We start from the raw sequence: 72,089 nt of genomic DNA on the forward strand, positions 1-72,089 counted from the left end.
GCACTAGATCTATAAATGTATGAAATCTCAACAAAAGAAACTAAGTGGGGTGTGCATCCAACTTGCTTGCTCACGAAGACCTAGGGCATTTGAGGAAGCCCATTGTTGGAATATACAAGCCAATTTCTATAATGAAAAATTCCCACTAGTAATGAAAGTGACAAAACAAGAGACTCTCTATCATAAAGATCACGGTTATACTTTGAAGCACAAGTGTGGAAAAAGGATAGTAGCATTGCCCCTTTATATATATATATATATATTTGGGCCTTCGTTTTTTTATTTGGCCTTTCTCTTTTTTATTTGGGGCAATGCTCTATTAATGATGATCATCACACTTCTATTTATTTACAACTCAATGATTACAACCCGATACTAGAACAAAGTATGACTCTATATGAATGCCTCCGGCGGTGTACCGAGAAGGGTAATGAATCAAGAGTGACATGTATGGAAAATTATGAATCGGTGGCTTTGATACAAATACGATGTCAACTACATGATCATGCAAGGCAATATGACAATGATGATGTGTGTCATGATAAATGGAACGGTGGAAAGTTGCATGGCAATATATCTCGGAATGGCTATGGAAATGCCATAATAGGTAGGTATGTTGGATGTTTTGAGGGAGATATAAGGAGGTTTATGTATGACAGAGTGTATCATATCACGGGGTTTGGATGCACCGGCGAAGTTTGCACCAATTCTCAAGGTGAGAAAGGGCAATGCACGGTACCGAAGAGGCTAGCAATGATGGAAGGGTGAGAGTGCGTATAATCCATGGACTTAACATTAGTCATAAAGAACTCACACACTTATTGCAAAAATCTACAAGTAATCAAAAACCAAGCATTACACGCATGCTCCTCGGGGGATAGATTGGTAGGAAAAGACCATCGCTCGTCCCTGACCACCACTCATAAGGAAGACAATCAAATAACACCTCATACTTCAAATTTGTTACACAATGGTCACCATACGTGCATGCTACGGGACTTGCAAACTTCAACTCAACTATCACACACTAATATTACCACCTTTATATCTCAAAACTATTATCAAGTATCAAACTTCTCCTAGTACTCAATGCACTTTTTATGAAAGTTTTTATTATACCGATCTTGGATGCCTATCATATTAGGACTAAATTCATAACCGAAGCAAATTACCATGTTGTTCTAAGGGAATCTCAAAATAATACAAGTGAAGCATAAGAGATCAATAATTTCTATAAAATAAAACCACCACCGTGCTCTAAATTATATAAGCGAAGCACTAGAGCAAAATTATCTATCTCAAAAGGTATAAGTGAAGCACATAGAGTATTCTAATAAATTCTGATTCATGTATGTCTCTCCCAAAAGGCGTGTACAGCAAGGATGTTTGTGGTAAACTAAAAATAAAAGCCTCAAATCATACAAGACACTCCAAGCAAAACACATATCATGTGGTGAATAAAAATATAGCTCCAAGTAGTTTTTTTTAGACAGAAAGACTGTAAGGGAACCCCCTACAGTATAGTTGGTGCAACAAACCCAAATTGCAAGTACCATGCCTTGAACCTGGGTGGGTGGGAAGGCATCAGCCCCTTCCAACCACTAGGCTATGCCTTAGTCTGCAGCTCCAAGTAAAGTTACTGATGGACGAAGACGAAAGAGGGGATGCCTTCTGGGGTGCCTTCCGGGGCATCCCCAAGCTTAGGCTTTTGGTTGTCCTTGGATTTTACCTTGGGGTGCCTTGAGCATCCCCAAGATTAGGCTCTTGCCTCTCCTTGTTCCATAATCCATCAAATCTTTACCCAAAACTTGAAACCTTCACAACACAAAACTTAAAAGAAAATCTCGTGAGCTCCGTTAGTAAAAGAAAACAAACCACCACTTCAAGCTGCTATAATTAACTCATTCTTTATTTATATTGGTGTTAAACCTACTGTATTGCAACTTTTTTATGGTTCATAAATTCTATTACTAACCATAGATTCATCAAAATAAGCAAACACCACACGAAAAACAGAATCTGTCAAAAACATAATAGTCTGTAGTAATCTGTAGGTTTCGAATACTTATGAACACCAAAAATTCTAAAATAAATTTCTGGCCGTGAGTAATTTACCTATTAATCATATGCAAAAAGAATTAACTAAATAGAACTCTCCAGTAAAAAATTGCAGCAAATCTCGTGAGCGCTAAAGTTTCTGTTTTTTACAGCAAGATTGCAAAGACTTTCCCCAAGTCTTCCCAAAGGTTCTCCTTGGCACAAACACTAATTAATAGCATAAAACCACATATAAGAAGAGGCTAGATGAATTATTTATTACTAAACAGAACCAAAAAGCAGAGAACAAAAATAAAATTAGGTTGCCTCCCAACAAGCGCTATCGTTTAACGCCCCTAGCTAGGCATAAAAGCAAGGATAGATCTAGGTATTATTATCTTTGGTATGAAATCCATAAGTGCCCTCATAATAGATTCATAAGTTAATTTAATTTTATTTCTAGGAAAGTGTTCCATGCCCTTCCTTAAGGGAAATTGGAATCTAATATTCCCTTCTTTCATATCTATAATTCAACCAATCGTTCTAAGGAAAGGTCTACCAAGAGCAATCTATATCAAGAACAATGAAATCTATGGGCACATAATTCCTATTTTCAACAATAATAACATCATTAATTCTTCCCATAAGTTTCTTAATGGTGGAATCCGCAAGATGCAAGTTTAAAGAACAATCATCAAATTCACGGAAACCTAGCAAATCACACAAAGTTTTAGGAATTATGGAAATACTAGCACCCAAATCAAATAAAGCATAGCATTCATGATCTTTAATTTCATTTTAATAGTAGGTTCCCACTCATCATAAAGTTTCTTGGGATAGAAACTTCCAATTCAAGCTCTTCTTCATAAGATTGCATTAAAGCATCAACGATATGTTTAGTAAAAGCTTTATTTTGACTATAAGCATGCGGAGAATTTAGCACGGATTGCAACAAGGAAATAGAATCTATTAAACAAAAATTATCATAATTAAATTCCTTGAAATCCAAGATAGTGTGTTCATTGCTATTTCAAGTTTTGACCTCTCCCATCCCACTTTTATCAATTTTTGCATCAAGATCTAAAAACACCGAATCATTGGGACGCCTTCTAACTAAAGTTGAATCATCTCCAGTTCCACCATTATCAAGATTCATATTGCAAAACAAAGATTTAATAGGGGACAAATCAATAAATTTTAGATCTTCATCATTATTATCATGGAAACTAGAAGAACACGCTTTCACAAAGCAATCTTTTTAGCATGCATCCTAGCGGTTCTTTCTTTGCACTCATCAATGGAAATTCTCATAGCTTTGAGAGACTCATTGATATCATGCTTAGGTTAAATAGATCTAAGTTTCAAAGAATCAACATCAAGAGAAATTCTATCCACGTTCCTAGCCAACTCATCAATCTTACACAATTTTTCTTCAATCAAAGCATTGAAACTCTTTTGCAAACTAATAAATTCTTTAATATTAGATTCAAAATCAGAGGGCATCTTCTTATAATTTCCATAAGAATTGTTGTAGGAATTACTATAGTTATTAGAGGAATTACTAGGAAACGGCCTAGGATTAAAATTACCGCTATACGCGTTATTACCAAAATTGTTCCTACCAACAAAATTCACATCCATAGATTCATTATTATTCTCAATCAAAGTAGACAAAGGAATATAATTAGGATCAGAAGGGACACTCTTATTAGCAAACAATTTCCTAAGCTCATCCATCTTTCCACTCAAAACATTGATTTCTTCTATAGCATGCACCTTTTTACTAGTAGATCTTTCAGTATGCCATTGAGAATAATTAACCATAATATTATCTAGGAGTTTAGTAGCTTCTCCTAAAGTGATTTCCATAAAAGTGCCTACCGCGGCCGAATCTAAAAGATTACTAGAAGCAAAGTTCAATCCAGCATAAAATTTTTGTATAATCATCCAAAGATTCAGACCATGTGTAGGGAAATTACGTATCATTAATTTCATTCTCTCCCAAGCTTGTGCAACATGTTCATGCTCATGTTGCTTAAAATTCATAATACCATTCCTAAGAGTCATGATCTTAGTGGGGGGAAATACTTAGAGATAAAAGCATCTTTGCACTTATTCCATGAATCGAAACTATTTTTAGGCAAAGACGAAAACCAAGTTTTAGCACGTTCTCTAAGAGACAATGGGAATAGCTTCAGTTTAACAATATCACTATCCACATGTTTTTTATTTTGCATATCACATAAATCAACAAAGTTTTTTAGATGGGTAGCAGCATCTTCACTAGGAAGGCCGGAAAACGGATATTTCATGACAAGATTCAGCAAAGCAGCATTAATTTCACAAGATTCAGCATCGGTAAGAGGAGCAATCGAAGTGATAATAAAATCATTATTGTTGGTATTGGAAAATTCACACAATTGAATATTATATTGAGCCATCGTGACAAGCAAGCAATCCAACACACAAGCAAAAAGAGGCGAACTGGAGAAGAGAAGAGGAACGAAAAAGAGGGTGAATAAAACAACAAGGGTGAAGTGGGGGAGAGGAAAATGAGAGGCAAATGCAAATAATATAATGCGAGGGATAAGAGTTTTTGATTGGTGCTTGGTATTTCTTGACTTGTGCGTAGACTCCCCGGCAACGGCGCCAGAAATCCTTCTTGCTACCTCTTGAGCACTGCGTTGGTTTTCCCTTGAAGAGGAAAGGGTGATGCAGCAAGGTGGCATAAGTATTTCCCTCACTTTTTGAGAACCAAGGTATCAATCTAGTAGGAGGCCACATGCAAGTCCCTCATACCTACACAAACAAATAAGAACCTCGCAACCAACATGATAAAGGGGTTGTCAATCCCTTCACGGTCACTTACGAGAGTGAGATCTGATAGAGATTATAAAATAATATTTTTGGTATTTTTATGATAAAGAGTAAAAGTAAAGATTGCAAAATAAAATAGATTAGAAACTTTATTTGATAAAAGATAGACCCAGGGGCCATAGGTTTCACTAGTGGCTTCTCGCAAGATAGCATAAGTATTACGGTGGGTGAACAAATTACTGTCGAGCAATTGATAGAAAAGCGAATAATTATGAGAATATCTAGGCATCATCATGTATATAGGCATCACATCCGTGACATGTACACCGACTCCTGCCTGCATATACTACTATTTCTCCACTCATCGAGCGCTATCCAGCATGCATCAAGGGTATTATGCTCATAAGAACAGAGTAACGCATTAGGTAAGATGACATGATGTAGAGGGATAAACTCAAGCAATATGATATAAACCCCATATTTTTATCCTCGATGGAAACAATACAATATGTGTCGTTTCCCTTTCTGTCACTGGGATAGAGCACCGCAAGATTGAACCCAAAGCTAAGCACTTCTCCCATTGCAAGAAAGATCAATCTAGTAGGCCAATCCAAACTGATAATTCGAAGAGACTTGCAAAGATAACCAATCATGCATAAAAGATTTCAGAGAAGAATCAAATATTGTTCATAGATAGACTGGATCACAAACCCACAATTCATCGGATCTCGACAAACACACCGCAAAAAGAGTTACATTGAATAGATCTCCAAGAAGATCGAGGAAAACTTTGTATTAAGATTCAAAGAGAGAGAAGAAGCCGTCTAGCTAATAAAAATGGACCCGAAGGTCTGAAGTAAACAACTCACACATCATCGGAGAGGCCATGGAGTTGATGTAGAGGCCCTCCGTGATCGATGCCCCCTCGAGCGGAGCTCCCAAAAAGGCCCCAAGATGGGATCTCTTGGGTATAGAAGGTTGGGGCGGTGGAAATAGGGTTTCGTGGTGCTCCTGAATGTTTTCAGGGTATATGCGTATATATAGGTGGAAGAAGTAGGTCAGTTGAGCCACGAGGGGCCCATGAGGGGGAAGGGCGCGCCCAGGGGGGTAGGCATGCCCCACTGCCTCGTGGACTCCTCGTTTGTTTCTTGAAGTGCACTCTAAGTCCTCTGAATCATGTTTGTTCCAAAAATAACGTTCCCGAAGGTTTCATTCTGTTTGGATTCCATTTGATATTCCTTTTCTGCAAAATACCGAAATAGGGGAAAACAGCAATTTGCACTAGGCCTTGGGTTAATAGGTTAGTTCCAAAAATAACACTACACAAGAGTAGCTGTGTATCAGCTGACCCCAACGACATTGAGAATGCAGCTGCTCGTGATGATGCTATATCTGATCTATCTGGAATGAAAGACAGACTGAAGGGCATGCTTACACATTATGAAGGTACATTAAAATGTGAAACAACCTGTGTTTGTCCACCCTTCTTATTAGATGGCCTCTTCTTGGAAAATGTGCCATTGAAGTCGGGCTGTGTGAACTACTACGTGACTGAAGTAAAGCCTGGATTCAATGAATTTGCCCCGAAGAATGTCCTGGGAGACTTCGATGAGCAAAGAACTTTGGGAGAAACACTGTTACATCACATCTAGTGGCCACTAAAGGAAATAAAGTTCATCGATAAGATCCCTGAAGCCCCGCCAAGAGCAACTACTGTCACCCCTCACCACAGTAGCTCTCACGGGCTGATGCATCAACTAGTGATCTGTCGGCCCAGCTTTGTGGTGTATAGGTCATGTCATCCTCCGCCCCAAAGCAGCCAGTGGCATGGCCTACAACTGCTGAGGATGCACCACCGGTTCAGATGCCGGCCGCTAAAGCAGCAGGGGAGACCCAGCTGCCGCACATGCTTAGCAGACCAACCTGGTGGAACAGACTGCTAAGTAGTCTGATGCTTTGGAATCGCCTGCTAAGCAGTCTGTAGGTCCAGAACCGACTGCTCATCAGTCCATCAGTCCGTAGTCGCGTGATCAGCATACCAATGCGTCAGCACTTCCTACTCAGCAAACCAACGCGTTGGCCCGGCCTCCTCAGCACAACAAGTTGGCACCACCTACGCAGAAACCCGACATAGCTTCAACGCATGGTCAGCAGTCCGATGCCTCTGCTCCAACAGCCCAGCAGTCCGTCATAGCAGCACCACCAGCTCAGCGGTCCGACATAGATAAACCGTCTGCTAAGCAGTCCATCCAAGTTTCACGTCTGTTCGGTAGTCTACCTTGCAGGCAACCAAACATTCTGCCAGAAATGCTTCAAGTACCAAGAAGGAAGTGGCCAACAAGGCTACACCCACGACCATGAGGAAGCGCAGCACGAGAGTGAAGAGGAAAGAGAACGACCGCCTCTTATTTAAAGCACTCATCGCCCAAAACCAAATTAATAGCAGCTTGTTCGAATCGGGGAGTACTATTATTTCTGACGCCATGGATGATGAAGAACTACGTTTGTTGCTTGCTAAAAGTAAAGCAGACGTACTTGAAGCACGCAATTACGTCCATGGCCATCCATTTCTTGTTGGCGAATACTTTGATGAGTGCAGCTCCAGTTGCCGCGAGTTACATGAATATTGCATGGATCAAATGTCAGCAGGTCTTCATGGTTTGCTAGTCCACTACAATAGAGATCATTTCTGACACGATGCTGGTTCCATCAATGTGTGTTTCAAGGAGTTACATCTCTTCTTCAACTTCAATGTGCTCGATGCCACTCTTGTTAGATGCCTGATTTTGTAAGTACTTAACAAACTATGATCAACTTCTCCATACAAGGTTGTAAATGATAAAGAGCTAACTGCATTTTATTCCTCTTAGGGGATTGAATGCGTAGAGAAAAAAAAGGAGGGTGTGTATTTCATAGATCCTGAATTAGCAAATGGCACAACAATACATGGTAAGGACCTACGGGACTGGGCCGTTACCACGGTCGTCCGTCTCTTCAGAAACATGTCCCATGTAGAACCATTTCTCTAGCCATATCATGAACGGTAGGTTAAGTAAACAACCACGCATACACTTATTGTCTTTTGGATTTTGACATAATTTGTAAGTTCCTGGCTTTTTTAATATGTAGCGATCATTGGATATTGGTATTCATTTTTTCCAAACAAGAACACAGTTTACTACATTGATTCTCTCAGAGAGTCAACAAACGCTCAGGATCTGACGCATCTTCAGTAATTCATCAATATGTATTGAATATTATGATGTCGAAATTAATTTGCATTCATATCTGGTTCAATAATTGATGTTGTCAAACTTCATCATCATTTGCAGTGTGCTCGCATTGTGGAAAACTAAACAGGGAACCTGTTCAAGAGGGAACTACCTCTGCAGCACGAGATCATTTCTCCGGTAACACACCGAAATCTGTTATTTTCAAAAAAAAATATCCAACAGCCTACAAATACCTTTCCTTACGCTAGTCAAATGTTCAGGCTTCTAAATAAAGCTATTTCTATTTTGTCCAAACAAAAAATAATACAACTAACACCGGTTAGGTTGTTCCTAACAGGACAAATACATGACTAATTTTGTACAAAAAATTTCAGTGTCCTCAGCAAGAAGCAGGGACCAACCTTTGTGGATACTATGTTTGCAGACACATGATCTTCATCTGCAAATCTGCTGATAGTCTAGTCTTAAAAATACTGCAACTCATCTTAAAACCGAGGACCCCTGAACCGCTCCCGACTGGTGAATTGCTGATGGTTTAGAGATTTATCAGTGACTTCTTCCTGGATCACTACATCAATCCCACAGGTGATAATGAAGATTTCAGCATGCCTTCTCCTGAAACATTGAGTAAGAGTTAGCCGCTAAACATACAAATCCTGGATCCATTGTTTTCCATCTAATGAGGTTTCGTATTCCACACACTATGATTAATTATGTAATGCATATATGTGTGGACAAATCATTGGAATTTAGCTACCATATGTTCAATTGCAATTGTTGCGAAATCTGATGAATGTTCTCACTGTGGACACTATTTGTTCAATTGAATATTGTGGAGTATTTGCTTTTTGCATGCCGATTCAAAATGGGATATTTTTGTTTATTTGTTCAATTGAATATTGTGGCAAATTTTCTTTTTACGTGCCGATTCAAAATGGGATATTTTTGTTTTAACCTGGAAATTGCTCCGCACACGGTTCAACTAAATGAGTGTGTATGATCCACATCCGAAAGCATACATCAATTGTAGCAGAACCGTTGGTGATACACAGCAGATCACAAACGATTTGCAGCACTACTACATGTGCGTAGGGTCTCCAGAACCATTTGTGATATCGCGTTATCGCACATGAGAACTGGGAGTAAAGCATGCCCAATGAAAAATACAATCCCAGTCGTAATTTTTTCAAGAAACGTGTGGGATCCCAAAAAAAAAGCACATGTCACTCTTGCGGCAACCGTCGGTGGTACCCAACAAAACACAAATGGTCTGCAGCACTTGTATGTGTGTGAAGGGGCTCCTGAACAATTTGTGATTGAACATTATCGCAGACGGTAATTTTGGGCAAACGTGTGCGATGGAGTCTAGCATGGCAGACGGGTTACGCAGAAAACTCGTGTGCGATGGGGCACAAATCACACACAGTTCATATGTTGGCCCGTGTGCTTTACATACTGTTTCCAAAATGGTTCATTATGACAGACCATATGGTTTCACTGCGTCATTAGAAATGCTTAATCACCGATACCACACGATTACATTTTGGAAGGCCTCTGGATCACTGCTCCATATCCCCGACGGTTTCTGGGTCGTGTGGGAAGGACACTCTATTGCACACACTCACTTGGCGATGGTCCCAAATGCCGTCGCGGGAAGGGGTTAAAACCGTTTGTATAGCACAGACGCGTACCAGTGCAAAGTCAGTGGCAGCGAATGCGAGCTCTTCCTCCGGGTCGAAGCGTGGATCAGTGTCGCCGACATGCGTGCCTACAAGAAGCAATTAAATGTTAGAAGACAAACGGAAATTGCACAAATGATGTAAAATACTGTAAGACATGGGATGCAGCTAACCTCGATGGCCAACAACAGCATCACCCATTATGGCTCAACATAAGTACATGGAAAGGCATGTTAAGTACAACAGGGTTAGAATCCACCAAAAATAGCAAATGGGCAGCATATCTACTGATATCATGAGTCTTGTATTGTAAGTTTGTTGCTGGTATTGGTGAAATTGAGCTAGACAGTTAATACTTGAACATCACATAGTGTGCAGTGATACGTCTCCGTCATATCTATAATATTTGATTGTTCCATGCCAATATTCTACAACTTTCATATACTTTTGGCAACTTTCAATACTATTTTTGGGACTAACATATTGATCTAGTGCCCAGTGCCAGTTCCTGTTTATTGCATGTTTTTTGTTTTGCAGTAAATCCATATCAAACGGAGCCCAAACGGGATAAAAACTGACGGAGATTTTTTTGGAATTTATGTTATTTTTAGGAAGAAAAATTAATGCGAGACGATGCCCGAGGGGGCCGTGAGGCAGGGGGCGTGCCCTGGGCCCTTGTGGCCACCCCATAAGACGGTTCATGCCCTTCTTTCGCTGCAAGAAAGCTAATATCCGGGTAGAGATCATGTTAAAATTTCAGCCCAGTTGGATTTATGGATCTCTGGGAATATAAGAAACGGTGAAAGGACATAATCTAGGAACGCAGAAACAGAGAGAGACAGAGAGACAGATCCAATCTCAGAGGGGCTCTCGCCCCTCCCATGCCATGGAGACCAAGGAACAGAGGGGAAACCCTTCTCCCATCCAGGGAGGAGGTCAAGGAAGAAGAGAAGGAGGGGGGCTCTCTCCCCCTTGCTCCCGGTGGCACCGGAGTGCCACCGGCGGCCATCATCATCACCGCAATCTTCACCAACAACTTCACCGCCATCATCACCAACACTTCCCCCCTCTATGCAGAAGTGCAACCTATATTTTACCCGATGTAATCTCTACTTAAACATGGTGCTCAACGCTATATATTATTTCCCAATGATGTATGGCTATCCTATGATGTTTTAGTAGATCTGTTTTATCCTATGGGTTATTTGATGATTGTGATTGGTTTTGAGTTGCATGTTTTATTATTGGTGTTGTCCTATGGCGCTCTCCGTGTCGCGCAAGCATGAGGGATTCTCACTGTAGGGTTTGCAATATGTTCATGATTTGCTTATGGTGGGTGGCGTGAGTGACAGAAGCACAGACCCGAGTAAGTAGGTTATTTACGTATTGGACAAAGAGTACTTGATGCTTTAATGCTATGGTTGGGTTTTACCTTAATGATCTTTAGTAGTTGCGGATGCTTGATAGAGTTCCAATCATAAGTGCATATGATCCACGTAGAGAAATTATGTTAGCTTATGCCTCTCCCTCATATAAAATGGCAATAATGATTACCGGTCTAGTTATCGATTGCCTAGGGACAAATAACTTTCTCGTAACAAAAAGCTCTTTACTAAAACTAATTTAGTTGTGACTTTATCTAAACAGCCCCTACTTTTTATTTACATAATCTTTATTATCTTACAAACCTATCCAACAACACCTACAAAGTACTTCTAGTTTCATACTTGTTCTAGGTAAAGCGAACGTCAAGCATGCGTAGAGTTGTATCGGTGGTTGATTGTAACATCCCAAATTTTCAATTTGGAATGTTATACATTAGATCGTCATGCATATCTTATTTTCTTGCATTTTGGTCGATCCTAGAAATTTCACGCAACTCAAGGACCTTCGAGAGAGTTGGAGATTTCGTTATTTTCATATTTGAGAGTTTTCTCGAATTTGAAAAGAGGATCATTTGATTTATTTATTTCATCTTCAATTATTTTTCCGATATAAAAATATGAGAGAGGGAATAATATGACTTTCCCAAAAGTTAGGAAAAATGAAGATCTAATGAATAAACCAAATTTTGGTTTTGCCGGAGTTTTGTTTGCTTTTTATTTGGATAGGGAAAAATGCGCGTTTTCGAAAATTGCATATTAGGTCCGGAGAAAAGTTCATTTTGTTCGACTCATTTTTAGGAGTCGGGGAAAATTTACTTTAGAAATTTTGGAGCCCGTTTAGTTTTCTTTTCTTTTGTTTTTCTGCGCGCGTAACCGTTTAAAAAAAAAGAGGAACTCCCGCAGGCCAGCCGGGCCAAAGGCCCAGCCAGCCGCCGCCCCCAGCAGAGCTGCCCGCCAGGCGCCAGGCGCCAGCCGCCGCCACCCCTCGCCCAGGCCGAGTCCCAGAAGGACTCAAGGCCAGTTCTAGCCCCCTCTTTCCTTTGTTTCGTTTTCCTTTTCCCTCTCTATTTCTTGTCCCCTACCCCAAGTAAACCCCCCCCCCTCACCTATAAATACCCCAACACCCCCCCTCTAAACCCATCAAATCAAACCCCAAGCCCTCCACCGCACCCCACCCCACACCCGCGCTGCCGCACCTTGCCCACGCCTCCGCCGCCTTAGCCGCGCCGCCGCCATCTTGCGCCGCCGCCCCTATAGCGCCGCCGCCGCCACCCTAGCACGCCGCCGTCGCCACCGTTCGCCCCGCCTCGCCGGAGGTAGCCCCACGCCTCTCTTTTTCTTCCCCGCGGTTCGGTTCTTTTAAAAGAAACCGTTCTGGTTTTCTTTTCCGGTTTTTCTCTCCGACTCTTCGTTTCGGTTTCTTTTCCGAAACCCTAGATCGGTTTTCCGTTTTCTTTTCGGTTTCTTTTCCGAAAACCCTAGATCGGTTTTCGTTCTTATTTCGGACCGTTCATCTCAACGAACGTGATCACCGATTATTCCCGGTTAACGACGCCCGTTCGTTTAACCGTTCGTCTCTTTCTTTTCGTCGGATTTATTCCGCGATCGCGATCTCAGATCCGATCTTCGTTCTAGTTTATCTTCTCGCCCGTTTATCGGAATCAGGTGATTCAAGCGCCTGGAGTTTCGTCTCGAAACCGCCGTTCCGTCTAATCCACTTGAACAAGTTTTTGCTATGGTAAAATTTGACCTAGTTTCAACTTGCTAGAACCGGGTTGTTTTCTTCCGCCGTTTGTTTTCCGTCGTTTGTTCGGTTCGTTCTTTCTTTGCAACTGGAGTTCTTAAGTTGAACTTTCTGGTTCGTTCTCTCGTTCGAGTTTTACTTGTGCATTAGATGAGTACTTATTGTGTGGTTACTATTGTTTGCTTACGATAGATTGACCAGAGTGTGACGAGTAGATCTATCAAGAATTTTGAGTGCGAATCGTCCTCTCACATTTTGATCATACCTTTTCTACAACCCAGTTTTATTGCATTAGATCAATCCTCTCACACTGCATGATTAGGATCTAATTAAATTGTGGGATGGGAAGTAGATGAGGTAGTACCTATTACCTGTATTATTATGAAACCTTTGGGAGTTACTTCTACGTTCGCTTATTATGCCATGCTATGCTAGTAGACGTGGATTGGGTGAGTGATATCCATGACAGATGTGAGTATTGTTAATTAATGGTTTATCTAAGGTGGCAACTTAAACACACATCTGGGTGGATTGAGGCACCTGATGTCTATCAGGAATTGCCTGTTTTTTTCGGACCGCCACCCAGGCTCAAAGGGATCATAAGATCTTTCATGCTAGAAACTTCCGTGTGCAGCCACATGCTACTATGGGCTCTGGCATAGTTGACTAAGTTGTGCGAACTCTTACGGGGTGGACTAGCAGATGTAGGGGTTGTAGGTGGTACGGTCTACCCAACATGCAAGGTGCTAGCGCTTCTGAAAGACTATGTCTCGGTCATCTGTTTCTCAAACACCATGTAGTGCGAGAAAACAAACGGAGGCGATCGAGTCATGTGGGGAAAAGTGCGCAAACCTCTGCAGAGTGTATAAACTAATCATGATTAGCTGTGTCCCCGGTTATGGACATCTTGAGTATCTAGTTCTTGGATTATCCTGTTGATCTCATCATGTTACTTCTAATTAATGTTGTTGGGTTTTAATTGTTCACTTAATTGGGATCGGAATGCTGTCAACCATTCTCGATGTTTCACAACCACCATGATAGTTAAATAAATTTATTCCTTTGTAGTAGGGAAAAATTGGCTTTACGCAAAAACCTTATAACCATAGAGCTTTTCCACCAGCCAAATATGCATGTAGTAATAGTCTTTATTCATCATTCTCTATGGTGTGAATTTGCCAGTACATTCAATGTACTGACCCGTTTCGGGCTGCAACGTCTCATGTTGCAGGATTATCTTAAGTATCTGGTTCTTAGATTATCATGTTGATCTCATCACTTTATTTAATTAATTTGATTGGGCTAATGATTAATATTTTGGGATTGAGTTGGAGGAACCTTCTCAATATTTATCAACCAACTTTGTAGTTAAATAAAATATATTCCTTTGATGTAGGAAAAAAAATTGGCTTTTCGCAAAAACATTATAACCATAGAGCTTTTCCACCAGCCAAATATGCATGTAGTGATAGTTATTATTCGTCATTATCCTAACGTCTCATGTTGCAGGATTCTTACGACGAGTAAGTGATACGTTAGGGTTACGATTTCTACACTCAACTTTGCCGTTGGTGTTGATGGGAATCCACAACCTTGTTGCTTCCGCTATTTGGATTGAGGTAATAGTATTTACGTTACTTTATACATGTGATTTACCTCTGTTATAAATCCTTCGAGTACTGTGTGTGTCAGCATACCGATCCAGGGATGACACCTAAGCACAGAGACTTGATCCATTCGGGTCGGGTCGCTACAAGATGGTATCAGAGCACATGTTGACTGTAGGACGTGACCCTAGAAACTGGCAAGCCCATAGCAAAGATTTTTCTCTACAACTTTCCCTTTCAAAAAAATCTTTTACCTCTCTTCTCTTCTGAGCTTATTCAAAAATTCTTTTAGTGAGACCATATCCCTTTTCCCCTTTTGACCACACAAAGATTCGACTGATGAGACCACTCCAAGATGTACAAGATATCGGATAACCGAGACCATTCGGAATGAAGAGGATTTTACCATACATTATGATAATGGAAACTACAATGGCTGAAGATCGAAGACAAGTAGAATTTGAAGGCTCTGAAGAATCCCCAGATTTGTATGACCTAGGACTGCTACCCTTATGGAACTTGGCAGACTATGGAAGTTGTCAATACCCGAGATCAAGGTATGTTGGAGAAAGACTGGAGCATGTAGAGTTGAGAACTCGAAGTTTTGTCAAAGAAACCCTAAGGCAGGAGATATCAACTATGGAGAGATAGCTCATGGAAATGACAAGAGAACAACCACGGCTATCCATAAGGTTATCGCCCGCTTATGCTATTGTCACCGTGCTGAGTTAAGCATGCATATGCATGGAAGGATTAAATGGTAGAAGGCTGATGGAGCACCTATTAGTAAGATGAAGTTTTAACCTTAGCCGGTGTATCACCAGGATCTGGAGTAGTACATCAAGAAGTTTAAGGTGGAGCTCCAGGAAGTCGTATTAAACAAGGAAGCATTTCATGAGGAACTCAGGACCCTAAAAGATGAGAGTAGCTAAGCTGGAGGAGCAAAACCTCGAGATACCAGAGATTCGTTAGGAACTGAAGGACAGTAGGACCATGGTTCATGCCAAGGATGTTGAAACCTAGAAGTTTGGAATGCAACTCCAGAAATATTGAAGGACGCCACGATAGACTTTGCGTCAATAGAGATGATCTGGCAAAAGAACTTGAGAAAGACAAGTACGGTCGGAAGAAGCCATTGGAGACATGAACAAGACTTGAAGAGTTTGGCAACGTTGACCATTAGAAGACCAAACCCCTGTTATATACCTACGTTAGATGCGACGATTGTGAGCTGTCGTTTGATTGATATTTTTCGACAGCCACAACAAAAATCTATCTTTTCAAAACTTTTGTTTGTATTGTGTGTATCCCTCTCTCTTGATCTCTCTTATCTCACCCCAAAACCCATGGACCTAATAGAGGATGAATGGATATGAGCTTGTATTTTCGGGACCGATGAGTCAATTGGAAACAGACCGATGGATTCAGAACATGGAGGATCATATGGAGAACAACCCTATAGTCAGAAAGGATATGGCCCAGCATGCTCTTCAATGCTTTGAAAGAGGTGCTGCTACTTGGTGGAGGATGTACCAAACCATCAATGGATGGGAAGGAGTAACCACTTGGAAAGAATTTAAGTTGACTTTGCTAAAGTCTCAGTTTGTGTCCCAGAAGTTGAAGCCTTATGGAAAGGACATGAAGAAACCTTGTGCATGCAAGATTTGTGGAGAAATCGGACACACCCATAAAGAACACAAGGATGAATGCCCAAATTGTGAAGGAAGTCACCCAGCTGAAGAATGCCCAACTAGGCAGATCACTTGTTTCTTGTGTGAAGGGACTACCCACTACCCTGCACAGTGTCACATTTACACCATGGTACAAGGAACCATCCAGCAGAAAAAAAAGCAATGAAAGGAGCCCTAATGGGAATTTTAAAAGAACCTGCGATGAAGGACGAGGTGGAGGACACACCCAAAGAAGAACCAATTAAACCCTACACCAAGTCTTGCTATTCATGTGGAGAAGAAGGACACATCTCCCAGAATTGTATGAATGGGGATCTAGTAGAATTCCCGGCTGAGGAAGTAGAGTATGACCCACAGGAAATAGAAGCCCTGATTGGAATGGAAAAGTCCAGAAAGAGAAGTAGATTGGATTCCAGGAAGGATCTGAGTCATGTCACCTGTTATGGGTGCAAGGAGTCAGGGCACTACCTCAACAAATGCCCCAAAAGGAAACCTCGATACTTGTCAGAAGTAATATGTTTTAGTTGTAATAAAGCAGGGCACTTTGCCAGAGATTGTCCGAAGGAGAAGGAGACTTGTGATAAGTAGTTGAGTTTGTAACAGAAGAAATATAGTCATAGTAGTGAGGACATTTTCCTTTATATTGAGGTGTTGAGTTGAGGCATGTAATGGAAAAACAGGAGATTGTAATAATTTGAGAATAAATAAAGTTAGAAGTGTTGGTACTGATTTGGATTTTATGAGTTACTCTATGAGGAAAGATGTTGACCATTTTTGAGGATATGAGAAATATGGCCTATAAAATATTGGAGCATTTTAAGGGTGGTAGTACCCTGTAAGAACCGTTGACCCCTGGAAAAGATAAGCATACTCCACTTAGTGGATTTCGGACAAAATGAATACGAGTTTTGTCTCGATATGTGTGATGCCCCAAGAGTATGTGGGCTGAAGTTGGAGACTGTCAGTTGTTTGGACCAAATGTGATCAAGGAGTCAGAAGAGAATGTTAAGTTGATTCGAGATAGACTGAAGGTAGCTCAGTCCAGGCAGAAGAGTTATGCTGACAAAAAAAAACGCAAAGAGGTAGTCTATGAAATTGGAGACAGAGCATGTCTTCATGTGTTCCCTCTGCGAGGAGTAAAAGGAATTGGAGTTAAGGTAAAGTTAGCCCCGAGATTTGTAGGGCCATACCGAGTTTTGGAGCGTATGAGAGAAGTGGCCAACAAGTTGGAGTCACCCGAAGGACTGTCAGGAGTTCATGATGTGTTTCACATTTCCCAGTTGAAGAAGTGCCATGCAAAGATGGCCAATATTCCCCTGTAAGGACGCTTGACCGCGGAAAGGATAATGATGTTCCATGAAGTGGAATATGGACTTCATAAGTATAAGTTTTATCTCGGTATGAGGGATATCCCACGAGGATGAAGAGATGAAGTACTATTGGATATAAAGGAGGTATGATGTTGGTAATATGGAGCAATGGCAACCCCATGACAAGTCTGAGTACTCACGTCTTGGTTTGGTGCCAATAGAAGGAAGGAAGACAATACAATTGGATGGATTTAAGAATACTAGAAAGTTAGAAGTTGGAATAATGATCAGTTGCCCGATGAAGAGTTCAAGGTTTGCAAGTGATGAGATGTGCCATAACCCACAGGCCCCAGGACTTGCCAAGAAGCAAGCACATTCTTGTTGAAGGAAAAACCCTGGAAGAGGATATGCCCTTATCGATAGACGATCTTATAGGAGTAACGCAAAACCGGAGAGTTGTGAAGGAACGATAGATGTTTGTTTGGCTTGCAGAATCCATGGAATTATCCGAACTTAGTTCGTCAACAAGAGAAATTCTGCAATGCTTGTGAGGAATGACCAAGTGTTAGTATGCGAGATTTGCTAAACTGTGTACATGGTAATGATTTGGGTGCAGGATGGATTGATCACCATACCGACTTACTCTTATTATTCGCCTTGCTATATGGGATGGTAAATCTGAGTGACTTACCTATAGTAGAGAGATGGTGATATTAAACCTTGTTTAAACCTTAGAATGGTATAAGTATTTTTCCCTTGTACACGCAGTTGTGCCAACTGTAGGTTATACGGTGAGGATCAACCAAGACCCATTTCCTGCAGGAGAAACCATACATTGTTGACCACCATGAGATATCGATAGTTGTTTAGTTTTGGCGCTAGACCCGTCAGCTAAGAAGACCCAATCTCGGAATAACCTTACTAAGAGGAAATGACAGAAGAATTGAGTAAAAGGTTATGCCACTACCGGAAGAGCTCAGAGAAGGAATTTTCTCGAGGATCTAAGAAGACCGACACTGCCAAGAATAAGGATGGAGTATATGAGTTTTGATAGAACCGTAACCATGCTTCTGAGGGTGGTAGCACCCCAGACCCCGGAGACGATCGATGAATTTTGAGGAGACCCCCAAACCCTAACCTTTTCTTGCTAGCCTCTCCGAATCTCGAGGACGAGATTCCTTTTAAGGGTGGTAGGTTTGTAACATCCCAAATTTTCAATTTGGAATGTTATACATTAGATCGTCATGCATATCTTATTTTCTTGCATTTTGGTTGATCCTAGAAATTTCACGCAACTCAAGGACCTTCGGAGAGAGTTGGAGATTTCGTTATTTTCATATTTGAGAGTTTTCTCGAATTTGAAAAGAGGATCATTTGATTTATTTATTTCATCTTCAATTATTTTTCCGATATCAAAATATGAGAGAGGGAGTAATATGACTTTCCCAAAAGTTAGGAAAAATGAAGATCTAATGAATAAACCAAATTTTGGTTTTGCCGGAGTTTTGTTTGCTTTTTATTTGGATAGGGAAAAATGCGCGTTTTCGAAAATTGCATATTAGGTCCGGAGAAAAGTTCATTTTGTTCGACTCATTTTTAGGAGTCGGGGAAAATTTACTTTAGAAATTTTGGAGCCCGTTTAGTTTTCTTTTCTTTTGTTTTTCTGCGCGCGTAACCGTTTTTAAAAAAAAGGAACTCCCGCAGGCCAGCCGGGCCAAAGGCCCAGCCAGCCGCCACCCCAGCAGCGCTGCGCGCCAGGAGCCAGAGCCGCCGTCCCCTGCCCAGCCGAGTCCCAGGGACTCAAGGGGTTCTAGCCCCCTCTTTCCTTTGTTTCGTTTTCCTTTTTCCCTCTTTTTCTTGTCCCCTACCCCAAGTAAATCCCCCCTCACCTATATAAATACCCCAACACCCCCCTCTAAACCATCAACTCAAACCCCAAGCCTCCACCCTCCCCCCCCCAACCGCGCCGCGCCCCCCACCCGCCCGCGCCCCCCGCCGCCGCCGCGCCGCCCCTATAGCGCCGCCGCCGCCGCCCTAGCACGCCGCCGTCGCCACCGTTCGCCCCGCCTCGCCGGAGGTAGCCCCGCGCCTCTCTTTTTCTTCCCCGCGGTTCGGTTCTTTTAAAAGAAACCGTTCCGGTTTTCTTTTCCGGTTTTTCTCTCCGATTCTTCGTTTCGGTTTCTTTTCCGAAACCCTAGATCGGTTTTCCGTTTTCTTTTTCGGTTTCTTTTCCGAAAACCCTAGATCGGTTTTCGTTCTTCTTTCGGACCGTTCGTCTCAACGAACGTGATCACCGATTATTCCCGGTTAACGACGCCCGTTCGTTTAACCGTTCGTCTCTTTCTTTTCGTCGGATTTATTCCGCGATCGCGATCTCAGATCCGATCTTCGTTCTAGTTTATCTTCTCGCCCGTTTATCGGAATCAGGTGATTCAAGCGCCTGGAGTTTCGTCTCGAAACCGCCGTTCCGTCTAATCAACTTGAACAAGTTTTTATGGTAAAATTTGACCTAGTTTCAACTTGCTAGAACCGAGTTGTTTTCTTCCGCCGTTTGTTTTCCGTCGTTTGTTCGGTTCGTTCTTTCTTTGCAACCGGAGTTCTTAAGTTGAACTTTCTGGTTCGTTCCCTCGTTCGAGTTTTACTTGTGCATTAGATGAGTACTTATTGTGTGGTTACTATTGTTTGCTTACGATAGATTGACCGGAGTGTGACGAGTAGATCTATCAAGAGTTTTGAGTGCGAATCATCTTCATCAACATTGCAGGCAAGTTCACACTTTGATCATACCTTTTCTACAACCCATGTTTTATTGCATTAGATCAATCCTCTCACATTGCATGATTAGGATCTAATTAAATTGTGGGATGGGAGTAGATGAGGTAGTACCTATTACTGTATTATTATGAAACCTTTGGGAGTTACTTCTACGTTCGCTTATTATGCCATGCTATGCTAGTAGACGTGGATTGGGTGAGTGATATCCATGACAGATGTGAGTATTGTTAATTAATGGTTTATCTAAGGTGGCAACTTAAACACACATCTGGGTGGATTGAGGCACCTGATGTCTATCAGGACTTGCCTGTTTTTTTCGGACCGCCACCCAGGCTCAAAGGGATCATAAGATCTTTCATGCTAGAAACTTCCGTGTGCAGCCACATGCTACTATGGGCTCTGGCATAGTTGACTAAGTTGTGCGAACTCTTACGGGGTGGACTAGCAGATGTAGGGGTTGTAGGTGGTACGGTCTACCAAACATGTAAGGTGCTAGCGCTTCTGAAAGACTATGTCTCGGTCATCCGTTTCTCAAACACCATGTAGTGCGAGAAAACAAACGGAGGCGATCGAGTCACGTGGGGAAAAGTGTGCAAACCTCTGCAGAGTGTATAAACTAATCATGATTAGCCGTGTCCCCGGTTATGGACATCTTGAGTATCTAGTTCTTGGATTATCCTGTTGATCTCATCATGTTACTTCTAATTAATGTTGTTGGGTTTTAATTGTTCACTTAATTGGGATCGGAATGCTGTCAACCATTCTCGATGTTTCACAACCACCATGATAGTTAAATAAATTTATTCCTTTGCAGTAGGGAAAAATTGGCTTTACGCAAAAACCTTATAACCATAGAGCTTTTCCACCAGCCAAATATGCATGTAGTGATAGCCATTGTTCATCATTCTCTATGTGTGAATTTGCCAGTACATTCAATGTACTGACCCGTTTCGGGCTGCAACGTCTCATGTTGCAGGATTATCTTACGATGAGTAAGTGATACGTTAGTGTTACGATTTCTACACTCAACTTTGCCGTTGGTGTTGATGGGAATCCACAACCTTGTTGCTTCCGCTATTTGGATTGAGGTAATAGTATTTACGTTACTTTATACATGTGATTTACCTCTGTTATAAATCCTTCGAGTACTGTGTGTGTCAGCATACCGATCCAGGGATGACACTTAAGCACAGAGACTTGATCCATTCGGGTCGGGTCGCTACAATTGATAGAACATGAGGGAATATTTGTTTTGCCTTTAGCTCCTCGTTGGGTTCGACACTCTTACTTATCAAAAACTGTTGCGATCCCCTATACTTGTGGGTTATCATGCATTACTAAAATAAACAAGGCACGAACATGCTTAATACATCAACTCTGCAAAACATAGCCATTGCAAGTGGTATTGCTAAGATTTAACTGGTCAGATCATACCTGTTAAGTCCTGGGGGTAGTTGCTGGGGCACTTCAGCTAGGCTAGAGCCCGCACCATGTCGGCGGGGGTAGAGGCAAGGTGTTCCTCAGGGTCAACACACACAACGGCCAAGGTTGTCAGAATCACGACTTGGAATCGGATCGGAGCTTCGATGGTAGGATCTTAAATCATAGAATCTTCACTATCAAGATCATAGAAACATAGATTCTAAGAACTAAAATCGTAGAGTCAGAGGGGTTACTTTGGATTCTAAAGTCTAAGAATCATATAACAGAATTGCGATTTTGACAACCTTGACAGCGGCCATCGCGCCAGGGACCGCCATCAGCTCCTCGACCTCCATGTGATATGTGGTTAGGCTTGCGTGACGATGCTTTGGAGGTAGGGGCGGTGGAGATTTGGAGCCATTTAATTAATGAGGTCGAGACCATGATAGAGATCAATGGGTTACCTGAGTGGATCCGCGCAAAACATAAACGTGGTTGAAGTTGTGGTTGCGTAGACGGCGGTTTGAGCTGCCGGTAGGGGGAGGCGGGGGGGGGGGGGGGGTTACTGATGAAATTGGATGGGTGGGAATGTGGTTGGAGGAATAAATTCGGAAATCGCGCGCCTAATGAAAATTTCGCTGCAAAACATGAAACTTCGGCGGGGGAAACACACAACACAGACGAAGTGCATAAAATACTCGTGTGCGAGAAAAGAGAAAATTGGCAGATCCCGTCTCCAAAAAATGTACACGTGTAGTTGATTTTTTCGGTCAATGGTACGTCTGGTTTATTAGGAAACATCGCACAGGTAACTGACTTATGGGTCATGAACGCAAAAAAAAACAGACACCGGTATGCCATAGAAACTATGTGTTCTGTGATCTTCTAATAATTCTTATATGTATCCGCAGCTCCAAATGCACCTCATTTCAAAAATCTCATTCATTGTATCAGGATTATTCAATATACATGAACGAGGCAAGGTGACACCCGATGAGCAATCAAGTGTCAACCTGCCTCGCTCACGTAGCCAGATTTGATCATGTGTAACAAGAGAGAAGCTTGGTGCCATCCATTGGCGTGGCAATTTAAGCTGGTGTGCGGCGAACTCGCGCGGCAAGGTGGGACTAAAAACCACCTGCGGGCAGCTCTAGTCTCCTCTGGTGGCTGTGGGGGGACGTTTCGGTAGTATTTGGGCCCGGGGTGCAGCTACAAAACTTTAGTTAACACATATTAATCAATGCTCAAAGCCCTCAAAGGATGCGCTTACCGACGTTGTACATTAATAAGAGATAGTACAAACTTAAAGTACTACTGTTAATTTGCTCTAAGACTATGGGTGACACACGCACTAACTACTTCTCACATGCTGCCTTCGGGGAATGCTAGCCAGACGCCAGCATTCTCCTTCCCGGCCTTGTAGGCGGCAGCCCACCGTGCTTCGATCTCCCCCAAGCTCTCCTCAGCACGGCGTGCGACCTCTTCTTTATTGCGGTGACGAGACTCTTTTTTCTTGACTGCTTTTTGCCTTTTCCGCACCTTCTGTGCCGCTTTGGACGCCTCTAGGTCCACCGCCCATTCGTCCATGGCAGCCTCAAAGTCCGCCCATGAAACTGTGTGGTCGCCTGTTGCGATGAAATCGGCGCGGCGAGATGCCATCGCTTCCTTATCAAATGTGCGGGCGCGGGAGGCTAGGAACACAGCGCGGCGGGATTCCATCGCTTCCTTACCAGTTACTGTGCGCCACGGTGCCATGAACGACACTTGGAGGGAGCTGTAGGACAGAGGGGCTGGGCAGCTGTATAGTGCGGTGGTTTTTAAGAGCTCAACAACAAACGACAAAGGAAATTTGGCTTCCCTTACAATTTTGCTCGTTCATTATCGCACACGGTTCATATCCGTCACCTCCAGAAACAGTTTGCGCTAAGCCCATTGTGTGTTGCGTTATGATTGGCCGAAACCCTAGCCACGCGGAGAGCGTGTGTGCACCTTAGGATGCAGAGCAATCGAACGGCAATCCTCGTCCCTCACATCACACCCGTGTAGCTATAGGTGGATTGGATTTATATGCGGTAAATGCCTAGAAAATGCACATAATCCCCTAAATATAGTAAATGAGCCCGAAAAAATGCCAAATTTGAACACGGTGATTTGTAGGGTGTATGTTCCTTGTAGAAAAAACTCCAGGGCGAACAAAGAAAATTTGGATTCCCCTTCAATCTTGGTTATTCCCCCCTCGAAAGCATGGAACTTCCTCGGTGATGGTTCGATTTATGAAGGGCGTGCAAGACGACATAAGCCAAACCTTATCTAATTTTTACCAGGGCATGGTGAGGCCATACCATGGCACCATACCAGGCGTCATTTTTTCAAGCATTTATTTCATTTTTTCTACAGTTGAAAACCCAATAAATAAACATTTGTAGTTGACTATTGGCACACATTTTGTCGACATATCTGTACATTCCTTGTAAAAGGCAAGAGAATTTACTAAATGCCACATGCATGGTTTTCCAGGCCATTCTTGTGCACCCTTTCATGCACTGATTGTTTGAACTTGAATTATGTGCAGTAATGCCTAGAAAATGCACATAATCCCCTAAATATGGTAAATAAACCTGGAAAACAGCCAAATTTGATAAGGTGATTTGCAGGGCGTATGTTCATCGTGGAAAAACTCATGGACAAAGGACAAAAGAAATTTGGATCCCCTTCAATCTCGGTGATTTCCCCCTCGAAACCATGAAACTTTGTTGGTGATGGTTTGATTTATGAAAGCCGCGCATGACGACATAAGGCAAACAATCTCAAAAAATTTCAAGGGCGCAGTGAGGCCATACCAAGGCACCATGCCAGCCCTCATGTTTTCCAAGCATGTATTTCATTTTTGTATAGTTGTTAACCCAGTAAACGATGCGTTTATGGTTGACTATTGCCACACATTTCCTTGAAATATCTACCCACTCCTTGTAAAAGACATGAGAATGTACTAAATAGCACGAGCATGGTTTTCCAGACCATTCTTGTGCACCTTTTCATGCACCTATTGTTAGAATTTGAATTATTTACATTAATGGCTAGAAAATGCAAATAATCCCCTAAATATGGTAAACGAGCCTGAAAAAATGTCAAATTTGAACATGTTGCATTTGAGGCGGTATCTTGATTGTTGGAAAAAAAACTGAATGACAAACTAGGACGGAAATTTGAATTCCCCTTCAATCTTGGTGATTTCCCTATCAAAAGCACGGAACTTCCTTGGTGATGGTTCGATTTATGAAGGGCGTGGATGACGACATAAATCAAACCTTCTCAGCTTTTTACCGGGGCACGGTGAGGCCATACCATGGCACCATGCCAGGTGTCATGTTTTTCAGGCACGCATTTCATTTTTCTATAGTTGATAACCCAATAAATGACGCATTTATGGTTGACTATTGCCACACATTCCCTTGAAATCTCTTCCCATTCCTTGTCAAAGGCTTGATAATTTCCTAAATACCACGAGTATAGTTTTTCCAGACCGTTCTTGTGCACCTTTTAATGCACCGATTATTCGAATTTCAGTTATGTGGATTAATGCCTAGAAAAGGCACATAATCCCCAAATATGGTAAATGAGCCCAGAAAAATGCCAAATTTGAACACGTCGTATTCAAGGTAGTATGTTGATTGTAGAAAAAACTGAATGACAAGTTAGGAAGGAAATTTGGATTCCCGTCCCCTTCAATCTTGTTGATTTCCCCCTCGAGACCATGAAATTTCCTCGGTGATGGTTCGGTTTATGAATGGCGTGCATGACGACATAAGGCAAACATTCTCAAATTTTTACTAGGGCATGGTGAGGCCATACATGGCACCACACCAGGCGTCATGTTTTCCAAGCATGTATTTCATTTTTGTATAGTTGTTAACCCAGTAAATGACGCGTTTATGGGTGACTATTGTGACACATTTCCTTGAAATATCTTCACATTCCTTGTAAAAGGCATGAGAATTTACTAAATAGCACGATCATGGTTTTCCAGACCATTCTTGTGCAACTTTTTAAGCACCAATTGTTTGAATTTGAATTATGTGCATTAATGCCTAGAAAATGCACATAATCCCCTAAATATTGAAAATGCACCTGGAAAACTGCCAAATTTGAACACGGTGATTTGCAGGGTTTATGTTCATCTTAGAAAAAAACTCATGGATAAAGGAAAAAGGAAGTTTGGATTCCCCTTCAATCTCGGTGATTTACTATCGCACATGATTCATCTTCGTCGCCACTGCGAACCGTGTATGTTCACCCACACATGCAAAAGGAAAAAGAAACCCCTCGCCCACTTTGTCCCCACCCTCTCGCCGCAGACTCCACCGCAACTCTGCACCTCATTGACTTCTATCGCAGGGGCCACCCTAAGCTCGACGGCTATTGTCAGCGGGCGGAGGTCGTGCTCCAAACGGCACAGGATATCACCCCTACCGCTTTGCGCCGACTATTTGCACCGACATTCTAGACCCTGGTCGATTGGGGTTTTCTGCAGGATTGGGCCGGGTTTTTTTTTCTCATGGAGAATGTAATCAACTTAGCGAAATATTCACGCATCTCTTATCGCAGTACGTCCATCGCTGTTAATCAACTGGCAGAAATTGGTGAGAATTCATTCTAGCTGATTCGTGGGTGTTCATTCATGTGTCCACAGTGCGAGCACAAATCATGAAATTGTGGTCGCGGCTAGTCGGAAATGAAGTTCTATCTCACCATTCCGGATGACTTGAGGGAGTGGTCGGTATGTTCAATCTCAACCTACCACGGTCGGCATGGCCTAAATTTGTGAACATATAGTGTATGTTGCTACATTTTTATAAAAGGTACGGTGCCACGTGCACAATAGATGTCGAAGCCGATTCCCCCTATATTGGGTAAATATATGATGTATTGTTCATTCAGATACTCTCATATTTGCATCAAATCTTTGTTACACTATCTATTTTTAATTATCTATTTTTTACATTGCTTTCATCTATATATTGATCTGTTCTATCAGTTACTCCCACATTTGCATCTTGATCTGTGATGACCCACAAGTATAGGGGATCAATTGTAGCTCTTTTCGATAAGTAAGAGTGTCAAACCCAAGGAGGAGCAGAAGGAAATGACAAGTAGTTTTTAGTAAGGTAATGTCTGCAAGTGCTGAAATTGTAAGTAGCAGAGTAGTTTGATAGCAAGATAATTTGTAACGAGCAAGTAACAATAGTAGTAACAAAATTGTAGCAAGGGAGCCCAATCCTTTTGAGGCAAAGGACAGGCCAAAACGGTCTCTTATGATAAGAAAAGCATTCTTGAGGGTACATGGGAATTTCATCTAGTCACTTTCATCATGTTGGTTTAATTCGTGTTTGGTACTCTGACAATTTGATATGTGGGTAGACTGGTGCTTAGGTGCTATTCTTACTTGAACAAACCTCCTAATTATGATTAACCCTCCTGCAAGCATCCGCAACTATGAGAAAAGTATTAAGAATAAATTCTAACCATAGCATTAAACTTTTGGATCCAATCGGTCCCTTACGGAGTAGCGCATAAACTGGGGTTTAAGCTTCTGCCGCTCTCGCAACCCATCATCTAATTGCTACTCCACAATGCATTCCCTTAGGCCCAACATGGCGAAGTGTCATGTAGTCGACGTTCACATGACACCACTAAGGGAATCACAACATACATACTATCAAAATATCAAACACATATCAAATTCACATGATTACTTGCAACATGATTTCTCCCGTGACCTCAAGAACAAAGGTAACTACTCACAAATGATAAACATTCTCATGATCAGAGGGGTATCAAATAGCATATTGGATATGAACATATAATCTTCCACCAAATAAACCATATAGTAATGAACTACAAGATGTAACCAACACTACTAGTCACCCACAAGCACCAATCTACAGTACCAGTAACAAGATTGAACACAAGAGATGAACTAGGGTTTGACAGGAGATGGTGCTGTTGAAGTTGTTGATGGAGATTGCCCTCCCCAAGATGGGAGAGTTGTTGCTGATGATGATGACGATGATTTCCCCCTCCGGGAGGGATGTTCCCCCGGCGGAATCGCTCTGCTAGAGGGCAAAAGTGCTCCTGCCCAAGTTCCGCCTAAATACAGCAGTGATCCATCCCGAAAGTCCTCTCCTTATTTTTTCTTGGTCAAAATGACTTATATACCAGAAGATGGGAACCGGAGGTGGGTCGAGGAGGGCACAACACACCAGGGCGCGCTTGGGCTCCCTGGCGTGCCCAAGTGGGTTGTGCCCACCCGGTGGGCCCCCTCTGATAGTTATTTGCTCCAATAATTCTTAAATATTACATAAAAAATCTCTATAAAGTTTCAAGTTGTTTGGAGTTGTGCAGCATAGGTAGCCTGACGTAGCTTTTCCAGGTCCAGATTTCCAGCTACCGGAATTCTCCCTCTTGGTGTGTACCTTGCAAATTCTGAGAGAAAAGGCATTAGAATTACTCCGAAAAGCATTATTGTGGATAAAAACACTATAAATAATAGTAAGAAAACATGATGCAAAATGGACGTATCAACTCCCCCAAGCTTAGACCTCGCTTGTCCTTAAGCGAAAACCGAAATCGAAAAACATGTCCACATGCTTTGAGAGAGAGGTGTCGATAAAAACAAAATACGGACATAGAAGCATCATGTTGATTATTATAACAACAACAAAATTAAACATAGGACTTCTATCATAGAACTTTTATCATATACTTCTCATGAATAAGTAATAGTTCATCACACAATCAAAGTATAAAGCAAAAATTCTATTAGAAACCAACAAACTATGTTCTCAGTCAACTTTGGAACTACAATTCATAATATTTTTAGGTAGCGTCACGTGTGGGAGCCTTTAGGAAAGTCCACATACTCAACCATCATATAGTCATCTATGATCGCTAGCACTCACCGTGCACACATGAGAAAAACGTTTCAACCGGACACATAGAAAGATAGGGGCTTATGGTTTCGCCTGCCAACATACTTACCTCAAGGGTGATGTCAACAATAATAACTCATGCCACCCATATTCAACTGGACATATGTGCCTAAATCTTTCCTAACCACATGATACTTGCCAAAGGAGAAAAATAAAAGGAATAGAGAGAAAACTTTGACTCTTGCATAAAAGTAAATACATAAAAGTGAAAGGTAAGCCCTTCGCAGAGGGAAGCAGAGGTTGCCATGCGCTTATTTCTTTGTATGCTCAATCCCTTAGTGCAAAAGAACATCACGTTGCATTGCCCCTTATGATAGCGACCTTTATTATGCGGTGTTTCGTTTTTATTCTTCACCATCACAAGTTCATGCAACACTCAATTTTCTCTTACACTAAATGATCTCACACTTTTAGAAGAAATTTGTATTGCCTTTTTGCACCGATGGCAACTTACATGAAGGATCTTACTCAATCCCAGGTAGGTATGGTGGATGATAACCCACAAGTATAGGGGATGGCAACAGTTTTCGATAAGTAAGAGTGTCGAACCCAACGAGGAGCTAAAGGTAGAACAAATATTCCCTCAAGTTCTATCGACCACCGATACAACTCTACGCACGCTTGACGTTCGCTTTACCTAGAACAAGTATGAAACTAGAAGTACTTTGTAGGTGTTGTTGGATAGGTTTGCAAGATAATAAAGAGCACGAAAATAAAACTAGGGGCTGTTAAGGTAAAGAAGCAACTAAAGTAAATATAGCAAGTGTGGAAAAGTGGTGGTAGGAGTTGCGAAATTGTCCCTTAAGCAATTGACTACTTTACTAGACAGATAGCAAGTATTATGTGGGAGAGGCCACTTCTAGCATGTCATCCCTTACTTGGAATTATATGCACTTATGATTGGAACTATTAGCAAGCATCCGCAACTACTAATGTTCATTAAGGTAAAACCCAGCCATAGCATTAAGATATATTGGTCCCCCTTCAATCGCGTATGCATCAATTTCTATGCTAGGTTGAAGCTTCTATCACTCTTGCCCTCCAATACATAGTCCTATCAACATACAACTAACCCTATGGTGTGATCCACGCGCGCACTCATATGATGGGCACCAAAGGAAAGCAACATAACCAAAAGCAAATTAAATCAATCATAGCAATTCATCAACCACCGATAGGACAACGAAAATCTACTCAGACATCATAGGATGGCAACACATCATTGGATAATAATATGAAGCATAAAGCACCATGTTCAAGTAGAGGGTACAGCGGGTTGCGGGAGAGTGCACCTTTGTAGATAGAGGGGGGAAGGTGATGGATATGTTGGTGAAGATGGCGGAGGTGTTGGTGTAGATCGCGGTGATGATGATGGCCCCCGGTGGCACTCTGGTGCCACCGGAAGCGAGGGGGAGAGAGCCCCCCTCCTTCTTCTTCTTCCTTGACCTCCTCCCTAGATGGGAGAAGGGTTTCCCCTCTGGTCCATGGCTTCCATGGCACGAGAGAGGCGAGAGCCCCTCCGAGATTGGATTTGTCTCTCTGTCTCTCTCTGTTTCTGCGTTCTCAGATTCTTCCCTTTCACCGTTTCTTATATTCCCGGAGATCCATAACACCGATTGGGCTGAAATTTTAACACGATCTCTATCCGGATATTAGCTTTCTTGCGACAAAAGAAGGGCACCAACTGCCTTACGGGGTGTCCACGAGGGTCAGGGGCGCGCCTGACACCCTGGGGCGCGCCCCCCTACCTCGTGGGCCCCTCGAGCATCGTCTCGCGTGGATTCTTCTTCCCAAAAATCATATATATTCCAAAAAAAATCTCCGTCAGTTTTTATTCCGTTTGGACTCCATTTGATATGGATATTCTGTGAAACAAAAAACATGCAACAAACAAGAACTGGCACTGGGCACTGGATCAATATGTTAGTCCCAAAAATAGTATAAAAAGTTGGCAAAAGTATATGAAAGTTGAATAATATTGGCATGGAACAATCAAAAATTATAGATACGACGGAGATGTATCAGTGGACTCTTGAAAATGAGATTTGGGCTTAAGGGTTTTTTGATGCACAAATAGTATCTCTACTTAGTGCGGAATTTTTGGCTAGCAAAGATAGGGGGCAAGCACCACTTGTTAAATGATCCATGACAATATGACTTCTATGTGAATATGAACAAGCATAAATCATTACGCTGTCTTCCTTGTCCAACGTCAACAATTTTGGCACATAATATTTTGATGAGGGCTCACAATCACAAAATATTTCTAGGATAGTATTTATAGGTGAATCTTCTCTTCGCTTATTAATTATTTCATGAGTTGCATCATTGACTAATGTTATGTTTGTCAATCTCTAATAAAATTTTCTACTTATACTTTTCCTTATGTGGTGCCATCACCTACCATAGGATTAGTCTGTGATCTTATTGATATATTTCCTTTCTTTTTATTTATCACCTTTCTCTTTTTCCTTTCTTATTTCTTTTCTTTATTTGCAACATGAGACTAAAGAAAGTAAAAATTCAAACTAAACTTTATTATATAACTTGCACACAATTACAGGGATAGATCACTAAGCAAACTCTCAAAGAAGGAAGGTTCAAACTAAACTTGTATTCATCTAAAGCAAAAGATCTAACTAAAATAAGTAAAAGAAAAAAGATAGTGGGATGCTACGATACCGCGGCACCTCCCCCAAGCTTGGCGAAAGCCAAGGGCAGTGCCCATACCCGATACTCAGTTCTCTTTTTGTTGTGAAGAAGATGGTGGTAGTGATGACAATTGGTAGTGGGTCATCAAGCACATTTTCAAGCCTAGATAAATTATCAGCTACTGGGTTCTCAGCTCCTTTCTATGAATGATATGTAAATCAAATTCTTGTAACAGGAGAACCCGTCGAATAAGTCTAGGTTTAGCATCTTTCTTTTCCATAAGATATTTAATAGTAGCATGGTCTCTGTGAATAGTTACTTTGGAAACAATATAAGGTCTAAACTTATCACAAGCAACACCACTCCTAAAAAATCTTTTTCAATGGTAGCATAATTTCTTTGAGCATTGTCTAGAGTTTTACTAGCATAATGAATTACATTAAGTTTTTTATCAACTCTTTGTCCTAGAACAACACCAACAGCATAATGACTAGCATCACACATAATTTCAAAAAGAAAGTTCCAATCTGGTGGTTCAACAATAGGTGCAGAAATTAAAGCTTTCTTAAGTGTTTCAAAGGCTTCTAAACAATCATCATTAAAAACAAAGGGAATATCTCTAACGCCCCGTGACCGATGTGCCAGGTGTCATGCAGTTATTCGCTGTTGTTGCGTTGTCATTGCTTGCGTGTCATGCATTGCATATCATGTCATCATGTGCATTTCATTTGCATACGTGTTCGTCTCATGCATCTGAGCATTTTCCCCGTTGTCCGTTTTGCAATCCGGCGCTTCGTTCTCCTCCGGTGTCCATTTCTACCTTCTTCTTGTGTGTGGGGATTAAACATTTCCGGATTGGACCGAGACTTGCCAAGCGGCCTTGGTTTACTACCGGTAGACCGCCTGTCAAGTTTCGTACCATTTGGACTTCGTTTGATACTCCAACGGTCAACCGAGGGACCGAAAAGGCCTCGTGTGTGTTGCAGCCCAACACCCATCCAATTTAGCCCAAAACCCGCCTAACTCTGCTCCATCATCTAGAGCGTTCGATCACGATCGCGTGGCCGAAAAACGCACCTCATTTGGACTCTCCTAGCTCCCTCTACCTATAAATATGTGTCTCTCCCGGATTTTTCGCGCAGAAGAACCCTAACCTCCTCCTCCGCGCGCCGCCGGACAATTCCTCACCGGCCGGACATGTCCACCCCGCCCGGCCTCCTCACTCCGGCCAATGAGGAGATGCCACATCACCCCCGCCGCCGCTCTCTTCCGATCGCGCGCCTCCACGCGTCCCCAGCCAGCTCCCGCGCCGCCGCCGGCCCGCGGGGCCCGAGGCAGGCCCGCGCGGGCCCAGATCCCGCCGCCGCCCGGGGCTCGCCTCCCCGCGCCTGCGCCGCCAAGCCGCCGCCGCCCGAGACGCGCCTGCCCCGCCACCCGAGACGCGCCGCGCCGCCCGCCGGTCGCCGGAGTTCGCGCCGGCCACCGCACCCTTCATCGCCCCGCCGCCTATGCTCGCAGGCCGCCCCGCTCGCTCATCGCCGGCGTGGCGCCGCCCGCTGCCTCCACGGCGCCCCGCGCCGCCCGCAGCCCGCGGCCGCCGCCGAACCTCCCCCTCACCGGCGTCCAAGCTCGTCGGAGCGCGCCGCCTCGCCGAAGAAGACTCCGGCCGGATCCACCCGGTGTGGACCAGATCCACCCGCTCGCTCAACCAAACGCCTCCCCTCGTCCCGATCCGCTCCGTCTGGGATATCTTCGTCCCGGTTTGACTTTTTCCGGAGGTATATTTTCACCAAGTCCCGAGTTTCCCAGGTCCAAGTGCTCATGTTCATATAGCATATCAAAATGTTCATCTCAGAGAGTACATCATTTCATTCCATTGCATCATTTTCATTTGAGCTCATCTTGATGCCCGAAATGCTGTTAGAGAGGGCTACTTGAGTTAATTGTCAGATCTACTACTCCGTTTAGGCTTTTGTCATTTTTGCCATGATTATTGTGTGCATGATATGCCTGTGTGCTCTACATATGTTTTGTTAAGGGTTTTGTCATCTTTCTAGAGGTGCAACCCATGTATTTTTAGGATGTGTGTGGTGACTTGTGCAAGCTTGCAAAGTGGTGCACTTGCTAATTCTGTTTTCAGGGACTTAGTAATTTCACCAAGTCCTGGTGCTGTTTATCTCATGATGCCATATGTTCATGTTGTTTCCTAGTGATCCGTGCCACTTTTGAGGATGATCAGTAAGGGAGTTTTGTTAACCTTGTAGTTCTCTATCCATCTATGTCTTTGTTTGCAATTATGGAGCACCCTAGCTTGAGTCAATCGAGCTCTACTTTTGCTACTTTGTGAATCTGGGCAGATTGTCAACTTGTTTGCAATTTTTCCGGTGATGTTGTAGTTTATCCGTGCATGCTATGCTATTGTTCTTGCCATGTGTAGCTTGAATTTTGTGCCTTCTTGATGGATGTATGCTTGTCTTGCCATGACTTGCTCTGTAGTGAGTGCATCGAGCTCGTAAACATGCCTACTTGAGTTATATTTCAGCATGTGTCAGTTTTCACTAAGTCTGAAAACTGATTAGGTTTTTCCTATGTTCACATGCTTGCAATTGTATTTTCTGATCCCTTTTGGCTCAAGGTCACTAAGGGACTTTTGTTACGCTCTTTGAGTAGCTCCATGCCATGCTTTACTTTTCCATAATCAGATCCTGTAGCATGTAGTTTTGTTGCTCCGAAGAGGGCTACCTGATCTGAAATTCCAGACAAGTGTTGATTTCACTAAGTCTGAGATATGTTTGTCATATGCATTTTTGCCATGCTTGTTTGAACCTGTTAATGGATGAATTGGCCGTAGCTCAGTGCTAGAATTTTGTTAAGCATCTTGTGTGCATCCCTGCCATGTATTTTGTTGTCATGTTTGGGTGATGTAGCATGTTCATCTCATTGCATTTATATGCCTACTTGCTATAAATCGCAGACTGGTGTCATATTTGAATCGCTTGCCATTTCCAAACCGTAACTCCGATTCCGGCGTTCTTTATATCGTTTGCAAGCGATTTCATCTCATCTATCCGGTGGCACACTTGGATTTCCATGTTGAGGCCAGGTTCATGCATTTCCTGTCATATCTTGCATTTTGCATCCCGCATCGCATCCCGCATAGCATATCATCATTGCACCATATTGCTTGGTCTTGCACATGGTTGATTGTATCCTTGTCGCTTGTTTGTCTTGTTTGGCTAGAGCCGGGAGACGAGTTCGCTAACGAGGAGCCCGTTGAGTTTGATTTTGAGGATCCAGTCAACTCTGACAACTGTGCAGGCAAGATGATCATAACCTCGAAATCACTACTATCTTTGCTATGCTAGTTTGCTCGCTCTTTTGCTATGCCATTGCTACGATGCCTACCATTTGCTTTCAAGCCTCCCAAATTGCCATTTCAAACCTCTAACCCACCATGTCCTAGCAAACCGTTGATTGGCTATGTTACCGCTTTGCTCAGCCCCCCTTATAGCGTTGCTAGTTGCAGGTGAAGATTGGAGGCTGTTCCTTATTGGAACATTTATTTACTTGTTTGGGATATCATTATATTTCTATGTTATCTTAATGCATCTATATACTTGGTAAAGGGTGGAAGGCTTGGCCTCTCACCTAGTGTTTTGTTCCACTCTTGCCGCCCTAGTTTCCGTCATATCGGTGTTATGTTCCCGGATTTTGCGTTCCTTACGCGGTTGGGTTATAATGGGAACCCCTTGATAGTTCGCCTTGATTAAAGCTTTTCCAGCAATGCCCAACATTGGTCTTACCATTCGCCACCTAGCCTTTTCTTTCCCTTGGGTTCTGCAGACTCAAGGGTCATCTTATTTTAACACCCCCGGGCCAGTGCTCCTCTGAGTGTTGGTCCCACCGAGCGATGTCCGGGGCTACCAGGGGCAACTCTGGGCTGGCCTACCCGATGTCTGGCTCATCTGAGTGTGCCCTGAGAAAGAGATATGTGCAGCTCCTATCGGGATTTGTCGGCACATTCGGGCGGTGTTGCTGGTCTTGTTTTAACCTGTCGAAGTGTCTTGAATTACCGAGATACCGAGTCTGATCGGAACGTCTTGGGAGGAGGTCTGTTCCTTCGTTGACCGTGAGAGCTTGTCATGGGCTAATTTGGGACTCCCCTGCAGGGTTTTGAACTTTCGAAAGCCGTGCCCGCGGTTATGGGCAGATGGGAATTTGTTAATGTCCGGTTGTAGATAACTTGAACCTTAATTAATTAAAATGAATCAACTAAGTGTGTTACCGTGATGGCCTCTTCTCGGCGGAGTCCGGGAAGTGGACACGGTGTTGGAGTAATGTTTGCGCAGGCTGCTCTCTAGTTTCTCGCTCGCGCTTTGCCTCCTCTTCTCGCTCTCTTTTGCGGATAAGTTAGCCACCATACTTGTTAGTCGCTTGCTGCAGCTCCACCTATATTTTACCTTTCCTTACCTACAAGCTTAAATAGTCTTGATCGCGAGGGTGCGAGATTGCTGAGTCCTTGTGGCTCACAGATTACTATTACACCAGATGCAGGGCCTGATGATTCCGCTCCAGGAGACGCGTATGAGCTCAAGTGGGAGTTCGACGAAGACTCTCAATGTTACTATGTTTCCTTTCCCGATGATCAGTAGTGGTGCCCAGTTGGGGGTGAACGGGACCGTTGTCGCATGTTGGGTTCTCTTTTATTTTGGTGCCGTAGTCGGGCCATGAGTGTTTGGATGATGTAATGTTATTTATGAACTTGATTGATGTGGCGAGTGTAAGCCAACTATGTTATCTCCCCTTTATTATTTATATTACATGGGATGTTGTGATGATTGCCTAACTTGCGAAATATGCCTTCAATGCGATTATGTCTCTAAGTCGTGCCTCGACACGTGGGAGCTATAGTCGCATCGAGGGTGTTACAAGTTGGTATCAGAGCCTTCCCCGACCTTAGGAGCCCCATTGCTTGATCGTTTTTAGCGGCCGAGTTGTGTCTAGAAAAATGTTCTGAGTCTTTTAGGAATTATATATCGGAGAGATTAGGAATTCTTTTTACTTCCCAGTCTCCTCATCGCTCTGGTAAGGCATCCTGACGTAGAGTTTTGACTTTTCTCTTCTCAAATTTCACTAAAAAAATTTTAGGATCACGCGGGTATCTTGGAATCGTTCCGATGGTTTTATGATGAGAACATTGTCTTGGTGCCTCCTGTCAGGGGTTTAGTGGAAGTGTCCCGGGGAGTTGAGCTCTAAGGTGTTGTCATCATAATTTTATCGTTGCAGTTTTGGAATACCTGAGTCTAGTACGCCGACATCGAAAATCTCTTTTATGCAGTTCATTGGTGAGATAACCTCGACGCCACCTAGTACTGGGGCGGGAGTTCGGGAGTATTGCCATAACTTGCATAATGGATGCTTTTCAAAGGTTGAGGTAGACGATTTCCGAAGGTTTCTTGGTTATGTGTTGAAGGATGGATACAGCTGGATGTAGGATTTGCTAGTTTGGGTGAGATATTATGCTTCCCCTGTATCCCCAACACCTGATTGCATAACCGGAAAATTTCGGGAGTTTCATAGGTGGGAATTCAAGTAGCTCTTAGGATTTCTTTCCGACAGATGTATGATATGAAATTGGGGTTCGACGTCTAGTGGTCCGCCTATTCACGGTTGGTTTTATAGTGGTCTCGTTGTGTCTTAAAGAGTCCTTGGCTATGCCGACTCGGGGACGCTTCGTATGTCATGTGCACTGCCTTGTACATGATGGTGCTGTACGATCGAGCCCGTGTAGGCCCCACCACAAAAACTTCGGACGAATTCTCTATCATATGTTTGTTCTGGCTTATTCTGCAAGCCAATCCTTGTTTTGTTTTGAGTTTTGGTATTCGAGTTGCTTCGAAGTCAAGTGTTGATTCCGTACTTTTCCAAAGCGGTGTTCTCAAACTCCGATGTGAATACCAATCCTTCATGATAATCGAGATTGTCATGTCAATCCTTTTCACCGGTGTGTTTCTCTTCAAGTGGATCCGAACATTTCAACATCCGCAAGATCCAATCTCATCTCTCTCAACGGTGTTTGTTTCATTCTTCCCAAGTTGCCTTTGTTTTCCCGCCCTCCCTCCCTTGTTTTTCTTCGACGACTCAGATTTCTTAATCAAGTATCCATTTTACTGATGTGAAGTCTCTCCATTCTTTTCAATCAATATCCTTATTCGGTGATTCTCAAGAAGATTCTAACGGAGCTTCAAGTTCGTCACTCTTCACTCGTTCTCTTCTCTAGTGGATTCAAAGCAAGCTTTTCGCGTTTGATCATATTCTTTTCCTTATTTCAAATGTCTTCTCTTTCTGGTGCACCTCCCAATCATTAACTTTTCGTTATTCATTTGTTCCGGAGTGTTAAAGATATCTCAAAGATTCGTGTTTCCACTATGCAGTTATTCAATATCTTCGAGGACGTTCTCTCTTTCAAGTCTTTTAATTCAACCGGTGCAACCTCTCTTTAAAATCATTTCAACGGTGTATCTTTTCAGTGGGCCCTAACCCACAGGTCTTTTTCCAGGATCTTACCTGACTCTTCTATTTTCCCGGAGCTACCATCAAATTCTTTTTGAAATTTGACGTAAGAATGCATTGTCATCAGTCAAATGTCTTTCTCCAAGATCTTTCATTTATTTTCATCGTTGGCTCAACCTTTCCATTCTTCATTCTGTAGTGTCTAAATAATTTTGATGGTATTTCTCGTCGTAATTCTCAGTTTGGAAGACCGAAGAAGATTCTTCTTTCAAACTTGCTCCATTCTCTTCAAGATTCGTCATTCGAGATTGTTTCCATCCTCTCATAATTGTTTTCGATTGTCAGAATTCTTTCTCACCCATCCGGAGTAATTCAGGAGTCTTTTCAGTTTGATTCTCCGAAGGCCATCACCTCAGAAGTATTCATTCTCAGCTTTCAGTTATCGTTCTCCAATTTTACCGGTGCTTCGTTCAAATGATCTTTAATCGGCTCGTGATCTCTTCGCCCTCATGTATCTAAATCCTCTCAAGCATCTTCATGTATTTGCTAATTCCTCTCGGTGTTGCCCTTATCTTTTCTTCGTTCATTTTAATTCTTACGGTGGTTCGTTCAAGATTTCTCTTCCTTATCAATTCATTCGTCGTTTCAATTCTACCGGTGGTTCATTGAAGACCTTCCTCAAGTTTGCGCTATATCTATATTAATCCTTTTTACGAGAATGAGTAGTATGCCAAATACGTTGATCGTCATCAATTTAATTGGTGAATGATAATCATAATGTAATTCTCATTCTTGTTTCATCGAATGAACTCAATTTCCTATTCCGGAGGCTCATCAAATTCTCGTCTTCATTTGTTTCACCTTTCTTTTCTGGAGTTCAAAGTTATTTTCAATTATACCATTCCAAAGCTTCATCTAATCATTGCAAGTCTTCACCTTGTGTTTCCATCTTCTCTTGCCTTCCGTTTGAGCATTCTTTTGTTTAACGGAGTTCTTCGGGAAGGTTCTACATGTTGGTTCATAAAGGATTTAATTTCTTATTGAAGTGTTCATCAAGATTCTTTTCTAAGAAACTCAAGCTTTCTTCATATTGTAATGCGGAGTGCATTCTTACTATCATATTATTGGAGGTGGTATTATGCCATTCTTGATAATTTGAGTTCACGTTTCATGATTCACATGTTGTCAAGGATGAGATATTTTAAATCCATCAATTTCGTCATTTGGAGTTATCTGGAGTTATATTTCACCTAAAGCTTTTCCTAAGGATTAATGCTATTAATGGTGATAATATATGATCCAATTTCTTCATCTATCCTTCCCGGTGAAATTAGTTTCTCGTGTCCTTTGTTGATATCAATCCAATCCATTATTTTTCGTCAGTGGAAAAATTCCACCTCATAATTTTGAGATGTGTTCCATAAGACCATATCAATGTTATTCTTTTCGTTTTGATTTTCCAACAACTCCGTTCAACCCTTCTCCTAAAGATGCCTTTTCAGGCTCTTTTGTAGCAGAAGTTGGCTTTGTCTTCTACATTCGTTTGTCAAAATTATCGTTACTCTACTTTTTCGTTCCAGAGGCATTGTGATGTTGCTCTCTGCAACCCATCTTCTTGTTTTGTCAGGATCGTGTTCTTTTCGTCCTTATCCTTTTTAACCGGAGTGGTTTCAATATACATCTTGCCCTTCAACCTCGAGGTTTTTCGCAATATTCTTTGTCCCTCTTTCCTAACGGAGTGTTTTCGACCTTGTTCACCTTCATTGTATTCTTCTCTCAAATTTGTTCAACCTCTCAAGGTTCTTTGGTTTCATTCGTTTGTCAAAGAAGCAACTTAGTTTTACCTCTCCTCTCTTCCTTCTGTTGTTTCCCCGGTACCATTCTAGATCTCGGGACGAGATCCTCTCGTAGTGGTGGAGTGTTGTAACGCCCCGTGACCGATGTGCCAGGTGTCATGCAGTTATTCGCTGTGGTTGCGTTGTCATTTCTTGCATGTCATGCATTGCATATCATGTCATCATGTGCATTTCATTTGCATACGTGTTCGTCTCATGCATCTGAGCATTTTCCCCGTTGTCCATTTTGCAATCCGGCGCTTCGTTCTCCTCCGGTGTCCATTTCTACCTTCTTCTTGTGTGTGGGGATTAAACATTCCGGATTGGACCGAGACTTGCCAAGCGGCCTTGGTTTACTACCGGTAGACCGCCTGTCAAGTTTCGTACCATTTGGACTTCGTTTGATACTCCAACGGTCAACCGAGGGACCGAAAAGGCCTCGTGTGTGTTGCAGCCCAACACCCCTCCAATTTGGCCCAAAACACACCTAACTCTGCTCCATCATCTAGAGCGTTCGATCACGATCGCGTGGCCGAAAATCGCACCTCATTTGAACTCTCCTAGCTCCATCTACCTATAAATATGTGTCCATCCCGGATTTTTCACGCAGATGAACCCTAACCTCCTCCTCCGCGCGCCGCCGGACAATTCCTCACCGGCCGGACATGTCCACCCCGCCCGGCCACCTCACTCCGGCCAATGAGGAGATGCCACATCACCTCCGCCGCTGCTCTCTTCCAATCGCGCGCCTCCACGCGTCCCCAGCCAGCTCCCGCGTCGCCGCCGGCCCACGGGGCCCGAAGCAGGCCCGCGCGGGCCCAGATCCCGCCGCCACCCGGGGCTCGCCTCCCCGCGCCTGCGCCGCCAAGCCGCCGCCGCCCGAGACGCGCCTGCCCTGCCGCCTGAGACGCGTCGCGCCGCCCGCCGGTCGCCGGAGTTCGCGCCGGCCACCGCGCCCTTCATCGCCCCGCCGCCTATGCTCGCAGGCCGCCCCACTCGCTCGTCGCCACCTCGTCGCCGGCGTGGCGCCGCCCGCCACCTCCACGGCGCCCCACGCCGCACGCAGCCCGCTGCCGCCGCCGAACCTCCCCCTCGCCGGCGTCCAAGCTCGCCGGAGCGCGCCGCCTCGCCGGAGAAGACTCCGGCCGGATCCACCCGGTGTGGACCAGATCCACCCGCTCGCTCAACCAAACGCCTCCCCTCGTCTCGATTCGATCCACCCGCACTACAAAGTCCTGGAGCTGTTTATCTCATGATGCCATATGTTCATGTTGTTTCCTAGTGATCCGTGCCTCTTTTGAGGATGATCAGTAAGGAAGTTTTGTTAACCTTGTAGTGCTCTATCCATCCATGTCTTTTTTTGCAATTATGGAGCAACCTAGCTTGAGTCAATCGAGCTCTACTTTTGCTACTTTGTGAATCTGGGCAGATTGTCAACTAATTTGCAATTTTGCCGGTGATGTTGTAGTTGATCTATGCATGCTGTGCTATTGTTCTTGCCATGTATAGCTTGCATTTTCTGCCTTATTGATGGATGTATGCTTGTATTGCCATGACTTGCTCTGTAGTGAGTGCATCGAGCTCGTAAACATGCCTACTTGAGTTATATTTCAGCATGTGTCAGTTTTGACTAAGTTTGAAAACTGATTAGCTTTTTGCTATGTTCACATGCTTGCAATTGTATTTTCTGATCCTTTTGGCTCAAGGTCACTAAGGGACTTTTGTTAAGCTCTTTGAGTAGCTCCATGCCATGCTTTACTTTGCCATGATCAGATCCTGTAGCATGTAGTTTTGTTGCTCCGAAGAGGGCTACCTGATCTGAAATTCCAGACAAGTGTTGATTTCACTAAGTCTGAGATATGTTTGTCATATGCATTTTTGCCATGCTTGTTTGAACCTGTTAATGGATGAATTGGCCATAGCTCAGTGCTAGAATTTTGTTAAGCATCTTGTGTGCATCCCTGCCATGTATTTTGTTGTCATGTTTGGGTGCTGTAGCATGTTCATCTCATTGCATTTAGATGCCTACTTGCTATAAATCGCAGACCGGTGTCATATTTGAATCGCTTGCCATTTCCAAACCGTAACTCCGATTCCGGCGTTCTTTATATCGTTTGCAAGAGATTTCATCTCATCTATCTGGTGGAACACTTGGATTTCCAAGTTGAGGCTAGGTTCATGCATTTCCTATCATATCTTGCATTTTGCATCCCGCATCGCATCCCGCATAGCATATCATCATTGCACCATATTGCTTGGTCTTGCACATGGTTGATTGTATCCTTGTTGCTTGTTTTTCTTGTTTGGCTAGAGCCGGGAGACGATTTCGCTAACGAGGAGCCCGTTGAGTTTGCTTTTGAGGATCCAGTCAAGTCTGACAACTGTGCAGGCAAGATGATCATACCCTCGAAATCACTACTATCTTTGCTATGCTAGTTTGCTCGCTCTTTTGCTATGCCATTGCTACGATGCCAACCACTTGCTTTCAAGCCTCCCAAATTGCCATGTCAAACCTCTAACCCACCATGTCCTAGCAAACCGTTGATTGGCTATGTTACCGCTTTGCTCAGCCCCCCTTATAGCGTTGCTAGTTGCAGGTGAAGATTGGAGGCTGTTCCTTATTGTAACATTTATTTACTTATTTGGGATATCATTATATTTCTATGTTATCTTAATGCATCTATATACTTGGTAAAGGGTGGAAGGCTTGGCCTCTCGCCTGGTGTTTTGTTCCACTCTTGCCACCCTAGTTTCCGTCATATCGGTGTTATGTTCCCGGATTTTGCGTTCCTTACGCGGTTGGGTTATAATGGGAACCCCTTGATAGTTCGCCTTGATTAAAGCTTTTCCAGCAATGCCCAACATTGGTCTTACCATTCGCAACCTAGCCTTTTCTTTCCCTTGGGTTCTACAGACTCAAGGGTCATCTTATTTTAAACCCCCCGGGCCAGTGCTCCTCTGAGTGTTGGTCCCACCGAGCGATGTCCGGGGCTACCAGGGGCAACTCTGGGCTGGCCTACCCGACGTCTGGCTCATCTGAGTGTGCCCTGAGAAGGAGATATGTGCAGCTCCTATTGGGATTTGTCGGCACATTCGGGCGGTGTTGCTGGTCTTGTTTTAACCTGTCGAAGTGTCTTGAATTACCGAGATACCGAGTCTGATCGGAACGTCTTGGGAGGAGGTCTGTTCCTTCGTTGACCGTGAGAGCTTGTCATGGGCTAATTTGGGACTCCCCTGCAGGGTTTTGAACTTTCGAAAGCCGTGCCCGCGGTTATGGGCAGATGGGAATTTGTTAATGTCCGGTTGTAGATAACTTGAACCTTAATTAATTAAGATGAATCAACTGAGTGTGTTACCGTGATGGCCTCTTCTCGGCGGAGTCCGGGAAGTGGACACGGTGTTGGAGTAATGTTTGCGCAGGCTGCTCTCTAGTTTCTCGCTCGCGCTTTGCCTCCTCTTCTCGCTCTCTTTTGCGGATAAGTCAGCCACCATACTTGCTAGTCGCGTGCTGCAGCTCCACCTATATTTTACCTTTCCTTACCTACAAGCTTAAATAGTCTTGATCACGAGGGTGCGAGATTGCTGATTCCCTGTGGCTCACAGATTACTATTACACCAGATGCAGGGCCTGATGATTCCACTCCAGGAGACGCGTATGAGCTCAAGTGGGAGTTCGACGATGACTCTCAACGTTACTATGTTTCCTTTCCCGATGATCAGTAGTGGTGCCCAGTTGGGGGTGAACGGGACCGTTGTCACATGTTGGGTTCTCTTTTATTTTGGCGCCGTAGTCGGGCCATGAGTGTTTGGATGATGTAATGTTATTTATGTACTTGATTGACGTGGCGAGTGTAAGCCAACTATGTCATCTCCCCTTTATTATTTATATTACATGGGATGTTGTGAAGATTTCCTAACTTGCGAAATATGCCTTCAATGCGATTATGTCTCTAAGTCGTGCCTCGACACGTGGGAGCTATAGTCACATCGAGGGTGTTACAATATCCTTTTGCAAGAGACTAGTAAGAGGCCTATAAATTTTTGAAAACACTTCGATAAATCTCCTATAGAAACCAGCATGAACTATGAAACTACAAATACCTTTTATATCTTTAACACATGGCATTTTCTCAATTGCATCAAGCATAGCTTTGTCCACTTCAGTACCTCTTTCAGAAATATTATGACCCAAGACCATGCATTCATTAACCATAAAGTGGCACTTCTCCCAATTCAAGACAAGATTTGTTTGTTCACATCTCTGCAAAACTCGATCAAGAATGATTAAACAATCATCAAAAGACTTCTGCTACCTCTTGAGCACTGCATTGGTTTTCCCTTGAAGAGGAAAGGGTGGTGCTATAAAGCAGCGTAAGTATTTCCCTCAGTTTTTCAGAACCAAGGTATCAATCCAGTAGGAGACCACGCGCGAGTCACCTTGTACCTATACAAACAAATAAGAACCTCATAACCAACGCGATAAAGGGCTTGTCAATCTCTTCATGACCACTTGCAAGAGTGAGATCTGATAGAGATGATAATAATAAGATAATTATTTTTGGTATTTTTATGATATAGATTGAAAGTAAAGATTGCAAAATAAAATAGATGGGAAACTTATATGATGGAGAATAGACCCGGGAGCCATAGGTTTCACTAGTGGCTTCTCTCCAGATAGCATAAGTATTATGGTGGGTGAGCAAATTACTACCAAGCAATTGATAGAAAAGCAAATAATTATGAGAATATCTAGGCATGATCATGTATATAGGCATCATGTCCGTGACAAGTAGACCGAAACAATTCTACATCTACTACTATTACTCCACACATCGACCGCTATCCACCATGCATCTAGAGTATTAAGTTCATAAGAACAGAGTAACGCCTTAAGCAAGATGACATGATGTAGAAGGATAAACTCGTGCAATATGATGTAAATCCCATCTTTTTATCCTTGATGGAAACAATACAATACGTGTCGTTTCCCTTTCTGTCACTGGGATCGAGCACCGCAAGATTGAGCCCAAAGCTAAGCACTTCTCCAATTGCAAAAAAGATCAATCTAGTAGGGCAAACCAAACTGATAATTCATAGAGACTTGCAAAGATAAACCAATCATACATAAAAGAATTAAGAGAAGATTCAAATATTGTTCATAGATAATCTGATCATAAACCCACAACTCATGGGATCTCGATAAACACACCGCAAAAACAAGAGTTACATCGAATAGATCTCCAAGAGAATCGAGGAGAACTTTGTATTGAGATCCAAAGAGAGAGAAGAAGCCATCTAGCTACTAGCTATGGACCCGAAGGTCTGAGGTAAACTACTCACACATCATCGGAGAGGCCATGGAGTTGATGTAGAGGCCCTCCGTGATCAATGCCCCCTCCGGTGGAGCTCCAGAAAAGGCCCCAAGATGGGTTCTCTTGGTTACAAAAGATTGTGGCGGTGGAAATATGGTTTCGTGGTGCTCTCTGATGTTTGCGGGGTATGTGAACATATATAGGAGGTAGAAGTAGGTCGGTGGAGCTATGAGGGGCCCAAATGGGGGAGGGCGCGCCCCGGGGGGGTAGGCGCGCCCCCAGCCTCGTGGCCACCTCGTTGGTTGCTTGATGTCCACTCCAAGTCCTCTGGATCATGTTTGTTCCAAAAATCACGTTCCCAGAGGTTTCATTCCATTTGGACTCTGTTTGATATTCCTTTTCTACGAAACACTGAAATAGGCAAAAAACAACAATTTGGGTTGGGCCTCCGGCTAATAGGTTAGTCCCAAAAATAATATAAAATTGTAAAATAAAGCCCACTAACATCCAAAACAGATAATATAATAGCATGGAACAATCAAAAATTATTGATACGTTGGAGACGTATCAGCAACCCCAAGCTTAATTCCTGCTCGTCCTCAAGTAGGTAAAGGATAAAAACAGAATTTTTGATGTGGAATGCTTTCTAGAATATTCTTCAATGTATTTTTCTCTATTGTGGCATGAATGTTCAGATCCGAAAGATTCAAGATAAAAGTTTATTATTTGTATGTTCAAGCATACTAACTAAGCAATCATGTCTTCTCAAAATAACATGGCCAAAGAAAGTTATCCCTAGAAAATCATATAGTCTTGCTATGCTCTATCTTCATCACACAAAATATTAAATCATGCACAACCCCGATGACAAGCCAAGCAATTGTTTCATACTTCTGATGTTCTCAAAAAATTTCAATCTTCACGCAATATATGAGTGTTAGCCATGGATATAGCACTATGGTTATGGAGAAGACAAAAAAGGAGAATATAGTCTCACATCAACTAGGCGTATCAATGGGCTATGGAGATGCTCATTAATAGATATCAATGTGAGTGAGGAGGGATTTCCATGCAACGGATGCACTAGAGCTATAAGTGTATGAAAGCTCAACAAAAGAAACTAAGTGGGTGTGCATCCAACTTCCTTGCTCACGAAGACCTAGGGCAATTTGAGGAACCCATCATTGGAATATACAATCTAAGTTCTATAATGTAAAGTTCGCACTAGTTTATGAAAGTGACAACATAGGAGACTCTCTATCATGAAGATCATGGTGCTACTTTGAAGCACAAGTGTGGAAAAAGGATAGTAACATTGTCCCTTCTCTCTTTTGTATTTTTTTATTTGGGCCTTCTTTCTTTTTTTTCTTTAGGCCTCTTTTCTCTCTTTTTCTTTTTTTTATTTTTCGTCCGGAGTCTCATCCCGACTTGTGGGGGAATAATAGTCTCCGTCATCCTTTCCTCACTCGGACCATGCTCTAATAATGATGATCATCACACTTCTTTTTACTTACAACTCAATAGTTAGAACAAAATATGACTCTATGTGAATGTCTTCGGCAGTGTACCGGATATGCAATGAATCAAGAGTGACATGTATGAAAAAATTATGAATGGTGGCTTTGCCACAAATACGATGTCAACTACATGATCATGCAAAGCAATATGACAATGATTTAGCGGGTCATAAAAACGGAACGGTGGAAAGTTGCATGGCAATATATCTTGGAATGGCTATGGAAATGCCATGAAGGTAGGTATGGTGGCTGTTTTGAGGAAGGTATATGGTGGGTTTATGGTACCGGTGAAAGTTGCGTGGTACTAGAGAGGCTAGCAAATGTGGAGGGGTGTGGGTGCGTATAATCCATGGACTCAACATTAGTCATAAAGAACTCACATACTTATTGCAAAAATCTATTAGTTATTGAAACAAAGTACTACGCGCATGCTCCTAGGGGATAGATTGGTAGGAAAAGACAATCGCTCATCCCTGACCTCCACTCATAAGGAAGGAAATCAATAAATAAATCATGCTCCGACTTCATCACATAACGGTTCACCATACATGCATGCTACGGGAATCACAATCTTCAACACAAGTATTTCTCAAATTCACAACTACTCAACTATCATGACTCTAATATCACCATCTCCATATCTCATAAAAATCATCAAGTATCAAACTTCTCTTAGTATTCAATGCACTTATATGAAAGTTTTTATTATGCCTAAAAGCAAAATGCCATGTTGTTATAAATAACTCTCAAAATAATATAAGTGAAGCATGAGAGATCAATTATTTCTATAAAATAGAACCACCGCCGTGCTCTAAAATATATAAGTGAAGCACTAGAGCAAAAACTATATAGCTCAAACGATACAAGTGAAGCACATAGAGTATTCTAATAAATTCTAATTCATGTGTGTCTCTCTCAAAAGGTTTGTACAGTAAGGATGATTTTTGTAAACTAAAAAGCAAAGACTAAAATCATACAAGACGCTCCAAGCAAAACACATATTATGTGGTGAATAAAAATGTAGCCTCAAGTAAAGTTACCAATAGAAGAACATGAAAGAGGGGATGCCTTCCAGGGCATCCCCAAGCTTAGGATTTTGGTTGTCCTTGAATTTTACCATGGGGTGCCTTGGGAATCCCCAAGCTTAGGCTCTTGTCACTCCTTGTTCCATAATCCATCAAATCTCTACCCAAATCTTGAAAACTTCACAACACAAAACTTAACAGAAAAATCTCGTGAGCTCCGTTAGCGAAAGAAAACAAAATACCACTTCAAGGTACTATAATGAACTCATTATGTATTTATATTGGTGTTAAACCTAATGTATTCCAACTTCTGCATGGTTTATAAACTCTTTTACTAGCCATAGATTCATCAAAATAAGCAAACAACACATGAAAAAACAGAATCTGTAAAAAACAGAACAATCTGTAGTAATATGTAGGTTTCGACCACTTCTTGAACCCCAAAAATTCTAAAATAAATTGCTGGACGTGCGGAATTTATATATTAATTATCTTCAACAAGAATTAACTAATTATCACTCTCTCCAGTAAAAAATGGCAGCAATTCTCGAGAGCGCTAAAGTTTTTGTTTTTTACAACAGGATCAAAAAGACTTTCCCCAAGTTTTCCCAACGGTTCTACTTGGCACAAACACTAATTAAACACAAAAAACCCAATCAAATCAGAGGCTAGATAAATTATTTATTTAATAACAGAAAGGAAACATATTGGGTTGTCTCCCAACAAGCGCTTTTCTTTAAAGCCTTATAGCTAGGCATAAGATTTCAACGATGCTCACATGAAAGACAATAATTGAAGCAGAAAGAGAGCATCATAAAACACGTGAAAAACACATCTAAGTCTAACATACTTCCTATGCATAGGCATCTTATAGGGAAACAAATTATCAAGGCAAGCAAAAACTAGCATATGCAAGGAAGCGGAAAGAACCAGTAGCAATCTCAACATAACGAGAGGTAATTTAGTAACATGAAAATTTCTACAACCATATCTTCCTCTCTCATAATAATTACATGTGGGTTCATAAGAAAATTCAACAATGCAGCTATCAAAAAACATATTATTAACATGAACCACATGTATGCAAAGTTGACACTCTTCCAAAATAGTGGGATTAACATTAACTAAAGTCATGACCTCTCCAAACCCACTTTTATCAAAAACTTCGTATGATTGAACATTCTCCAAATATGTGGGATCTAATGTTGACACTCTTCCAAACCCACTTTCATTATTATTGCAAACATTATTATCAATCTCATATTCATTATGGGCCTTAAATAAATTTTCAAGATTGTAAGAAGAATCACCCCAATCATGAGCATTAGAACAACTAGTGGACTTAGCAAAACTAGCATCCGCAAGCATAGGGTTTTGCATATTATTAGCACAATTGACATTAATAGAATTTATAATATCGTCATTGCAATCATGATTTTTATTCAAAGATCTATCGTGAATCACTTCATAAAGTACTTCATCGCAATTTTCAGATTCATGCATTTCAAGCAAAACTTCATAAAGATAATCTAGTGCACAAAACTTAGTAGCAATTGGTTCATCATAATTGGATCTATTAAAATGATTAGCAAGCGGATGAGGATCCATAGACCTTAGGTTCTCTGTTCAGTAATAAATAAACAATTATTCCAACCAAACAAGCAAATGAGCCAAGTAAGACATCAAAGCAAATGGAAAGACGAACAGAAGAAGGGCGAATGAAACGGCAAGGGTGAAGTGGGGGAGAGGAAAACGAGAGGCAAATGGCAAATAATTTAATGCGAGGGAAAAGAGTTTGTGATGGGTACTTGGTATATCTTGACTTGCGCATAGACTCCCCGGCAACGGCGCTAGAAATCCTTCTTGCTACCTCTTGAGCACTGCGTTGGTTTTCCCTTGAAGAGGACAGGGTGGTGCAGTAAAGAAGTGTAAGTATTTCCCTCAGTTTTTCAGAACCAAGGTATCAATCCAGTACGAGACCACACGCGAGTCACCTCGTACCTACACAAACAAATAAGAACGTCGCAACCAACACGATAAAGGGGTTGTCAATCCCTTCACGGCCACTTGCAAGAGTGAGATCTGATAGAGATGATAATAATAAGATAAGTATTTTTGGTATTTTTATGATATAGATTGAAAGTAAAGATTGCAAAATAAAATAGATGGGAAACTTATATGATGGAGAATAGACCCGGGTGCCATAGGTTTCACTAGTGGCTTCTCTCAAGATAGCATTTGTATTATGGTGGGTGAACAAATTATTGCCGATGAATTGATTGAAAAGTGAATAATTATCAGAATATCTAGGCATGATCATGTATATAGGCATCACGTCCGTGACAAGTAGACCGAAACGATTCTACATCTAATACTATTACTCCACACATCGACCGCTATCCAGCATGCATCTAGAGTATTAAGTTCATAATAATGGAGTAACGCCTTAAGAAAGCTGACATGATGTACAGGGATAAACTCATGCAACATGATGTAAACCCCATCTTTTTATCCTCGATGGCAACAATACAATATGTGTCGTTTCCCTTTCTATCACTAGGATCAAGCACCGCAAGATTGAACCCAAAGCTAAGCACTTCTCCCATTGCAAGAAAGATCAATCTAGTAGGCCAAACCAAACTGATAATTCTAAGAGACTCGTAAAAATAAACAAATCATACAACAAAGAATTAAGAGAAGATTCAAATATTATTCATAGATAATCTGGATCATAAACTGAGAATTCATCGGATCTCGACAAACAAACCTCAAAAACAAGAGTTACATCGAATAGATCTCCAAGAGAGTCGAGGAGAACTTTGTATTGAGATCCAAAGAGAGAGAAGAAGCCATCTAGCTACTAGCTATGGACCCGAAGGTCTAAAGTAAACTACTCACACATCATCGGAGAGGCCATGGAGTTGATGTAGAGACCCTCCGTGATCAATGCCCCCTCCGGCGGAGCTCTGGAAAAGGCCCCAAGATGGGATCTCTTGGGTACAGAAGGTTGCAGCGGTAGAAATAGGGTTTCGTGGTGCTCTCGGATGTTTATGTGGTATGTGAACATATATAGGAGGAAGAAGTAGGTCGGTGGAGCTACGAGGGGCCCACGAGGGGGGAGGGTGCGCCCAGGGGGGTAGGCGCGCCCCCTACCTCGTGGCCGCCTCGTCGATTGCTTGACATCCACTCCAAGTCCTCTGGATCACGTTTGTTCCAAAAATCACGTTCCCGAAGGTTTCATTCCGTTTGGACTCCATTTGATATTTCTTTTCTATGAAACATTGAAATAGGCAAAAAATAGCAATTTGGACTGGGCCTTCGGTTAATAGGTTAGTCCCAAAAATAATATAAAATTGTAAATTAAAGCCCATTAACATCCAAAATAGATAATATAATAGCATGGAACAATCAAAAAATATAGATACGTTGGAGACGTATCAACTTCCCATAAGCAGAAAACTCATCCATGAAAACCTCAATAATCTTTTCACAAAAGTCAGAGAATATAGCAGTCATACATCTTTGAAAGGTAGCAGGTGCTTTACATAAACCAAGAGGCATACGTCCATAAGCATAGGTTCCAAAAGTACAAGTAAAAGTGGTATTTTCTTGATCAGGTTGAGAAACAGTTATTTGTGAAACGACAGAATATCCATCAAGGAAGCAAAAGTGTGTGTTATTAGATAATCTTTCAAGAATTTGATCAATAAAAGGCAAAGGGTAATTATCTTTTCTAGTTGCTTTGTTTAATTTTCTTAAAATCTATTACCATTGTATATCCTATAACAATTCTTCGTGGAATAAGTTCATTCTTATCATTAGGAACAAAGGTTATACCTCCTTTCTTAGGAACACAATGAACATGACTTACCCATCTACTATCAGCTATAGAATAGATTATAGCTACTTCCAGAAGTTTTAATATTTCCGTTCTTACCACTTCTTTCATCTTCGGATTTCACCTATGTTGGTGATCAACAACGGGGTTAACACCAGGTTCCCTATTAATTTTGTGCTGACATAGAGTGGGACTAATGCCCTTTAAATTATCAACAGTATATCCAATAGCAGCCCGGTGCTTCCTCAGAATTTTCAATAATCTTTCTTCCTCATGTTGTGAAAGGTTAGCACTAATAATAACAGGATATTTTTTTTCATCAAGATAAGAATATTTCAAAGTGTGTGGCAATTGTTTTAATTCAAACACAAGATCACCTTTAGGTGGAGGAGGACCTCTTAGAATTTCAATAGGCAAATTGTGTTTAAGCAGAGGACGTTGTTCAAAGAAAATCTTATCTATTTCATTTGATTCATGCATATGTAAATCATTTTCATGGTCTAGCAAATATTTCTATAAAGGATCTGTAGGTGGTACAGCAATAGAAGCAAGACCAATTAATTCATCCTTACTAGGCAATTCTTTTTCATGAAGAGTTCTACTAAACTTGGAAAAATTAAACTCATGAGACTCATTACCAAAACTAACATCGACAGTTTGTTTCTCACAATCTATTCTAGCATTAATGGTGTTCAAGAAAGGTCTACCAAAGATAATGGGACAAAAGTCATCTTGTGGGGAACCAAGAACAAGAAAATCAGTAGGGTATTTTATTTTCCCATGCAAGAGTTCAACATCTCTAACAATCCCAGTTGGTGATAATGTGTCTCTATTAGCAAGTTTAATAGTAACATCTATTTCTTCTATCTCTATGGGTCCTATGTCATTCATAATTTCTTGATATAAGGTATAAGTAATAGCACTCACACTAGCAGCTATGTCACATAAACCATGATAAATGTGATCTCCTATTTTAACTGAGACGATGGGCATGGCAACATTAGTTCTATGTTTATCTTTTTTATCAGGTTTGGGAATTCTAGAAGCTTCTTCACAGAAGTAAATAACATGCACATACATATCTTATGCCAAGAGATCTTTAACCATATCAATACTATATTCTACTTTAATTTGTTCATCAGGTTTAGGTGTTCTAATATAGCTTTTGTTAACCACAGTTGAAACTTTAGTATGTTCCTTTATCCTAACAGGGAAAGGTGGTTTCTCTATATAAGTAGAAGGAACAACTGGATCAACATTATAAAGTATACTTTCTTCTTTAATCGGTGTCGGTTCTTTAATTTCTTGTTTAATAGGTGGGTGATATTTAAACCACTTCTCTTTAGGGAGTTCAACATGAGTAGCAAATGATTCACAAAAGGAGGTTACTATATCTCAGAGTCAAGTCCATATTTAGTGCTAAACTTTTGAAAATCATTGATATCCATAAAAGATTTAACACAATCATACTTAAGTTTAATACCTGATCTTTACCTTTGTCGAGTTCCCAATCTTCAGAGTTGCGTTTAATTCTTTCCAAAAGATCCCACCAGAATTGAATAGTCTTCTTCATAAAAGAACCCGCACAAGAAGTATCAAGCATGGTTTGATCATTATGAGAAAGCTGAGCATAATAGTTCTGGATAATAAGTTTTCTAGAGAGCTCATGATTGGGGCATGAATATATCATTGACTTAAGCCTGCCCCAAGCTAGAGCGATACTTTCTCCCTCACGAGGCCAAAAATTATATATATAATTCTGATCACGATGAACTAGATGCATAGGATAAATTTTTTGGTGGAACTCCAATATCAAACAATTCCAATTCCATGATCCAATATCATCGGATAGCCTATACCATGCCAATGCTTTTCCCTTCAATGAAAAAGGGAAAACATTTTTCATAACTTTATATCCGGGTAAACCTGCAAGCTGAAACAATCCAGAAATTTGTTCCACATATATCAAGTGCATATCAGGATGTTCGGTTCCATCTCCTGCATAATGATTAGCTAGCGGTTGTTCTATCATACTCGAAGGAATTTCATATTCGTCGCATATGATTCATCTTCATCGCCTCTGCGAACCGTGTGTGTTCACCACACATGCAAAAGGAAAAAGAAACCCCTCGCCCACTTCATACCCACCGACTTGCCCCAGACTCCACAGCAACTCTGCACCTCATCAACTTCAATCGCAGCGGCCACCCTGAGCTCGACGACTGTTGTCAGCGGGTAGATGTCGCGCACCAATCAGCATGGGATATCGCCCCTACCGCTTTCCGCCGCCTATTTGCATCAACATTCTAGACTCTGGTCAATTGGGGTTTTCTGTGGGATTGGGCCGGGGATTTTTTCTCATGGAGAAGGTAATCAACTTAGGGAAATATTCACACATCTCTTATCGCAGTCCATCGTTGCTGTTAATCAACCAATGAAAATTGTCGTGAATTCATTTTTGTTCTAGCTGATTCGTGGGTGTTCATTCATGTGTCCACAGCGCGAGCACAAATCGGGAAAGTGTGGTCACGACCAATCGGAAACGAAGTTCTATCTCACCATTCCGGATGACTTTAGGGAGCGGTTGGTATGTTCAATCTGAACCTACCACAGTCGGCATGGCCTAAATTTGTGAACATATACTGTCTGTTGCTACATTTTTATAAAGGAAATGGTGCCACGTGCAGCCTAGATGTCGAAGCTGATTCTCCCCCTATATTAGGCAAATACATGATGTATTGTTCATTCAGATACCCTCATATTTGCATCAAATCTTTGTTACATTATATATTTTTAATTATCTATTTTTTGTACTTTGCTTTCATCTATATATTGATATGTTCAATCATTTATTCCCATATTTGCATCTTGCTCTGTGATGACCCACAAGTATAGGTGATCAGTTGTAGCTCTTTTCCATAAGTAAGAGTGTCGAGCCAAACAAGGAGCACAAGGAAATGACAAGTAGTTTTCGGTAAGGTAATGTCTGCAAGTGCTGAAATTGTAAGTAGCAGAGTAGTCTGATAGCAAGATAATTTGTAACGAGCAAGTAACGATAGTTGTAACAAACGTGCACCAAGGTAGCCCAATCCTTTTGAGCCAAAGGATGGGCCAAACCGGTATCTTATGATAAGCAAAGCGTTCTTGAGGGTACACGGGAATTTCGTCTAGTCACTTTCATCATGTTGGTTTAATTCGTGTTTGGTACTTTGATAATTTGATATGTGGGTGGACCGGTGCTTTGGTGCTATTCTTACTTGAACAAACCTCCTACTTATGATTAACCCTCCTGCAAGCATCCTCAACTATGAGAAAAGTATTAAGAATAAATTCTAACCATAGCACTAAACTTTTGGATCCAATCGGTCCCTTACGGAATAGCACATAAACTGGGTTTAAGCTTCTATGATGTAGGGTGGAACCCTAGTGGCCGATGTTTCACGAAATGAGCGGATCCCGCGAAGAACACGGAGAACATGAGGAACACAAAGAGGGAAACGAGGGAAATCACAAGGGGAAACACGAGAGAATCACTCAACCAACAAGAAATAGTCACACATGTGCTAGATCCTTGAGTACATAAGAGAAGATACACAATCCACAATCAACAACAGACGATACAAAAGGTAACGGTCTTCTCCATGAGGAGGTCTTGATGGTGCCGCCCAAGAGGGGGTCTTGATGATCTTCTCAGCAAGGAGCTCTTGAATCCAAAGGGATCTTCTCTGTAGAGGCTGCGGTCTCTCTCGTGGAGTAGATCCGATGTGGATGAGCAATGCTCTATCTCTAAAATGAGCTAAACCAATGCTAACTCTAACTAGAAGGAGGTGGAGGAGTATATATAGTCTAGATCCACGAAGGGGTAAGTGAGGAGGGGATACATGGGCCTTTGGCCCGGTTAGGCATGCGCAGGTGTTGGATGTCCGTGCTGCGGGCCGGATGTCCGGGGCTTTGGGACGAGCCGGATGTCTGGGTTTGCAGCCGGATGTCCGGGCTGAAGTGGAGGTTCAGCTGCTCTCTGGATACGTCTGTGCCGGATTTCCAGGGGAGATGCCGAATGTCCGGGCTATCGGGAGGCGTCGGATGTCCGGGGTTGGCCGGATGTCCGGCCGCTGAGGCTTGATCGGCCGACTGTTGGTGCAGCAGTTGGGCGGCTGCACAGGCGCCAGATGTCCGGCCTCTGGCCCGGATGTCCGGCCGCTGTAGCTTCAGCAGCGCCGTCTTCTTTCGTCGTCGCTTCCAGGCTTCCCTCGCGGATGGTGTAGTTGTTCCTTGGCGCTTTCACTCCTCCTCAGCATCCGTGAAGCTCCGACAATACCTATGCATGCACACGGGAGAAGTGTCAAGTAGTATACCATCCTCGAAGGGGTCAAGTGAGCACATGTAAATGAGATGATTCACCTTTATGTATGTGAAGTAGATGTCGCATGTGTCACCCGCCGAACGGACTCTTGACAAGGTGATGTCCATAGGATGCTCCGCATCATCTCCCCTCCCTTGGGAAAGATCCGACCTCGGATCGAAAACCAAATCACCATGGGAAAGAGATGGCTTCTCCGTGTAGAAGTGGACGTTCACCAAGTAGTTGTCATCTTGAAGCTTGAAATGGGCACTCTCCAATGTCGCACCGTCTTGTGATTCCTTCAAAAGGAGTAAGGACAACAAACACTTGGAAAAACAAATGTGGTTAGCGTTAGTGCAAAACCAAGCATTCTAGAGGTGATTCACCAAACAAGTGTCGTCATCATGCAAAGCATATGGTGTGACAAAGGATTGTGACATGGCATGCAAGCATATCAATCGAGCACAATCAAAGATATCATGGGGACAAGCATGTAAATGTGAGGTAGTGATGCAAATATGTGTAACAAAAGATTAAGCATCTACCTCACAGTCATAGCAAGCATGGGCAAAGCGCTCAATGAAAGGTCTATGGTAGGCATAAGAAGCATTCAGAACACCAAAAGGAAGTGTCTAAACACATGGGTAAAGTGCAAGACAATCCAAGCATAATGTGCATGCGGTGTAGTGAATATTGCTTGGCACTCAACACAATGGAAAGAGCAATTGTTCATCATGTGTGAGGCAATCAAGCAAGCATGTAGCAATCAATGGGACATGGCATATGTGAAGTGATGACATTATTGCAACCAAACATATGATAGGAGCAAGTAATCCAAGAATTGGATGCAACACACAAGGCCTATAAATCATGATGGATGTAATGGTGAAAATGACAAGTCGAAGCAAGATATCTAACATGTGTGCAATCAAGTGGTCCAAGATGAACAATAAGTCTCATGGTGCAAGCAACACAAGTAGTATGATCCGTCATATCCATGCTCATGGTTTGGGGGTTCTCAAAAGAGAAGGATATCACCTTGGAAGAATGTTCTTGTGCGTCCTTCACAATGCTGAAGTGGTATGAAAGGTGGTGTAGAAGCGAGTCATTGTCAAATGTATGCGGCTCACTCTCAAGAGCATGGTCAACTCACGTGAAGCGGAAGTCGACACAAAGTCCAAGTATCCTATACATGCACACAAGAAAGCAAAGAATGTATGCGCATGGTAGATAAACACATCATCCATCATGATGGTTCTCTTCTTTTGCACATAACCATTAGAAGCCCAAGTGCATGAATAATATGATTCAACAATGGCAATATTCATGGCACTAGGTATATGGTGCAAAGAGGTAAGAAAAGCATGCTTCATAAGGAATATGTCAAAATCTCCGAATATATGTGAGAATGCTATGGGGGAAAACTCATTATCTAGACTGAAGGCATTGTTGCACTCAATACATGTCGAATCATCTAGCATGAGGGAGGCAACATATGGAGATATATGACAAGAAGCAATAACAATCATGTGCAAAGCATGTAGATGGTTGTCATCAACCGCATGAAGTGAGCAAGTATGAATCATCAGTGATGCAACAAGGCAAGCAATCATAGTAATCAAGTCGTGCAAGCTAGTAGTGCGAAGATGCAACATACTAGAGGAAATCATGGCAATCATGTCATGTGAGAAAATAATAGGCATAGAAAATGCACATGACATATCACAAGCACGGACACAAATCAAGATCATAGTATTCTCATAGGCATGGGGCACAAAGCAAACATGGCAATAACAAGCAATATCGCCACCAAGCTTGAAAATACACATAGAAGTACTAGAATCAATCATCATGTGTAATGCAAAGCATGGTTCACAAATGCATGGAAAAGGCATAGGAATGAGCATATCATGGAAAGTGAACATGGCAAGATGGGCATATAATATGTAATGGACAATAACCCATAGCCAAGTGAGGGCCAAGTAGAAGAAATGCGCGAAGTATGTGCGCGAAGAGAGCGGTGGGAAAGGCAATCCATGGGATTCCAAGTCATCATTGCTCTCTAGAGCTTGTTTTGTCAGCTCGTGGGATTGCGAGGTTGACAAGTATTCGAGGATACCTACACAAAAGAGACACAAACGAAAGAGATTGTGTGTGTGGTCAATGTACACATCATCCATCATGATGTGTATGTGCACGTGAGAGTTAGCACAAGATAAGCATCGCTCAAAGAAATTTGATGCATGGTATAAGAACATGTCATCCATCATGAAAGAATAGTTATTGTGTATAACACGATGGGGACACAAATTGAGAATGCAAGTATATGGCACATCAATAGCATGTTTATTCATGGGAAGCATATGGTGCACACAAGTATTGGGATCATGCAATGAATGGGATGAATCAAAATCTACTAAAATGTATGAGGAAACTATGGGGGTCTCCTCATGAGCAATATTGGAAAGATCACATGGAGAAAATGGACAACATCCAAAAAAATGCATATCCGAAGCTAGGTGTTCATGGCATGGCATATGAGATAAATGATGCAATGGGAGCATATGAATATCATCACAAGAAAAACAAATGCCAATAACCATGGGCTTTTCATCTATGACATATGGGCAAATTGGGTTTATTTTAATAGCATATGGATAGTCACTATGAAGAGATTGCAAATATGACATATGATTGATCTCATGCATAGCATATGACAAGTCAAGCGGATTGGCAAACATGATGTGACCGAGAGAATTATCACAAGAAATCCTATGTAACATGGCATCACAACTAATAGACTCCACATGGCAATCATCATACTCATCATAAATGGGTAAATCATCGCATGGGGAAGTCACACTAGCATGAAGCATGGAAATAGGTTGATCAACATCATGCAAGCAATCAACGTCAAGAATGTCCACTAACGGGACTAGAGCATCACCTTCACCTATGTTACCTTTGTCATTCCACTCATGTGGTGTAGGTGAGGTGGGAAAGACCAAATGGTGGTCATCTTCATCTTGATGGAACCATGTGGGCGGTGCATCACATTCCACCATGGCCATCGTCTTGTCCAAGGGTAGGACGAAGTCATCGAGAATCGGCGCGTCATCATAGATGGGACCTAGCACCAAATGAGAAGACACAATAGAGGTAGAGGTCAAGTTGTTAGTGTTGAAAGTGGCCTCACATGATCTATTAACTATCTCACTCTCTCTATGTGGTGGTTCACTCACTCCCACAAAATAGGTGCACTCAATCTCACGTATGGTGGAGTCACTCATCTCACTCAAGTGGTGGGGGTTGTGGCTCTCCTCACATGGGAATTGTGGAAACACATCATATATGGGGCTAGTTGTGAAGTCACTCTCACTCTCAATATGGTGGCTAAAGTCACTCAAGTCATCACATGTCGTCGTGGTCGAAGGGAAAATCCCATGCTCAACCATATCGTTGTTGTCGCCGTGGATGAAGGCCGGAGATGGCACATCATCACTCTCGCCTCCTAAGATGGAAGCATCATCCTTGCTCGCCACCTTGTCGTTCACCTCCAAAGCTTGGTCCTTGAGGTTCTCTGTAGTCGTACTTTTCACCGCACCATCTTGAAAAAGAGTCGAAGTAGACTCAGCATCATCAATGCCACAAAGAGGGATGGCGGTGAAGTCGAACTTGGGAGCATCGTCTTGGAGCTCGTTGGGATTGGACATCTTGGTGGTACTAGCCTCATGCTCGTTCTCATGGAGCTTGGTCATCACGAAGTGAGCTTGGGGTGGAGAAGCCTTGGCTTTCATGAGTTCTTTTTCCGCCTTCAGAGCACCAATGTAGTTGTCGTCGAGGGACTTGTAGTTCTCGAGGAAGATCGTCTTGGAGATGTCGTTGTGTAATCCCATCATGAAGTGGAACTTCATCGAAATGGGGTCGTCCACGCCGGCTCGTCGCAAGGAAATCTTCACCTCCTTGAAGTACTCGTCGATGGACTTGGATCCTTGGGTGGCATTCTCCAATTGGCATAGAAGTTGTTCCATGTAGGTTGGAGGCACGAACTCTCGCCGCAAAGCTGTCTTCGTATTGGGCCAACTCATGTCGTAGCTCTCCAAAGGTGCATGAAGCCACCATGTGGACGCGTAGTCGTGGAAGTTTCTGGTGGCGCACTTCAATTGATCTTCGGGAGGAACTTGATGTAGCTTGAGGTAGTCGTCCATCAAACTCTCCCACTCGAGATACTCCTCGGGTTCTAGAGTCCCATAGAAAGGAATCTTGTGGTCGGTGTCAAGGTCATAGTAGCTCGTGGAAGTCGTGGACTTGAGGTTGGGGAGCTTCTCTTGAGCGTAGTCTTGAGGAGCTTGTTGGTGAAGATCCCGTATATCCGAAGGCGAAGATTCCTTGAAGTTGCTTGGCGAAGATGCCAAGGGAGATGATGAAGTATTTGAGCGGTTGTTGATGTTGAGCTCTTGACCTTCACGTTCATGGTGGTGATGGTGTCGATGCCGATGTGACCTTGACGGAGATGGTAGCTCGGAGGCATGTGCTCGTGAGCGTCTTCTCGAAGATGAGGAAGACCGCTTGTAGGACTTGATGAGGGCTTTGATCTCCTCCATTTGAGCTTGCATCTTGGCATCGTTGGAGTTGTTCATGAAATCGAACTCGTCATTGTTGTTGTAGACCGAAGAGGAAATGTCTTTCCTATCCATCACTCCAAGAGAAAAATGTGAGTGGTAGAAAGAGAAGAACGAATACCAAATGTACCTCGACCGAAGTTGAAAGTGGATCAATGATCACTCCAATGTGGACAAGGAAATAGCACAATTGGTACCAATTCTTGTCAGTTTCTGTGGGGACCCCGACTCATAAGTCGTGATCACCGAATGCACGTGTACAGTGATCCCAGAGATCAATGCTCACTGAACACACAGAAGCTGAATAACAAGAGTCTTACATCCATACATACCGTATTACACAAGTAGGACCATTAAGGTCAAGTCTTGAGTATAACGTCGCAGCGGAAATCTTCATCGATAACTTGGACCCTGGCCATCTGCCTTAACCCTACAGGCATTCTGACTGGGAAGCGTCCTAGCTCGTATGTTCGTCACCGAAGTATTCTTCATCATATCCTGTTCTTTCATGCCTGGCCAAAAAAATAACCAGTGGCAAGCCAATGAGTACTTTGAATGTACTCGCAAGCAACCCATGTTTTGGTTCAAGGTACAACAATGCATGATATAGGTAATTTTTTGCGGAAAGCTAGTTTTTGAGTGCAATGACATGTTCAACAACTTGTAAGGCATGCATCAGGAGAATTCAATTAACCATGAGGACAGGTTACAGATATCAACATAAATAGAGTGGGCACCAATCCAACTCAATCATGTCAAGTCCTTGACCCAAGTATTTCTTCCCACTTATCCAACACACACACTGGTTTGTAAACAAGTGGACGTAGCCCAAGAGCGGTTACCCAACTGTCCTTGACCGTGGACACGGCTATTCGAATAGTTTTACACTCTGCAGAGGTTGCACACTTTACCTAGAACTTCCGTGTCATCCACGACCCGCGGTACCTCAAGTACCCGGGGTAAGCACCCGATCACTATCTTTCCCTAGACGACACTAACAAGGAGTCCACTCATTGTTCCGTATCCTCACGATGTACATCATACGAGATTCACTCGAGATCGTAACATCCGAGAGGGGACGCAACGGTGTATCCGGTGCCCTGTAAAAACAGTTAAGGCCGCCCTACCTGGCACGACCCCGTCCCGAGAGAGAGCACCAACTCTCCCCCGTTACTAGTAATGCGGGCTCCAAGCTAGTATCGGCCTAGGTAATCAATAATGCCCTTTCCCATATAAGGGTAGAGTGGTTGCGCATGTAAGGTTGGAATAACAGTCACAACTCAAACCAATCCGTTTTTTTGAAAACAACACATACACTTGCCTCGGTACACCACTTCGTCATCAAGTGGTTACCCAACTCATCATCTCCCTCGGGCATAAGTGTCACCCGACGGGGTTTTCGAAAAGTCCTTTGAATCTATTTTGTCTCCATCACTATGCATATTCCCGTCCCTTTTTGCGTAGCACTACTTAGCATCCTATCTACACCCGCCGGCATAACCCTCATAAGAAGGTAGGGTCATGCACAATGCAAGTATCAACGAGGAAGTAATATAGGCAACCCATCAAAGTGGTTACCATCTCATCATGATTGCGATGCAACACTAATAAAGTGCTATATGACATGCATAAAAGGGCTTCATAGACATGGTCAAAGGGCTGCTTGCCTTGGTCTTCAAAGTCTTCAAGTCCTTCTCCTTCTTCTTATCCAACTACTTCGTCAAATACGGGATCTATTCGTCGCAAAAGAAATAACGAGAAAATAAGGCAATAATAAAATAGAAAAACCAAAGTGCTCAGAAAAATGTCAACTTATTTTTGATAAATACTAGGTTGAAAACTAAGAAGGGGAAAATTCCTAGTTTTGGATTTGGAGTAGCAGAATAGGAGAAATGGATTTTCATAGGGGAATATAAATGCTCAAATTTGAATTTAAATTTGAACAGTGCAGAAAATTTTGATGGATATTTATGTAAGTTATACCATTAAATAGGTGGGACTTTTAGAAAAATATGGGAGTTGGAATTATTGCATTTGGATTAATATTTAATCCTGTGGAATTTTTGCAAGTTTCCTGAAAAAGAAAAAGGAGAAGCAGCACTGTGCAACTGGGCCAGAAGGGCCACAGTGCAGCAGGCCCAGAGGGAATCCAGCCCGCGCAGGGCGGCCACGTCGAAGGCGTATTTGGAAAATATGCCTCCAGCCGGCGCAGCGAATCGGTGTGCGCGCGTGTGTGTTTAAACCTGACGGGTGGGGCCCACCCGTCAGAGTGTGAGGCTGACCGACGGGCCCCACAGCCGTCGTCTTCAACCCCGGGCCAGAGAGGGGGGCGAGCTCACCGGCGTCGCTGTGGTCAACGGCGAGGCGATCCGAGCGCACTGGCTTGCTCAGGGCGGAGTCGCCGTTCGGGTGGACGTGGAGGCGGTCGCCGGAGTGCAGGGGTTCGCCGGCGACGAGGTTCGCGGCGGAGGAGCGTCGGGCGTTGATGGCTCCGGCCGTTTCTGACTGCAAGAGAGAGGGGAAACAGAGGGGAAATGATCAGGCAGGTGTGGAGGGTCCAGATCGAGAGAGAGGAGGGGCGGAGGGAGCCCGTACACCGAGATCGATGATGACCCGAGGCGGCGGAGCTCGAGCTCGATCTCGAGCTCGGGTGCTCCTGGAGGAGAGTGGAGGGCACAGGGGGCCTTTTTGGAGTAGGTGGGGGCGAGTGGTGGTGATTGGGAGGCTCGGGGAGGCCTTTAAGTAGGCGAGCCATGGCTCACCATAGACCCGTGCGCCGGCGAGGCTGTTGCCGTCGCTGCAAGCCACGGGGGCTCACGTGGGCGTGTCTGAGGTGTTTGTAGGGGTGGTCTACGCCCAGAGGGAGGGAGAGAAGGAGCGGGGAAGCATCAGGGCAGCGCGCGTGTGAGCGTGCTCATTGGAGCTCTCGGGCGGCCATGGTGCACGTGCGAGCAGGGGCAGAAGAGAGGGAAGGAGGAGGGGGCTGACCAGCTGCCGTGTCCCGGACGCCGAGGCGTCTCGTCGGGCGTGCTGGCGAGGCCCGAGGTGGCCGGAGGCGGTTGGAAGGGGGCGGCTACAGTGGGGGAGCGCACTGTAGCGCGCTCCAGAGCGCCCAAATGGCATGCCAAGCCATTTTCTATGCTTGTGGTCGCGCCCTTGCATGTCCAGTAGTGTTTGGGGGGTGCTAGGGAAGGGATCTTGGCCTTGGATGCTTTGGATGGCCAGTGGGTGAAGAGAGAGGAAGGAGAAGAGTGGAAATGGGGCTGTCCAGAGAGAGAAAGTGAGGGTTTCACCCCCAAATAATTGATCTGAGGGCTTGCCATTGCTACTGGAGGTATAAGGTGACTAGATTAAGCTCTGGTAAAAAGTTGAGCTCATGAAGAATAGTGGAAGGGGTCAAAACAGTGGTTTTTGTAAAATGGCAGAAGGTGTTTGTTGTTGGTTTGGGCAAGAAAATTAATTCCACTTGCCATGAGAATTAACAGGATGGAATGGCACATAGAAGTAGGATGTTCCACCAAGTTTGAGCTCATTTGGGCAAAGTAGCCAATGTAACTTTGGTAAACCCTAGAAATCAACAGAAATGGCTTTACCAAGATTTAGTCATGAAAATCTATTCTCCTTGATGCACCACTTGGTGTAGTGTCATCATTTGAGGTTATGAACATGTCCACAAAAGTTGAGATCAAAAGGAGAAAGTTGCCAATGTAGAGTTGTTCAAATTTGGTTCTGAACAAGAAGGGTTTTGGGGCACTTTGAGCAAGATAACATTCTCTCCAACTTGTGCCATTTCGTCTAGATTAATAATTAGACCATTTGAGCATGTTCACAAGGTTTGAGAACATTTGGACATGTTTGGCAATGTAAAGTTGCTCAAACTTCAAAATGGACAGAAATGGTTTTGGGGAGATTTCATGGGGTTATACTATTCTCCATGACATGATACTTGGCAAGATCATCAAACATGTCATATGTGACATGCTAGAATTTTCTTGGAATTGTTGGGGAATATTTCCTGTAGAAATATTTCAAATACTTGAAATGGGCAGAAATGGTTTTTGAGGGATTTGACCAATATTTTGAACATGACCATGTGTTGAAACTATTATATATGGACAATATATGTCCATTGAGTTTCCATGATTTTTGTCAAATATTTTTGAAACAACAAAACTAATTTTTCCCTATTAAAGACCATTTCTGGCCTTAAGAAAAAGCTTTTAAATAAAATAGGAAAATAAGTTTTAAAATTATATTTTTGTGGTTTATGGGAGTCCTATATCTAATAGGTTTCAAATATACCTTTTGAAATATTTTTCATACCCCAAATCAGGTACTTGCAGTGCAAACCTCAATCCAGGGGTTTTTGGAAAACTAATTTTTGAAAATACTTTTTGGCCAAATTACTTTTGTAAGAAAATACTATATTTCTCTATACACATGGCATGATCATTGGGAAGAAGTTTGGGGCAAGGAGATGAAGTATAGAAGGTGGAGTTGTGTTGACTTTAAAGAGCACTTGAAAACACAGAGAGAAAACCAACTCCAAATAAAAGCCAAATAATGCAAAAGTTTTGTCAAACCACACTTTATCAAGATGTATTAGCTTAAGTGTTGTGGCATGAAAATCAGGGTGTGACAGACCTACCCCCCTTACAAGAATATCGTCCCCAAGATTCCCAGACTAGGCGCGGAAAGGAATACGAAAACTTGGATTTGGGGTAGTCTTCACGTCCTCTTACTGCTTCTGCTTCCGTTTGGTGCTCCACTAAACCTTGAAGTACTCAATGTCGTGGCTTCGTGTTTGTCGTCCTGCTTGATCCAGATTGCAATTGGGATCTCTTGCGTAGGTCATATTGGGCTAGGGGTCGATGGCTCGGTGGTTAATATCCTTGTAGAGACCGGGCTAGTAAGGAAGTTGGAAACATTTCCGAAGTGGTGTCGTGTGGAAAAACGTTGTGCACAGTGGGTGACTCAGGTGATAACTCTAGCTGGTAGCCATTTATTCTTCGTCTTGTAGTGATATTGGAGAGGGCCGATAAATCTTGGTGTGAGCTTCCCTTTGACATGGAAATGCTTGGTTCCTTTGAGAGAAGTGGTTTGCAGATATGCCTGGTCTCCGACGAGTAAGTTCACTTCTTGACGATGGTGGTTAGTATAATTCTTCCTCCTTGACATGGCGGTCTTCAAATGTTCCTTGACTAGCTGAATGGCTCTTCTTCCATCTTCGGGTAGACAAGTATGTCATCAAGGAAGGATGACAACTAACTTGTCCAAGCACTTCATGAAGTCTATGGGGTACGTAAAGTGGGCTGAGGCATTGGTGATGGTCACGGTTGAGCATTGGCCAAGGTCTTATCGATCTAGAGCCAAAGCCCAAGGTTTTATCGATCTAGAGCCAAAGCCCAAGGTTAGGATCCGACCATGTTGTGGCTTGGTAAGGCGTAAGGGTTTCAAGGATCTAGTGTGCGAGCGAACGTTTGTCACCTTATCCTTAAGCACGGTTCCTGAGCTGCTGGTTGTTCTATCTAGTTCTTTAAACAAATAACCTTATACCACCGAAAGCATCAGCTCTTGTGCTATATTAGGATGACAATGTGCTTGCTCACTATGTCCACTAGTTCCATAATAAACCCAGTGATAAGCTAGGTTACGGAGGCTTAACAGGTTCTCTTGCAATTCTGTGGGTTAAGCACATGGTTAAGGACTCGAGCTGGGGTTTCTTGTGAAGTCTCGAAGTGTCTAGGAATGGGTTTCTAGTCTGGGGGGTTAAGCATAACTCTACAGGGTTTTACTTGGTCGAGGAGGCTGTAGAAAAGTTCTTCAGTGCTAGTTGGTCGCCGAAGTAGACTCCTTGGTGCATCTTGTCTTGCTGGTCTTCAGTTGAGGAGAGAGATGAGAGGGATAAGTAGCATAAAGGGGGATGCCTAAAAAGGGGGGGTTCTATAGTGCAAGTTCAAGCAAACAAGTGCCGTTGAGGCCACACACATTCATTAAGATAAGATAGGTGATATAGTCCCGTACAAGCTGCCTAGGGCAAATGTGCGACTTATATCAAAACACAAACAAGTAAAAACAAGCAACACAAAACGTGGTTCCATTCAAACCATCTCACAGACTCGACTACGCATATGGGGGTACACGACTCATCCTACCCTAGGGGTCCTCGGACTCGGTAGTCGTGCTTGCTCAGAGAGAAGGGTGCTCAGTCTTTAGTTTCTGGGTTCCCCTTGTGGTGCCAAAGGGTATGCGACAGTCGGCTGCTTGTTGGGACACATCCTTTTAATGTGCCCAAGTTCACCACACTCGTGACATGTGACGGAAGCACAAGGGTTTCTATTCAGTCTTGGGTATTGTCGTCAGAGGCCTAACGATGAACCTCTATGAGGTGGATACGGAAACCCATTCCTATGCCTTTTGCGTGGGGTTGGGTTGCGAGCTTTCCGAAGTCCCTTGATTTGCTGCTCTTGATTAAAAATGTGGGCTTCTAAGTCAGTGATTTACTGTTCTTGCTTGACCACCTTCTTCTTCTCGAGGCAGTGGAGGTGCAGAAGTGAAGGGAGGTCTTGGCGAGCCTTAAAGAATGCTTCGGTAAGGTGACGTAGAAGGTAGTCTCCGGCGTTGATGAAGCGGAGCTGGTACTTGAGGGTTGGATCCTCATCTTCTGGGGAAATCATCACTTGAGCTGGGGCTCCAAATATGTTCTTTCCAGGTAGGTAGCGGGTGGCGTGTTCTTCTTTCATTTCTGGAAGGAGGCCTCGAAGACGGAGAAGCGCTTCATATGCCACTTGCTGAATGGCCAGGTCTTGTGTTGGCATGGGTGGTCCAATGAAGAACCACCCCTGGGGTGAGGTCTTGGCAGGCACAAAAGATTTGGCATAGAACTCCTTCTCGAGCACATCATTTTCCAGTTCATGCAGGGTGTATATGGGCAGCAAGGGATAGTGGCATTGTTGGAGGCAGTCTCTTAGGAGTGATGGAAATCCTGTCATAAGGAGTCTCAAGGGGGCGACAGCCATCTACAAAAGTTGAATAGGGGAGGTCAATATGGAAGATATCCCTTGGGCTTGGTAAGCTTAAAAAAGAAGAGAAGTTTAGAAGGTCTCAAGCTAACTGACGTCCATGCTAACTAAGGCTTCCTATAGTTAGGATGGCTCTGATACCAGCTCTGTGGGGACCCTGACTCATAAGTCGTGATCACCGAATGCACGTGTACAGTGATCCCAGAGATCAATGCTCACTGAACACACGGAAGCTGAATAACAAGAGTCTTACATCCATACATACCATATTACACAAGTAGGACCATTAAGGTCATGTCTTGAGTATAACATCACAGCGGAAATCTTCATCGATAACTTGGACCCATGCCATCTGCCTTAACCCTACAGGCATTCTGACTGGGAAGCGTCCTAGCTTGTATGTTCGTCACCGAAGTATTCTTCATCATATCCTGTTCTTTCATGCCTGGCCAATAAAATAACCAGTGGCAAGCCAATGAATACTTTGAATGCACTCGCAAGCAACCCATGTTTTGGTTCAAGGTACAACAATGCATGATATAGGTAAATTTTTGCGGAAAGCTAGTTTTTGAGTGCAATGACATGTTCAACAACTTGTAAGGCATGCATCAGGAGAATTCAATTAACCATGAGGACAGGTTAAAGATATCAACATAAATAGAGTGGGCACCAACCCAACTCAATCATGTCAAGTCCTTGACTTGACCCAAGTAGTTCTTCCCACTTATCCAACACACACACTGGTTTGTAAACAAGTGGACGTAGCCCAAGAGCAGTTACCAACTGTCCTTGACCGTGGACACGGCTACTCGAATAGTTTTACACTTTGCAGAGGTTGCGCACTTTACCAACAAGATCCGGGGAACTTCCATGTCATCCACGACCCGCGGTACCTCAAGTACCCGGGGTAAGCACCCGATCACTATCTTTCCCTAGATGACACTAACAAGGAGTCCACTCGTTGTTCCGTATCCTAACGATGTACATCATACGAGATTCACTCGAGATCGTAACATCCGAGAGGGGACGCAACGGTGTATCCGGTGCCCTGTAAAAACAGTCATGGTCGCCCTACCTAGCACGACCCCATCCCGAGAGAGAGCACCAACTCTTCCCCATTACTAGTAATGCGGTCTCCAAGCTAGTATTGGCCTAGGTAATCAATAATGCCCTTTCCCATATAAAGGTAGAGTGGTTGCGCATGTAAGGTTGGAATAACGGTCGCCACTTAAACCAATCCGTTTTTTTGAAAACAACACATACACTTGCCTCGGTACACCACTTCTTCATCAAGTGGTTACCCAACTCATCATCTCCCTCGGGCATAAGTGTCACCCGACGGGGTTTTCGAAAAGTCCTTTAAATCTATTTTGTCTCCATCACTATGCATATTCCCGTCCCATTTTGCGTAGCACTACTTAGCATCCTATCTACTCCCGCCGGCATAACCCTCATAAGAAGGTAGGGTCATGCACAATGCAAGTATCAACGAGGAAGTAATAGAGGCAACCCATCAAAGTGGTTAGCATCTCATCATGATTCTGATGCAACACTAATAAAGTGCTATATGACTTGCATAAAAAGGGCTTCATAAACATGGTCAAAGGGCTGCTTGCCTTGGTATTCAAAGTCTTCAAGTCCTTCTCCTTCTTCTTATCCAACTACTTCGTCAAATACGGGATATATTCGTCGCAAAAGAAATAACGAGAAAATAAGGCAATAATAAAACAGAAAAACCAAAGTGCTCAGAAAAATGTCAACTTATTTTTGATAAATACTAGGTTGAAAACTAAGAAGGGGAAAATTCCTAGTTTTGGATTTGGAGTAGCAGAATAGGAGAAATGGATTTTCAGAGGGGAATATAAATGCTCAAATTTGAATTTAAATTTGAACAGTGCAGAAAAGTTTGATGGATATTTATGAAAGTTATACCATTAAATAGGTAGGATTTTTAGAAAAATTTGGGAGTTGGAATTATTGCATTTGGATTAATATTTAATCCTGTGGAATTTTTGCAAGTTTCCTGAAAAAGAAAAAGGAGAAGTAGCACTGTGCAACTGGGCCAGAAGGGCCACAGTGCAGCAGGCCCAGAGGGAATCCAGCCCGCGCAGGGCGGCCACGTCGAAGGCGTATTTGGAAAATACGCCTCCAGCCGACGCAGCGAACTGGTGCGCGCACGTGCGTGTTTAAACCTGACGGGTGGGGCCCACCCGTCAGAGTGTGAGGCTGACCGACGGGCCCCACGGCCGTGGTCTTCAACCCCGGGCCAGAGAGGGGGGCGAGCTCACCGGCGTCGCTGTGGTCAACGGCGAGGCGATCCGAGCGCACCGGCTTGCTCAGGGCGGAGTCGCCGTTCGGGTGGAGGTGGAGGCGGTCGCAGGAGTGCAGGGGTTCGCCGGCGACGAGGTTCGCGGCGGAGGAGCGTCGGGTGTTGATGGCTCCGGCCGTTTCCGACTGCAAGAGAGAGGGGAAACAGAGGGGAAATGATCAGGGAGGTGTGGAGGGTCCAGATCGAGAGAGAGGAGGGGCGGAGGGAGCCCGTACCCTGAGATCGACGACGACCCGAGGCGGTGGAGATCGAGCTCGGTCTCAAGCTCGGGTGCTCCTGGAGGAGAGTGGAGGGCACAGGGGGCCTTTTTGGAGTAGGTGGGGGCGAGTGGTGGTTATTGGGAGGCTCGGGGAGGCCTTTAAGTAGGAGAGTCATGGCTCACTGTAGACCTGTGCGCCGGCGAGGGTGTTGCCGTCGCTGCAAGCCACGGGGGTTCACGTGGGCGTGTCCGAGGTGTTTGTAGGGGTTGTCTACGCCCAGAGGGAGGGAGAGAAGCAGCGGGAATGCGTCAGGGCAGCGCGCGTGTGAGCATGCTCATTGGAGCTCTCGGGCGGCCATGGTGCGCGTGCGAGCAGGGGCAGGAGAGAGGGAAGGAGGAGGGGGCCGACCAGCTGCCGTGTCCCGGACGCTGAGGCGTCTCGTCGGGCGTGCTGGGGAGGCCTGAGGTGGCCGGAGGCGGTTGGAAGGGGGCGACTACAATGCGGGAGCGCACTGTAGCGCGCTCCAGAGTGCCCAAATGGCATGCCAAGCCATTTTCTATGCTTGTGGGCGCGCCCTTGCATGTCCAGTAGTGTTTTGGGGGTGCTAGGGAAGGGATCTTGCCCTTGGATGCTTTGGATGGCCAGTGGGTGAAGGGAGAGGAAGGAGAAGAGTGGAAATGGGGCTGTCCAGATAGATAAAGTGAGGGTTTCACCCCCAAATAATTGATCTGAGGGCTTTCCATTGCTACTGGAGGTATAAGGTGACTAGATTAAGCTCTGGTAGAAAGTTGAGCTCATGAAGAATAGTGGAAGGGGTCAAAATAGTGGTTTTTGTAAAATGGCAGAAGGTGTTTGTTGTTGGTTTGGGCAAGAAAATTAATTCCACTTGCCATGAGAATTAACAGGATGGAATGGCACATAGAAGTAGGATGTTCCACCAAGTTTGAGCTCATTTGGGAAAAGTAGCCAATGTAACTTTGGTAAACCCTAGAAATCAACAGAAATGGCTTTACCAAGATTTAGTCATGCAAATCTATTCTCCTTGATGCACCACTTGGTGTAGTGTCATCATTTGAGGTTATGAACATGTCCACAAAAGTTGAGATCAAAAGGAGAAAGTTGCCAATGTAGAGTTGTTCAAATTTGGTTCCGAACAGGAAGGGTTTTGGGGCACTTTGAGCAAGATAACATTCTCTCCAACTTGTGCCATTTGGTCTAGATGAATAATTAGACCATTAGAGCATGTTCACAAGGTTTCAGAACATTTGGACATGTTTGGCAATGTAAAGTTGCTCAAACTTCAAAATGGACAGAAATGGTTTTGGGGAGATTTCATGGGGTTATACTATTCTCCATGACATGATACTTGGCAAGATCATCAAACATGTCATATGTGACATGCTAGAATTTTCTTGGAATTGTTGGGGAATATTTCCTGTAGAAATATTTCAAATCCTTGAAATGGGCAGAAATGGTTTTTGAGGGATTTGACCAATATTTTGAACATGACCATGTGTTGAAACTCTTATATATGGACAATATATGTCCATTGAGTTTCCATGATTTTTGTCAAATATTTTTGAAACAATAAAATAATTTTTCCCTATTAAAGACCATTTCTGGCCTTAAGAAAAAGCTTTTAAATAAAATAGGAAAATAACTTTTAAAATTATATTTTTGTGGTTTATGGGAGTCCTATATCTAATAGGTTTCAAATATACCTTTTGAAATATTTTTCATACCCCAAATCAGGTACTTGCAGTGCAAACCTCAATCCAGGGGTTTTTGGAAAACTAATTTTTGAAAATACTTTTTTGCCAAATTATTTTTGTAAGAAAATACTATATTTCTCTATACACATGGCATGATCATTGTGGAGAAGTTTGGGGGAAGGAGATGAAGTATAGAAGGTGGAGTTGTGTTGACTTTAAAGAGCACTTGAAAACACAGAGAGAAAACCAACTCCAAATAAAAGCCAAGTAATGCAAAAGTTTTTGTCAAACCACACTTTATCAAGATGTATTAGCTTAAGTGTTGTGGCATGAAAATCAAGGTGTGACAGTTTCTCACACCTACACAAATAAGGCTTATGGTGGAGCTCGGTGAGGATAGTGGCACAAAAAATTTGATGCAAAATGTTAGCAAGAGTCAATAATTGTAGCGACCCGACCCAAATGGATCAAGTCTCTGTGC

This window comes from Triticum urartu, chromosome 2 (genome assembly GCF_003073215.2).
Source record: "Triticum urartu cultivar G1812 chromosome 2, Tu2.1, whole genome shotgun sequence".
In the NCBI taxonomy this organism is placed as follows: domain Eukaryota; kingdom Viridiplantae; phylum Streptophyta; class Magnoliopsida; order Poales; family Poaceae; genus Triticum; species Triticum urartu.